The sequence below is a fragment of the Natator depressus genome, chromosome 5 (assembly GCF_965152275.1).
Source record: "Natator depressus isolate rNatDep1 chromosome 5, rNatDep2.hap1, whole genome shotgun sequence".
In the NCBI taxonomy this organism is placed as follows: Eukaryota; Metazoa; Chordata; order Testudines; family Cheloniidae; genus Natator; species Natator depressus.
The window spans coordinates 21709838-21770785 of NC_134238.1; the positions used below are offsets into that span (position 1 = coordinate 21709838).

At 42.7% G+C, this 60948-nt stretch overlaps 2 protein-coding genes across 2 annotated transcripts in view; both read right to left on the minus strand.

Annotated features, from left to right (window-relative positions):
* Window positions 1–2325, minus strand: part of RAX (retina and anterior neural fold homeobox) — a 3177-nt gene extending 852 nt beyond the window's left edge. The window contains exons 1-2 of the mRNA XM_074953906.1: window positions 1957–2325; window positions 1537–1763 (exon numbers count right to left, since the gene is read on the minus strand). Coding sequence (XP_074810007.1) covers window positions 1537–1763; window positions 1957–2230 — 501 coding nt within the window. The 5' untranslated portion in view covers window positions 2231–2325. The remainder of the gene's footprint in view (window positions 1–1536; window positions 1764–1956) is intronic.
* Window positions 2326–23666: 21341 nt separating this feature from the next.
* On the minus strand, window positions 23667–56525 carry CPLX4 (complexin 4). Its single transcript, XM_074953907.1, has 3 exons — window positions 56216–56525; window positions 52835–52922; window positions 23667–24232 (listed from the first exon to the last, which is right to left on the minus strand). The coding sequence occupies exons 1-3, from the start codon at window positions 56380–56382 to the stop codon at window positions 24005–24007; spliced, it is 483 nt and encodes a 160-aa protein (XP_074810008.1). The 5' UTR covers window positions 56383–56525; the 3' UTR covers window positions 23667–24004.
* Window positions 56526–60948: the final 4423 nt, after the last annotated feature.

A 60948-nucleotide genomic window follows, 5' to 3' on the forward strand; every position in this document is an offset into this window, starting at 1 on the left:
CAGTTTGGGGATTAGCACCGAAAAGGAGATTCTAATTTTCCTCCTGTAACTCCAATGCAAAGAGCAAATCATAAAATCATGGGGTAACAACAATCCGTCTACCCATTGTGCTTCTTTGCTTCTCGGAGAATACCCCAGCTCTGCGGCAAGCTGAGACAGCGGCCAACAAAAACGCTGGAATCTTGAACTAGTTCCAGCGCGGCCTGGGGGGTGAAAAGCGATTCCTTGGGTTGAAATCGTTTCTTTTAAACCGAAGTCTTTTCAAAATCGCTTGCGGGATACGGGTGGGATTGAATTTCATCCGAAAGCAAAAAAAAAAAAAGCGAGAAAAGATGCGGGTTATCTGCGATGCAAAGGAGGCAGAGTTGCTTTTTATGCGGAGAGTCACCATATATTTTTGGAGGGAAATTGGCTGGTTTCTGGGTTGGGGAGAAACTTTCTGAAGCCAGAAGAATAGATCTGAAGACTCCTTTAAGGAGACAGGCATGGCAGAAGAAAGCAAGACAAGGAAAGTGTCTGGGATAGAAAACACACGCACAAATCTATCATTTCTTCTCACTTTCTCTAGTTGTGGTGGAAAATTCTAGCTATTTCTGGAGTTCTCTTGGGATAACTTTCCTAGCCTTTGGTGTGGCTTTATTGGAATACTCTGGCCTTAATGCAGGAAATAGTCATCACCCATAGCTTTGCTCGGTGCTTGGAGTTATCCCGAATAACTTCTCCAAGAGGCACTGGTAATCACGACACAGAAATATTTCATGCACTGTCCGGACTGATGGGAAACAGCCCTGGTTAAACGCAATGAGTTCGGGCCGGATCCAAAGCCCACTGAAGTTAATCGGAGCCTTTCACTGACTTCAGTGCGGGTTTGGATCAGCCCCACGAGACGCCCCGAAAGCAAAGCGGTGAGCTCTCATTGCGAGCTAGGCTCCGGAGATCCCGCAGCTAGAGTGTCCGCTAAAACCCGTTAAAGCGGGATCCCAGCTCCCCAGCCGAAATCAAGCTTGATCTTTTTAAAAGAAAACGCCTAGAGGCACGCTTAGAGGCACCCTCCCAAACCAAGTAATTCCCCATCCACCCAAATCTGGTCTCATTACACCACTAGTCGTTGTGATGAAATAAGCACCAATTTCCCTTGCAGGCAGTTTTAAAACCCCCACACCGCTTGGAATCGCTCCCAGATTTTTCACAGATGACTAGTAAATATTGACGGCTTTTCAAACATTTTAATGACCCGGGGATTAAAGATAATTGGGCCATAATTAAAGCAAAACAGTTTACCACCCAAACGCCGCGCGGTGGGAACTAAGGTAAATTGCGGGCTGCGCAGCGAGCGGGGAATGTTCCTCCTGGGAACAAACGCAGGCAGCTCGCAATCTCCGCTGCGAAAGGCGTGATGAATAAAATCCCTTCCCGCACGACTCCTGGGCGTGCCAGGTAAGGCGGCGCTCGGGAGCGCTCGCCCGGGGCCAGCGGCTTAGCACCCCCGGGTCGCTCCGGCCTGGCCCCGCGAGGCGGGCAGCGGGGCTCGCTTACCTGCACGCGCACTTCGGGCAGGTTGACCTTGACGGCCAGCTCCTCGCGGCTGTACACGTCCGGGTAGTGCGACTTCTCGAAGGCCCGCTCCAGCTCGTGCAGCTGGTAGGTGGTGAAGGTGGTGCGGTTGCGCCGGTGCTTCTTCTTGGGCTGCTCCTCGTCCGCGAGCTTGGCGTCCGGCAGCGGCGGGCTGAGCCGCTCCGGCGGGTGCTGGAGGCAGCCGGGCTCTGGGGCAACGGGGGGAAGAGACCATCAGGCGGCTCCCGGGCGGGGCAGAGCTCGCGGGCTGCCCTGCCAGGCCGCGGCCCAGGGCGCACGTGCCCTGCTCCCCGGGGAAAGAGGCCCGGGCCCCCCCGCCCGCTCCCCGAAGGGGGCTGAGTCCGCCCTAGCCGGGTGCCCCCCGCCCAGCCCCCGGCTCACCTTCGTACTCCTCGGCCCCGCTCTCCTGCTCCTCCGGCGGCTCCCCGGGCATTTTGGGGAAGCAGGGCCGGGGGCTCCGCTTGTCCGCCTCCTTCAGGGCCCGCGGGCTGCCCACGGGCTGGAAGGCGCCTAGCAGCCCGTCCTCCTTGGAAAAGCCCAGGATGGCCTCGATGCTGTGCAGCCGGGACGGGGCGCCGCCGGGGCTCCTGCCCAGGTGGGCCGAGAGAGAGAAGCTCCCGTCCGCCATGCTCAGAGGGGAGCCGGGCAGGTGCATGGAGACCCGCTGCCCCGGCTCGTCCCTCCTCCTCGGCGCTCACCCGCTGCCCCTCCGAGCTGGGCTGGGCTGGGCTGACTCCAAGGCGAAGCCCCGCGGAGCTCCGGGCTGGGGGGGGGGGAGCCGCCCCCCGATCCCCTGATGTCAGAGCCCGGACAGGCTGCAAGCCAGCCCCTGCGCACGCTCTGAGTCCTTAAGCTGGGTGGGTGTCAGAGCCCGTGGCCGCCTTCTAGGGGCCTGGCTGCTTGTCCTTGAAGCGCCGCGGCTGGGCGCCCGGTGACCTCTCCTCGCCCAATGGCTCGGGCAGGGCTCGCCGGAGAGTTTTAAAGCGCCCTTCCGCGGGCAGTGGTCAGCTGCGCCCGCTGCGGGCTCCTCTCAGCCACTGCCACGATTAGCATCAGCCCGGCGGCTTTGTCTTCCAGCGGACGCTGTGTCCACCTGAGTGAATGGGGCGATCGACTCCTGCCCGCGCAGCCAGGGAGCAGGGGCCGCCCTACGCATTCAGGCCCAGCTTCGCGGGGCCAGAGCTTCCGAAGCTGGAATTAGCCTGAGGCTTGCCAGAGGAGGAACAATTATTCCACAGTTACTCCTGACTCTGAAATCCTCTTGGCGCTGGGCCGGGTTTGCATCGTCAGCCCCGAAGGTGGGGGAAGGCCCGATTAGAAAACCACTTGGTCTTTTAAAAAGTGGATTCAACTGACCAAAGCCAATCACACAACCCAGGGGAAAATGCAGCTCCTGACCTAATCAGATGTAGTGACCTATGTTGTGTTCCTCGAAATCTAACCTACTGTGTTGCTATCATAGTGCTTCAAACAACTCCGCCGGCCTTAGCGGAATCCTGAGTTTGGGAAGAATGCTTTCAAAAAACATATTTTTTTTTTTTACTTTTTAAATCGAATTTATTAAAAAGAAATCAGGCCGCCTCGCTAGACTCTGATTATGTTGCGTTCTGGGTTGTCTTGTTATCCCATTTCCCTTTTTAGTTTGCTCTGTATTTGGATATTTCTGGTTTAATGGCCTCTGTAAAATGCTTAATGGCTCTCTGTTTTGTTGGGAGGGAAATGCCTTTTCCTAAATTCGTTCAGCAATACACAGGCTAATTGTTTTTTCTATTCCGCTTTTTTAAAACAATCCGTCCTTGCTCTCAGTGTTAGGGCAGATTTGTGGATCGATTTCCAAAGGTGCGTGAAAAACGAAGCGAACGGAAATGAAAGGCAAACAAGTATGAGAGACGCGTTTCTCCCAGTAAAAGAGGGATGGTTACTCCGGAGAACGAAGTGTATTGAAAATCCAAACGTTACTGGCGTCAGAGATTAACTACCGCCTCAGACCCTGGAGAAAAGGGGTACGGACCCACCGCAGGCTTCACACAGCTTCTGATTTAAACGTTTTCTCTTCACTCCGGTTGTCACGAAAAGGGGCGCTGTTTCCTGACATCTTCAGCTCCTTCCTCTTCGTTTTACTCCTCCCAGTTTGTCCCACTAACGTCCCAGTCTCATTGAAGCCAGTGGGTCTATGGGAGTAAGTAAAACAAGCAGGGTCTGGCGTCGTGCCTTGACCTCAGTGCAGGCTTGGGGAAGGGAAGGGAAGAGATTTCGTAGGCAGACTTTCGCCGCCGCCCCGCCCGAGGGGTGCCCTACGGGCTATATTCGTGGTAGTGAGCAGAGATTATTTGCAGGAAGAACGGGGCGTCAGTGTTGGTGCTGGAGACGGATAAGATCATTTCCCTTCACCAGGGGAGAGCTCTCCAGCAATTCTGCATTGCGTACCAGCTACACACTCAATAGACTAACTTCTTCAGCAACAGTTAGGGGTGCTGGAGAGACACTCTTGGGTAGGTTCCAGGCGAAGCACTCAGAGCACCAGCGACCCCTTTTCATCGCTCAGAGCTCGGCGATCCCAGGCAGAACCGACATAAAATTGACAATGGGGTCACTGGAGCCTTTCACGAAGTCCGACAGGGTAGTTAAAATTCGACCGTGTGTCTCAGCTTACCAGAAACCGTTAATTACATTAACCATAACAATAAAGAATCCATTCAAAGGCAGACGTTTTCTCTGACGATCTGTTGACGTTTTGCTCTCCAAAATTTCGCCAATGTAATTTTCTTCTTAAAAAACCATCATTAGCTTTCAAATAGAAGCTGACTTCAACTGAAGAGGGGTTATGTGGTGGGATCACCAGTTACTGATCTACCATTATTTCTAAATCTAAAAACGGATCTTGGCATTATTCCTAAAACAAGATGAGCATAAATGAGAGGAGGTTAAAGCTGAGATTCTGAATTAGCCGACGTCTGGAAGGAGTGCCTGGCTCCTGGCGAGGCAATAAACCCGGCGCACTGAGGACGTGATCAGCTGCACCTAATGCCTAGAGATGGAACGATTCTGTACTGGGTGATCAGACATGGGGCCACGGAGTGGACCTTCAGCTAAGAAGAGGGACTGAATAAATTGCAAATGAACTACCCCCAGGACAGGGAAACCATTCCTAGTACTTTGCTGTCTCGGATAGCGTCGGAGTTAACAGTTACACCAGTGGCATGGCCAACGTGCGCCCATCACGTAGGACAGTCAGAGAGGAGTTTGTTCCTGTCCAGTTTCTGCTCACCAGGAGGGAGAGGAAGTTAGCGAGCTAGTTAATTTTTCCTTGGCACTTGTCTCTCCCCCTACTTGAGGAAGTTTACATAAAATGAATGCTCAATATTAAACCGAGCCGTGGACTCTCTCTCTGGGTGGATAGAAAAGCCGAAACGGAGAGAGAAAAATACACAAGCCAGTATCAGCCTGTGTCCTGTGGGCACGTTCAAGTTCCGTGTTTGTTCCTCCAACAGAGCCTGGCAGCGCTTTCCTGCGCTCCTGCCCACACGCTGCGAAGGGGCTTAGGGTTTTGTTTGTTTCCCCAAAGATAATTCCGTTTAGAGCTGCCCGGCTCTCCCGAATAGCGCCAGGTGAGGTTAGCCTGGAGTTACCGTGTAGTGGAGGAAAGCAGGCAAACCTCAGCCGCCATTGGCAAGGAGGGAAGAGACGGAGAAAGGACAAGAAAAGGGCAGGCTAGCTTTTGTGTGCAGTACAAAAAGCCAGTCAATACCATTGTGGGGGCACTGGAGGGTACTCAAAGCAATCAGCCGGGGGTCATTGTGCTCGTTTAATGTACATGTGTATTTCCCAAGAACTCTATTAGTGAAGATGAATGGACTGTGCAATGTCCCTAATTTGTTCTCATTTGGCGCTGGATGTTTAGGGCCTTCACACCCGCGCACAAAATGCGCCCGTCCCTCCAGTACCGCGGGGCACGGAATCCATCTGCCCGATGCAGCAAAACGCACAAGAAGATGAAATTGCAAACTGCTGGTCAGCTCCCGAGCAGGGAATAAGGGCACAAAGGAGACAGGGAAGCCGGGTAACGCACCTCCTGCAAAAGCCACAGACTGTGGTCCTGCGGATGGGCTGTTTTCCTGTCTCACCAGGCCGGATCAAAGGGAGAGTGAAGCAAGTCCAGGTTCCCAAACCACAGCGGGCAGGGGTCCTCCACTATGACCTAACACAGCAGGATAATGTCCCATCAAATACCCGAGGTTCTTTCCTCGCGGCTAAGGGGCCCCTATTTTATTTTTTCCTTAGAGTTTCATAATCTATTATGAATGTCTATATGGCATCCATTACCACACAGGCTTGGACTAACTAACCAGAGCATGATGTATAATGTGAGGGGGTCAGCTGCCAACTCCCCTCAGAGAGAACTAGCGATTGCTGCACAGACAGTGTAACAAGTTTGTCTTACTTTATCCCCCCAACCAAGTCTAACACTTGCAGAGTTTAGGTTAGCAAAAGGAGGAAGGGTAAGTGATTGGACGTATTCCTTTGATAGTAAGGCATTAGCCGCTAGGTAAATCCTCTGCACACCACTGAATCGCATCTCACGCTAGTGTGAAGTCTCAGAAACTGATCCCACGATGGGCCGAGGCTTAGCAAAGACGATTTCGACTTGGAAATGACAAACAGGGGAATAGGGTAAGATCTGAAAATATCCATCATCTGAACCAAGTAGCTGGGATATTCCCTGCCTTTGTGAGATAGTCCCCGCCCCTCCCCGCTCCCTAGCCTCTTGCAAAGGTGCTTTGTATTATTACTATTATTGTTGCAGGTACTTTATGAAAAAACGTGTGAGACAAAAATAGAGAATCTGTGAAGCGTTTATATACCAGCTTCTACACATGATCCAGAGTAGAAGAGACTTAATTTATCTCATGTCAATAATACTCAGCAATATGCACCAACTTCTCCCTTATAGGGCAGGATGGAAGCAGAACCACAAAGCACTGACCCACAGAATCCTGCTTCCCTTTCCCATCTCCTTTATTTGTCTAGATCAAATGATCATTGCCTTCACCCCTCCCCCCCCACACATTTAAACGGTACATAAACAGTTTTAAAAAGTTATGATACTTCCTAATATGGGTTTATGAAACAACAGAGTGCGAACGCAGGTTTAACATAGACAGCAGGTTTAAAACAAGCAAAAGGAAGTATTTCTTCACACAAAGCACAGTTAACCTTTGCCAGCGGATGTTGTGAAAGCCAAGACTATAACAGGGTTCAAAAAATAACTGGTTAAATTAATGGAGGATAGGTCCATTACCCAGGATGGGCAGAGGTGTTGTCCCTGGCCTCTTTGCCAGAAGCTGGGAATGGGCGACAGGGGATGGATCACTTGATGATTACCTGTTCTGTTCATTCCCTCTGGGGCACCTAGGTTTGGTCACTGTGGGAAGACAGGATACTGGGCTAGATGGACCTTTGGTCTGACCCAGTATGGCCATTCTTATGAAAGGTAAATATGGCTCTCTAGATGGCCAGCAATGTCTAAACTAAGAGAGAAAATTACACAAGACAGTCTGTTGGAGGAACAAACAGGGAATACGAACCTTCCCATAGGGCACAGGCTGTTGCTGTTATAAAAAGCTATAGGAAAGTGTATTGTGTTTTTCCTGTCTCTGGATAGTTCATATTATTTGCATATTAAAAAGCTCTTTTTGAAAACACAACTTGAACTTTGCTGGGGAACTGGCGTCCTTAGTTTAGTACTTGTTGCTGGCTCCCTTGCAGTCCCGTGTACCTTTATTTCTCGAGAGACGCATTTTCAGTTCCCATCCACTTGGAGAGTTGATTATAGCTACTGAGCCCAGTGTAGATGAAACACACACGCACCATTAACCACGCGCGCTGAAGGGGTTAGCTATCCCCTGTAGGTTACTACACGTGGGAGTACGAAAGACTGAGATTAACTGTCTGTTCGGCGTCCAGCACAAGTCAGCCCGATTTGGTTAAAGCGTCAAGGTGCTTCCCGAATAGGAGCAGTGTTAAAGAATAAATAACCTTGTGTCACTTCTCCCTTCGGTGAATAAGCCAGGTGTGTGACCACTCTGAGACCTGGGCCCCTTGCACCAGTGATTTCTCCTGAGAGGGCGGAGCTGTGAGTTTCATGCAGCAAAGCTATGTTAATGCAATCCTTCTTTACTTGTTTTCCAATTAGCCTAATTGAATTCAGATTGCTTAAAAGTGGGCACCAGAGACGTTTAGCTTGAAGGGATGAGGGCCCTGAGCTCTAGCGATCCTATTAGCGGTAAGAATGCAAATCCCAGGTGGAGTCCCTTTAGCAGCAGCAGCTCCCATGTGACAGACCCCTGCTAATCTGCTGTCTCCCCGGCGAGCCCCCCCCCCCCCCCCACGTAGGCGGCCCCCTGCCGGCGGGAAATGGGGGCGAGAACGTTGAGAGAAAGTACTTAGAGCAAGATCATTTATTAATTATTGGTTTCAGAGTAGCAGCCGTGTTAGTCTGTATTCCCAAAAAGGAGGACTTGTGGCACCTTAGAGACTAACCAATTTATTTGAGCATAAGCTTTGGTGAGCTACAGCTCACTTCATCGGATGCATACTGTGGAAAGTATAGAAGATCTTTTTATACACACAAAGCATAAACAAATGGGTGTTTACCACTACAAAAGGTTTTCTCTCCCCCCACCTCACTTTCCTGCTGGTAATAGCTTATCTAAAGTGATCACTCTAGTACTCCTTTTCTTTCTCCTTACAATGTGTATGATAATCAAGTTGGGCCATTTCCAGCACAAATCCAGGTTTTCTCCCCCCCCCCCCCGTTGGTAATAGCTTATCTAAAGTGATCACTCTCCTTACAATGTGTATGATAATCAAGGTCTCAGAGTAACAGCCGTGTTAGTCTGTCTTCGCAAAAAGAAAAGGAGGACTTGTGGCACCTTAGGGACTAACCAATTTATTTGAGCACAAGCTTTCCTGAGCTACAGCTCACTTCATCGGATGCATACTGTGGAAAATACAGAAGATGTTTGTTTTTATACACACAAATCATGAAAAAATGGGTGTTTACCACTACAAAAGGTTTTCTCTCCCCCCACCCCACTCTCCTGCTGGTAATAGGGGGTCTCAAACCGGGCACCGCCCGTCAAGGCGCTCACAACTAGTGTCTCTTTATGACATTCTTTTGGACTTGCCCTCTCTCCGTTTTTCACACCTGTAAAGGGGAGACGTGTACCTACCTCCAGCCATGCAGAGAGAGTGAATTCACGTTTGTGAAGCGCTGTTAGGTGCGGTGTAAATGCAAAGCTGTAGTAACCCTACTGCTGTCCAGATGCACGAATAAATAAGCAGTACAAGAATAATTTCGGCTGGGTTATCAGAGGACTCTCAATCTCTTAAACTCCTTGGAAAATCCCAAGCTTTATTTCTAAAAGGCCCACCAGTGCCACAGTGTATTTCAGGGTGAGATACAGCTAATGAAGATTACCGCCTAAGACTGCAATGCCTTTAAAATGGAACAAGGTGCCAATAAGAAACATAGAATAGACCAAAGCAAACCAAAACCTGCTACTAGACGGGACCCCTTGGAGGCAGGGACTCTCTCATTTTGTGTCTTGTGTAGCACCAAGTAAATTGTGGAGTTTCACATATAATACAAACAAACACAATAAAACATTTCACTCGCGGGCTGCTATTCAGCCCAGTGCAGATGAAACACACGTGCATCATGAACAGCGCACGCTGAAGAGGTCAGATACCCCCTGTAGGTTACTACACGTGACGTGGGAGTAGGAAGGGCTGAGCGTAACTATATGTTGTGTGTGTGTGTGTGTGTGTTACCTCGCGGAGGCTTCTAGGCACTTCCTCTATATAAACATGAAATAAGAGTAATCATTTCTCTGAGAAATAACAGGGGCGAGGGGGAGCAGAGGTGAGCGACACAGGGCTCAGCCTTGACTCCCCCTGAATGAGTTTCAGTGAGGACTCGGAGGAATGGACTGAGTCCCACACGCCCAGGGCCACCTCCACAAAGCTCAGACACCTGCCGATGCACGGTGAACTGGCGGAAATGTAGAGGGCTTGGTCTGCGTTGAGGATTTTCTCCCACGTTGGCTCGAGCACCTGCGCAGCGCCATTCATGGGAGCATCGGTGCAGATCAGTCACAGCTGTGTTTAAACACCGTCATCCAGACAGGCTCAGAGCAGGTCTACCCTGCCCCCTCCCCCATTGTTACCACCAATGGAGTGGTACCCGCTGGGGCTTGTGCTTCTGATTTATGCAGGTGGGATGGTTGAGCTCTTTTTGTGTGTAAAATCAGTTCTGTTCAGAGCTCTGCCACTGGCCTAGTGAGGGACCTCAGCAAGTCACTTCACTTCCGTGCCTCAATTTCCCCACCAGAAAAACGGGGATATTACTGATGCTTCCCTCCTTTGTAAGGTACTTTGAAATCCACAGATGAAAAGTGCTATTCAAGAAGCGGTGTTATGAAGGAATTTGTCAGTTTTTACTGGTAATAAACTGCTAGATTCCCTGTGAGGCAATTTAAGACACTGATTCTTCAAAGATGTGCACCCATATTTAACCATCTCTTGCCCGTGATCTCACTGAAGACAGTGGACCTAGTGCTCGCAGTTACTGGGGCAAATAATGTCTTCCCATATTTGACTCGTGCATTACAAAAACAACAAAACCAAAAAAGCCCCTGTCCATTACCCAGAAACTCCGAACCGTCAGTATTTGTCGAGGTTTGTAAATGCTGTTGAAAGTGGCAAGCTAATTTCTGAAAACGCGAGCCCTTTAACGAGCGGCGCATGAGGTCATCGTCTTTAAGTGACAGCCCGTGGGTCAGATGCCCGGAAGGATTTACTGGCCAGGCCTCTTGCTTTTCATTCTCTTCTGGCTGCTGCTTTTAGAGTTTTTGCTAACTTAAGCCCGGCTGGGAATCTCAACCGATTCTCCACAAAATGCAAGGTGTGTTTGCATTCCAGTCCACAAGTCCTCGGGGGTGCTTTTTGTAGGCAGCACCATGCCTCTTTCAGCAAAGTGCCATCTCTTCCGTATACAATTTTGAAACTTGTCTCAAATAAGTGATTTGATTCCCAGAGGAGCTGAACACCTACAGATTCCAGTGGAAAATCAAGCCCCTTACTTAGGGGCCTAAACGTAGATCCAGGTACCGAATATTAGTCACCCAAGTTTCAAAATTCTTGCCGGTCTGTTTTTGTTTTAAGTCCTTGGCTTATCTTTTAAAATGGTGCATAGAATAATCGGATCCCTTTCAAAAGGCATTTTAGTTCACTTCACTCTTGTTAATATCAGCCCTGGGACAGCACCCATTTGCTTTGAATTTTTATATAGCTGCCCCCAACCCCCATAATTCGGCACAGATCACCCATACGTTAAAAAAGACATTACTTTTTAGTAATGCGGGACAGCGTACAGCGAAAAGTCTTTTCTAACAGTGACTTCTGTCATTACACTTCAAATCTATTCGCTTCATTCAACCGTTAATTTTTATGGAATCTCATTAATCACTTGTGTAGTGATTCCGATTGTACTTTCTCCTTTGACCCTTTAAACTGTGAAAATGCTGATCCTATATGTACTGACGAATTTAATTAGCTGCTTGAAACCACTAGATGCTTTCAATAAGATTTTCAAGATGTTCCGGTCACGTTTTAATTCAAAGGTCAAATGCTTTAGATGTGTTTACTGTGGTGTTTTTAGATAAGGTAATTTAATCTGCAAAGCTAGACAAAGGTTTGGAGGTAGTATCGGGTTGATGTAGGGAAAAAATACAAATGGAGGCATGGACTGATCACTAGAAGTTAAAAGATAAGCTGAAATTGGGCTTGTGACTTTTTTTCCCTTGGTGATGTAGAAAAGCAGGCTGAAACTTTTTTGTTTAACACAAATCTGTTTTGTTTTGTTTTTAACCTAAGTAAAAACATTCTGGAAAAAACTCTGTGGGGACTGGTGACATGATGACACCACAAGAGACAAACTCAAGCAAGGGGGGGGGGGAAATTTCAAGCAGAAAACACATTAAACTCTGATGTCTAAAGTACTCTTTGGAGAAAGGGGGTCTTCATTAAAGCTTATCCTCACCCCTTCAGTTAAGATGTGCGTACTCACAATACACACCTTTGAGATGTCCCAGAAGCCTTTCAGAAAAAGGGAAGACCAAAACTTGACATTCCTGCTATTTTCTAAGGTGAAAAAGCAAACATACACCCAAAAAGCCCACCCTTTTGGGGGGGAAGGCCCCATGCTTGTACCTGGCTTAGAGGAGAACCATATTATAACAAATCCAGTTATTGGCAATCCATTGCAGTTCACCTTTGAAACAATAATTGCCCAGAGATACAATACAATGGGTGTCACAGTTACAGGGCTAGCTGTACCACTGCCCCACTCTGGTATCTCCAAATGCATCTTCCAGGTGCCAGACCTCATGTCTTCACCTGTTCTGGGATGGAATTTCACAATTCCTCCACTCTTAGACCAGGCCAGGGGGCTATAGTCCCCTGTGGATCCACCAGGCTTACCCACCAGATCTGACAGGGTGTGGCACCTGCAGTTCTTCCCTTCAGGAGGCTGTGTCCACAGGTAAACACAGTGACAAGACAGCCTTCTTAAACTAAAAATGTTGTTTGTTTTTGTCAAGGTTCCTCCCCCACTCTGAACTCTAGGGTACAGATGTGGGGACCTGCATGAAAACCGCCTAAGCTTATCTTTACCAGCTTAGGTCAAAACTTCCCCAAGGTACAAAATATTCACCCTTTGTCCTTGGATTGGCCGCTACCACCACCAAACAAATACTGGTTACTGGGGAAGAGCTGTTTGGACACGTCTTTCCCCCCCAAATACTTCCTAAAACCTTGCATCCCACTTCCTGGACAAGGTTTGGTAAAAAACCTCACCAATTTGCCTAGGTGACTACAGACCCAGACCCTTGGATCTTAAGAACAATAAACAATCCTCCCAACACTTGCACACACCCCCCCTTTCCTGGGAAATGTTGGATAAAAAGCCTCACCAATTTGCATAGGTGACCACAGACCCAAACCCTTGGATCTGAGAACAATGAAAAAGCATTCAGTTCTCTTACAAGAAGACTTTTAATAGAAATAGAAGTAAAGAAATCCCCTCTGTAAAATCAGGATGGTAGATACCTTACACGATAATTAGATTCAAAACATAGAGAATCCCTCTAGGCAAAACCTTAAGTTACAAAAAAGACACACAGACAGAAATAGTTATTCTATTCAGCACAATTCTTTTCCTAGCCATTTAAAGAAATCATAATCTAACACATACCTAGCTAGATTACTTACTAAAAGTTCTAAGACTCCATTCCTGGTCTATCCCTGGCAAAAACAGCATATAGACAGACAGAGACCCTTTGTTTCTCTCCCTCCTCCCAGCTTTTGAAAGAATCTTGTCTCCTCATTGGTCATTTTGGTCAGGTGCCAGCGAGGTTACCTTTAGCTTCTTAACCCTTTACAGGTGAGAGGAGATTTCCTCTGGCCAGGAGGGATTTTAAAGGGGTTTACCCTTCCCTTTATATTTATGACAGTTTTGCAGTAAGAACAAAGCATTTAGGGGGAAAAAGGGTTTAAAAACCAAAGAGTTGATACCATCCCCTTATGGTAACTTAGGCAGGCCTAACTTTTTCAGACATGCCAGCAAGTTCCTGTCTCTCAGTCTGGTTTCCCAGAACAGCTCTTCACTCCATTAAGAGACACTCTCCTTTTAAACAGCCAGAGTTCTTTTTTTGTTCTGCATTCTTGAGCTTTGGCCCTTCTGGACAAACCCAGCCTGTAGGCTCCGTAGGAGATGGAGCCAGGATCCTCCTCTGGCATTGTCCCTCAACAATGCTCAAGTGGCTTATCTTGAGTCATTCTTTCCTTTCCTGACAGTCCCCTATTAAAATTAAATCAATATATTCATACAGTGAATATCTCAATAACCAGGTCTACACACAGTATTCATAAATTAATACAGAGCAGCTTCAATTGCATTGCAGTTGATTAAAAAACTTAGAAAATATACCACATGGAACTACCTTATACTAGATGGTGAAGTTAGTTGCATGGATCTACAGAACTTTCATATCACTAACTCTAGGATCCCATGGTCACAGGCACTGGGAACCCTTTTTTTTAATAAGGGGATTCTGAATTAAAACTAAATGGCTTGATTCAACACTCAGGAATCTGTTGGCCAATAGCTGTGGATACAGTGTAAACATGGCAAAGACGACAAAGCAAAAACCTAGGCTGTCAGGTTTTTGTAAGAGTGAAAGAAAACTTTCTGGCCCAAGAACTTAGTCTTAAAAAAAAAAAAAAAAAAAAAAAAAAAAAAAAATCACTTGAGCCTTCATTTATACCCTGCCCAAACTCATGCATGTGCTTAGTTTTACTATTATTAATGGCCCATTGACTTCAGTAAGAACACTTGTAGTGCAGCAAAGCACGAGTGAGAATTTGGGGATGTAACCAGCTTTCACATCCTTGGTATCTGGGCTGTTATTCTCCTAGTTATTCAGTCTTCCAGACTACCAGTCTTCTAGGCCAGACAAGAATGGACTTTATAAAACAAAAAAATCAAATCCAGCTTTTTTTCAAATGGCACGAGTCCATTCCTCCCCGCCCCTTAATATTACATAGGAAACACAAAAAAGGCCCATATTGACATCTGTCAACCTAGGCATGATCAGGGTCAAATTTGAATTACATATAGGGCTAATTTGGTGGAAACAGATTGTGCCAAATCAAACTATGTCTTTTTACAACCACACCCTTATATACACCCACACACTTAAGTCCTAGTGTTCAAACACCCTGCTTTTCACACGCACATATTGCACAACTTTGGGATTAAACGGACTAGCCCATTTGTAAGGAATTAAAAATAATTTGTTTAATCAAACCCCTTCAGGCATCTATCACTATAACAGAATAACTATAGTGGTGGAAGAAGAGATTACTATTTACTATTCATTAGCTAATTGTAATTTGTTATAAATAGGGTAGCTACCAATTTATGGAGAGTCCCATACACAGCTTAAAAGGAAGGACCCTACACCCATTCCTTCAGCAGAGGAGTGATCACCCCGTGGTGTTATTTCATCTCAGCAATGTGAGTATAAATGTAGCGTTAATTTGTTATACTGCAATTTCTATACATGCGTGTTTTAGTTTTATCATAATAAAATTTTGAATTTCATCACTCATTGTGTCACTAAAGGTTCTTAGACTGAATTAAATAAATTACCTGTAACCAAATCAAGGACCGAACCTTAGGCTTATATTATTTTAAAATTTTGCATCTAAAGATAATAATGAGAATATCCAAATCATAGTTTACAATATGGGGAGCCTAGCACAATGGGGTCTTGAACACTGACTGAGGCCTCTGGATGCTTGCACGTCTGCTCAACAATGATGCAAAGCAGTGTGGACTGACACATGTTCATTTTCATCATCTGAATCAGATGCCACCAGCAGAAGGTTGATTTTCTTTTTTGGTGGTTCGGGTTCTGTAGTTTCTGCATCAGTGTGTTTCTCTTTTAAGATTTTTGAAACCATGTTCCACACCTCATCCCTCTCAGATTTTGGAAGGCACTTCAGATTCTTAAACCTTGGGTCAGTGCTGTAACCATCTTTGGAAATTTGATATTGGAACCTGCTTTGTCAAATCTGCAGTGAAAGTGTTCTTAAATCAAAGAACATATGCTGGGTTGTCATCTGAGACTAACATAACACTAAATATACGGCAGAATGAGGATAAACCCATGGAGCAGGAGACATACAATTCTCCTCCAAGGAGGACAGTCACATTTAACGAATGCATTTTTTTAAACAATCATCATCAGCATGTTCTCTGGAATGGTGGTTGAAGCATGAAGAGACATATGAATGTTTAGCATATCTGGCACATAAATACTGTACCTTACAATGCCAGTGACAAAAGTGCCATGCAAACACCTGTTCTCACTTTCAGGTAACATGGTAAATAAAAAGCAAGCTGCGCTATCTTCCGTACATGTAAACAAACTTGTTTCTCTTAGTGATTGGGGACAAGAGGTAGGACTGACTAAACTTGTAGGCTCTAAAGTTTTACATTGTTTTGTTATGGAGTGCAGTTATGTAACAAACAATCTACATTTGTAAGTTGCACTTTCATGATAAAGAGATTTCAATTCACCTCATACAAGTACTGTAGTGCAAAATATTATTTTTAGAGTGCAAATATTTAATCAAAAGTAATACAGTGAGCACTGTACACTTTCTATTCTGTGTTGTAATTGATATCAATATATTTGGAAATGTAGAAGATCAAAATATTAAATTTCAATTGGTATTCCATTGTTTAACAGTGCGATTAAAACTGCAATTAATTGAGATTATTTTTTGAGTTAATCGCGAGTTAACTGCGATTAATCGACAGCCCTAGAAAATATTCAAAATCAAAAAATGGTTCTGCTTCAAACCCTGCACAGTGGGAACAGCTCTGAGATTTCCACATGAACTGGTTTGTCCATTTTTTTGATCAGCGTTACTTGTATCTCTAGCACGTGCTTTCCATGTGACTTACCTTGCCATTGCCCAGGTTGGACCACTAGGTCAGGAATTGGCAGTTGGGAGGTGATTGGATGATGTATGCCTCTCCAAAGAGAAGGAACTGGGTGGGAAGCTGGAGCAGATGGTAACAGGGCAACACTTAAGAAGAAGGCAATAACTCATATGAGGGGTCAGATTGGATTGCTAGGTGGTTAGGGTGGGGCTGGGTCAGAGGCTGTTGGTGAGCCAGCTCCCTCAGTGGGAGGGAGAATCAGTTGCAGGGAGGATTAGGGTGTTGGATAGTTTTGAGAACTAATTAGTATATTTATCCCCCATGTTTGAAAGGTGGAACATTACTAAGCCCAGGTCTCAGCTGCAGCAGAAGTTGAGGGTTCTAAGCCCCTCAAAGAACAAGGCCCTTAGTTACTGGTATTGCAGTGAATACAAAGGCAAATGAAGTAGCTATTAGGAGCTTAGCAATAGCTGACCCACAGCCATAGACGTTAGCATCTCTCTTCAAGAAATTTAGAGAGGAAATGTCAAGCACACTGTAATGGGGTCGGCTCCCGCCTCTCATGAATGCCCCCTCTGGTTGGGTGTGTCTGCGGTCTTTCAACCAGTCCCAGCCCTGCCATCAGGCTGTACCCCCCGGGCTTCCTCCCTGGAGGCAATGGTTTTGCTCTCTTAGCCTGTTTTGGCCCCAGTCTTCACCTGGGCCTCCTGACAGTTCAGTCCCTTTCTGGGGGTTTACTGATGTCCAATTGTAGGCCCTTCCCCAGTGTGGGGACGAGGGCAGGCAGGCCCACCCACTACTCTGGTCCCAGCCTAGGAATTCTAAGAATAGTAGCCATGCACCACTGTGTCCCTTTAGTAAAACTATCTTCAGTTCCCTGGGCCACTTTCCTGCAGCCCCAGCCTTCACCAATACCTTACCATTAGCTCAGGGCTCTTCTAAGCTCAGGCCCAGTAGCCAGCCAAGAGCTCTTCCTTGCTCCTCTGGTCTCTGCTAGCACTGAACTGTCCATTGTGTTGGTCTTCCCTTTGCCAGCCAGGAGCCCCTCTGCACTCTTCTAGCTCCAGCAAGGAATTGCTTGTCTCCAGCTCTGTAGCTCCTTTATATAGGGCCCTCCTGGGCCCTTATTGGCTGCTTCCCCTGCAGCCACTCTGGTCTGCTTGGAGGACCTCTCCACTGCTTCTTCCCTGGGATGAGTATAGCAGAACCCTGAGGCCTCCAGCAGGGGGCCTCTGGGCCTAGTCCACCCCATCACACAAAGCCAGAGGTTTTCCTTTCCTCTTTTCTACATGGCTGCTGGATTTTTAACTTCCACCTTGGGAGGCCCAAGGCACAGTCAGTTTAAACATGCTAGATGTGTCATCCCTCATCTAGCACTATAGCACCTCCTACAGTGGCCACAGTGGGTGTGAGCCAACGTTCCTGTACTGGTACTTGAACCGGCAACACTTGACTCAGAGACAAAATTGCTACCAGCAGCTTGATTAACTGTACAGGGTTAAGCATGGGCAACTTCCCATCAGAAGAATACATTTTAAGAGGCTTTAAATGTTCCTGTTTTAGTCTTCTTTCATGTTTATAATGGAGACACACTGCATGACACCCAGTGTATCTGTAATCAGCTGGTTACTATACAATATCAGAGTTGACAGTCGATTTTTCTAACTGTTTTATAATGCTGATTGCACATATTTTGGGAAGCATGATTTATAAATTACTGGTAATAAGTATATACAATTTTTTTCCTTCTCTTTACGTATACATCACCTTTGCCATATTTTGAAACCAGTCTTGTATGCCTGACACAGGTTGAACCCCCATTGATAATAAATGCAACTTCTGCCTCGGTCAAGATGATAGCTCATTTCCACAGGATGCATTACCTGTGTTGCCAAAGCAGTTAAGATACAAAAAATAATAATATCATTGAAACAGTTTGTGTTGAAGATTCCCTCCTCTTTCTAAGAGAAGCCTTTCAATGGGCTGAAGCCTTCTCAGAGCTTGTCCTAAAAGTCACCTGCGAAGGACTTTAAAACTTTGGGCTTGTACCATTTGTGATTCTTGACAACTGTACAAAGAGGGGAGGAAAGGTTTTCTTCTACTTTCTGTTTTCTTACCTTAGCGGTATTAGGAATGATAGGTCTGATTCACCTGGTCTTGTTGGAGGACGTAGCAGGTTTATATTGTTGGATCTCCCACCATAATTGAAGGACAGTACTGAATCTTTAGCAAATGTTTCTTTCCCCAGAAATGTTAATCAAAATCATTAAAGTTAGATGGTTTTCAAACTCAGAGTCAAGCTCTACCCACCATTTTTGTACCATGTTGGCAAGGAATGTGTTTTTTTTTTTTTACCAATGTAGTTATACCGAGACAATCCCTTGTGTAGACTCAGTTATACCAGTGTAAAGATGCCTTTTACAGATATATCTTCTCCCCCTGCCCATATAGGAATAAGGGCTTGTCTATGCTACCGTGCAGGGTCGTGAATAGCATAGCTGAAGTTGATGTACTTAGATCTACTTACTGCGGTGTCTTCACTGCGGTAAGTCAACAGCTGACGCTCTCCTGTCGACTGCTTGCGCTTCTCATTCTGGAGGAGTACTGGAGTCGACAGGAGAGCATTGGCCTGCTAAACCCAGGGTTGTGAGTTCAATCCTTGGGGGGGCCAATTAGGGATCTGGGGCAGAAATTGGGGATTGGCCCTGCTTTGAGCAGGGGGTTGGACTAGATGATCTCCTGAGGTCCCTTCCAACCCTGATATTCTATGATTCTATGACCCCCACCGGATCGATTGCTGCCCTCCGATCCAGCGGGTAGACAAGCCCTAAGATATACAGGTATAACTGCATCCACTCCAGGGGCGTTGTACCACTTTACTTATACCAATATAGTTAAAATGGTACAACTTTTGCATGTAAACATGGCCAACACCTTGATTCAAATCTCACCTCCTCTCAGGCCCAGATCCTGCAATTAATTATATGCAGGCACAGCCCTGCACCCATTTTAAGCTCCATAGTCAGTTGCAGGTGTCTCACAATCAGGGCTGTAGTTGCCCAACTTTCAATCTCTGGGATCACAAAATGCTAGAGAGAGAGGACCTGAATTTTTGATGGCAAAGACCAAGTAGGGAAACTCTCCCTCCCAGTAATCTTTTATTTATTTAGTCCTAAAAAAAATAAAAATTTTAGACTTTCATTAAACATCATAGAAAAGCAAAAAGGACCTAAAAAGCAGGGGTCACCTTTAAAAACTCAGGACCTGTGATTTATGGGGAACTTACATCATTCTTAGCACACGGTCTCAAAGGCAGAAGTTCCTTTCACATATATTACATTAAAATGAAGTGCCCCTTCTGAGAAGCCAGGCAACATCAGACTGATGCCGCCGTGGTGTGTGTTTGTACTTGATTGACACCTGCCTGGGAGTTTGGGACTGATAACCACAACCTTAAAGGGTTTTTTTTCTCTGCTTGGTGAGGGATTGAGAGAGAGAAAAACACAGAGATAGGGACAGTTGATGTGAAAGGAGTAGTACAGCTGGTGGCTTGAACTACAGTTACTTTGATGGGAGGGTCTGAAAGTGGGGCTACAGCTGTGTACTGTTGCTGCTACTGTCTACCTTCAAAGCAACCGTAGAAACAATATTATGTACATAATGCTAGCAAAAATAGACCGGACACAATATCCTGAGTCTCTTTCGTCCCCCATAAACCCATCCCTGACATTCAAATCTTTCCTAACTGCTCAACAGCCAGGACTGATGTATTAAATACATAAACATTGCTAAAATCTCTAAATAACCTTAATTAATAAGAGCATATTTTCTGAAGCAAGTGCTGGGAAACAAACAAAGATTTTAAATAAGATTGCCTACGTTTTCCCACTCCACACAAAAGGGTAACCAGTTTAAAATGATGAATATACTCCCCCAAATGAATACAAAAATGGCCCTTGATATGATATATAATGAACATTTGAAGCCATATAGTGCTCTCAATCCCTTTGAGCAACTGGAGTTGCACTGTGGATGGGGGACACATTGTTGATGAGATGATAAACTTGTAAAAGTTTTGGATGAACTTATCCAGTCTATTTTTTCCAGTGATAAAAGCACCTAAGATATTGCTTCTTTCTTGAGCATCATATTGGAAAGCTTGCAGGCTAAATGCAAGCACTGATACAACACCTAAGCCAAAGCCTTGACATTGCTAACAAGATGGAGTGGTGGGGGAGGCGGGTGAATATATTACATTTAGAGAATCGACCCATCCTTAGAAATTGATCCTACTCCCACTCAAATGAGTGGAAAACTCCCATTGACCTGAATGGTGCAGGATCAATCCCCTACTGAGATCTTCTAATTCCTCTTTCTTACATACATGGGATGAATAAACTGGCAGCAGCCGTTCACTTGAATGTTTTCTGGTTCAATAAAATGTTATACGCTGTTGTTCATAACGCTAGTGAAGTACATTTTTATTTCATTTATTCAAGTAGGGGGCTGGAATAAAGGGGGAAGAACTTTATATTCCAAGGGGATGTTGCCCTCTTAAATTGAGCAAAATATACATTTTGTGAAAGCAAGACTTTATAAAACTAATGCTTAGGATCAATATAAATGTCTCTTCAATGCTTTTAAATTCCAGTAAAAACCATTGTGTTTAAATCAATAAAAACATTGCAATCCAATCATTGCAGCACCAAATCCCGAAAGTGAAACTGGCTTCTTTTGATATTCAGTGCCAAGCCAAGGGATATGCAACAGGTAAAGAGAGAGCATCAGCAAAGACAGGTACACTAGATTTTAAAGGGTCTTTCACATTTAGTACCTAGGGTATGATTAGTAACATAGCAAAAGGAATGTGTGTGGCAGACCTGGTTTAAGTTGACAGAATCCTCTTTAAATGTTCAATAATAGAGAGGCAGGTGTTTCTCTGTATCCACCGTTGGACTCTGAGAATGCCCAGCTACTTCCACACTATACCCACCCTCTGAAGGTCCCATTTCAAAGCAACCACACCTCCTTTCTGAAGACCATCAAACAGGAATTCCTTTGGAAATTCTCAACAAAGCTCCTTCACTGACCACGTTGTAGATCAGGGGTTCTCAAACTGGGGCTCGGGGCCCCTCAGGGGATCGTGAGGTGATTACATGGGGGGTCACGAGCTGTCAGCCTCCACCCCAAATCCCACTTTGCAGCCAGCATTTATAATGGTGTTAAATATATAAAAAAGTGTTTTTAATTTATGAATGGGGGGTCTCACTCAGACGCTTACTATGTGAAAGGGGTCACCAGTACAAAAGTTTGAGAACCACTTTTGTAGATCCTGAAAGATACAAGGCACTCCCTCCCCTAGGGAGTTCAGGGGGCTGATCCCCCAGAGGCCAGTTTTAACTCAGATAAACCCATTAGTCCAATATTAAAGGTGGAAGCTGTTGGGAAGAAGTAATTCACAACTGGAGGACTGGGGGCAGCGGTGTTGAACTCTTCATGGATCTCATATCTAAAGTCCTCTTTAAAGCTGCCCTTGGCCGATTCAAGGAAGATAAGCGAGACCAGGTTTGGCCTGTGTGTTCACAATGAAAAAGCGACCATATTTTAATGCATTTGTTCAATGTAAACTAAGGGGGAGGGGAGGGAGAGAGAGAGAGACAGACATATAAACCTCTGAAAGAGCATTAATCCAGGTACACATATTGTAGAATATTAGTCAGTTTCATCCTGGTCTATCTGTCCAAGGAATTACACAGCCCACGTCACCGTAGTATTGAGCGTTAATTAGTGTATTCTTACAACAGAGAAGTGTTATTACCTCTGTGTTACAGGTGGAGAACTCCAGCAGAGAACGAGTACATAATTTGCCGAAGGGCACACAGGAAGTCTGCGACAGAACCAGGCACTGAATCTGATCTTGAGTCCCAGTTCACTGCCTTAACCACAAGACTATGCTCTGCACTAGCTATCGACAAGTTATCTCATAGTCCCTAATTTAATGTCTCTTATTATAGGCTCTCTTAGAAAAAAAATGCCTCATGTCTGCCAGCAGAGGCTGTGCCAAGCTTGTCTCAGCGGGAAGCTGGTCATTGCATACCTTTGTGCTTTGAGAACTTTTGGGATGAAAAGGGCTAAACCAATCAAATTATGATTAATCATATCTTAGTGTTCACCTGATTACAGGGCTGAATCCCAAAGTCCTTATTCAGGACCTAATTCTTCCCATTTATGCTACGGTCACTCCCACTTTATATCAGGGTAAGTGAAAGGAGAAATCAGGCTCTTGACATTTACTTCGGCTTTACTCAGGCAAGTCTCTGGTTGACACTGATGAAAGTTTTGCTTGAGTCAAGACTAAAACCTAAGGGCCAGATTCTGCTGTCACAGCAGTGTAAATGAGAAGAAAGTCAGTGGAATTATTTAGAATTGACACTGGTGTAGCTGATCAGACTCTTGTCTTGAGTAAGGAATTTAGGATTTAGCCCACTGTAAATACCTTTAAAACTGCAGATAAGATAAATATTTGTGTCTAACAATTGCACTGGTTCTTCTTTCCTGATCTCGCTGGTTCTTTGTTCTGAGATTTATAAATAGCACATTTCATGAGAAGTAAAATATATTCTACAGTGGCTAATAATTGTAATTTAGAGTTACAGAAAAGCATGAGAAATAGTGGAGAGAAAAAAAATCAACAGCTGAAAAAGAAACAAAGCTACTATTCGAGTTGCGCAAATCCCAGACTTCTCTCAGATTCACTGCTAACACACCACATGTGTATATAGTATAAGACGTACAACAAAGATAACTGCAGGAGTACAAGGTGACACCATGAGTTAAAAATACTCACCTGTCACTTCTGGAGATCTGGGATCTAATAACAATGATAATACTTTGCATTTCTACAGCATCTTTCACCTGTAGAATAAGTATTAAATAAAATAAATTTGGTTATCTCAGTTTAGCCTATGCTGGATATTTATCAACATCAGAAACCCACATCATTTGGCACAAATGGCAGTCCAGGAGAGACCCACTACTGTAAGAGTAAGTTTGTGTTGTAGTTCAGGACTGAGGAGCAGTTAAAGTAATTGGAGGAAGTTTGCATTATTCATTATTCCTGGCTCTAGTGCTAGCCACCTATCTTTGACTCACCACAAAAATCACTATATTCACTCAGAGCCGTGTGATTGTGCAGCATCTACTGCAAGTTCTAAATCCATAAAGCATTTGTCCTAAGATGCAGTGTTATACATTTCAGGATTTTTTTTTATGCTTAGCATAGAGCTGGTCAAAAAAGGGAAGTCTAGTTTTGCAAAATGTGTCAAAATTTCAACATTATTTTTGTTCTGAAGTGTTTGAAACGGACCCAATTTTCATTTTTAACATTTTTTTCATGATTTATTTTTTCTGAAAACAATATCACAGTGGTTATGGACATTTTTCATTTACCAAAGACCCAATTTCTGGTTCAAAAATTGAAAACCATTCTGATACGCTTTTTGATCTTTTCAATAAAAAATTTTGGGGAAAAGGCAGCACTTTTTGCAAAAAATAATTTGACAATTTTTCATGAAAAATGTTGTTTTGGAAAATGCCATTTTTCCATGGAAAAATTTTTTGTTTGAAAAATGCTGACCAGCTCTAGGTTAGTGTGATTTAAGCAGGTACATCTCCTACATTGATTTAAATCTGGAGGTTTAGAAGTCTCTCTCTCTCTCGCTCTCTCATATGTACACACACTGCTTTGGAACTATATGGCATTCCATCAATTTTGCTTGTACCGTGCAGCAACTCCCATGATACAGTATTAAATTCATATGGTTTGCAAAAAACTCTCAAGCCCTGGTTTCTCTTTTACATGACACAACATTTCTGTTCAGCTGCTTGCTTTATTTCAGTGAAAGTGGCTTGAGCTTTTTCTTTAATAGTGTCTATATCCATATTCTGAATGTTCTGTAACTGTCCAAGGATAGACTCCTTGTCTTCTTCTTCTACTTGATCTTCTGCCACCATTTTCTGAAGGTCTTCTGGTAAATCCACATCATCACCAGCCATTTGTATCTGGTTCTCATCCATTTCACTCTGTGAGGAAAAACAAATATAGTCCATTCCATTATGACAGCACACTGCCTTTGCTAATATAGAACCTGATCTATCAGCTATTGAAGGTGATTTTTAGACACAACAAGTGAATTTGGGTGCCCAGCCTGGGAAACCATTAAGAGGTCTGATTTTCAGAAAGTGGTGAGCACATGTCCTCTGAAAATCAGGTTCCTTTAGGGTGTTTCAAACAACACTGCCAAAAATGGAGGTACTCAGAATCACCTGACACTTTTGAAAATCTTGGTCATCACTATTAATTGTGTGACAAGTTGGTACTCTGTGTGTGTGATGTAGCTACATAAACAACGAACAACAACATCAAAATCAACCTGTTGCAACTCCCGGACCTAACCTGCAGTATAAACTCACTTCTGGAAGCTTATTCTTTCAGCTGTGACCTACAGATGACATGAAGCAATATTTTTGAGGCTAAGAAGTCGATTGTACAGGTGGTCCAGAAGGCATTAGCTTTAGCGAAATTGTGCTGCTGTTGTTTTTTTTGTCGGAACGCTGACAGAATATCTATTAGATCCTGAAAACAAAGCCAATGTGTCAGTTTGCACAGTGTAAGTGAAAGCTGGAAAAAAATGGATTTCCTCGGACCGTTGGAAAAGACCTCCGATCAAAGGAATGGTGGCGGTGGTCGGGCTGAGGGTGGGGATTGCCCTTTTAGAATTTGGCCATTGTAATGTTATGCTGGGCTGCCACATCCCTACCCGCAAATTAGAAACTCAGTAAGTCACTTTTTCTGATCTGTTTCTTTCCAAGCTGTAAACGATATCTGCAGTTACCATACAATCAATTCTCTGGGGAAAATAGACAGGTGCGGAGGAGCACGTGGTTCAGACAGAGACATCCTTTAGGGGGAGTATTTATAAATGGATATTCCCTGTGTCCTAGTAAGGAGAGGATGGAAGATGATAAAATACGGGTAGGATCTGATGAGAAACAGTCCAATGAAAAAAGTCTCATTCAGTTACATCATGTAATGGCAGACAGCTAAAAAGGGACACATTTTTAAGTGCTTATATGCCAATGCTAGAAGTCTAAATAATAAGATGGGTAAACTAGAGTGCCTTGTATTAAATGAGGATATTGATATAATAGGCATTACAGAAACTTGGTGGAATGAGGATAATCAGTGGGACACAGTCATACTAGGGTACAAAATATATCAGAAGGGCAGAACAGGTCATGCTGGTGGGGGAGTGGCACTATATGTGAAAGTAAGCATAGAATCAAATGAAGTAAAAAAATCTTAAATGAACCAAACTGTACCATAGAATCTTTATGGATAATAATTCCATGCTCATATAATAAGAATATCACAGTAGGGATATATTACTGACCACCTGACCAGGATGGTGATAGTGACTGTGAAATGCTCAGGGAGATTAGAGAGGCTATTAAAATAAAAAAAACTCAATAATAATGGGGGATTTCAACTATCCCCATATGGACTGGGTACATGTCACCTCAGGATGGGATGCAGAGATAAAGTTTCTTGACACCTTAAATGACTGACTCTTGGACCAGCTAGTCCTGGAACCCACCAGAGGAGAGGCAATTCTTGATTTAGTCCTAAGTGGAGCACATGATCAGTCCAAGAGGTGAATACAGCTGGACTACTTGGCAATAGTGACCATAATATAATTAAATTTAACATCCCTGTGGTGGGGAAAACACCACAGCGGCCCAACACTGTAGCATTTAATTTCAGAAAGGGGAACGACACAAAAATGAGGAGGTTAGTTAAACAGAAATTAAAAAGTACAGCACCAAAAGTAAAATCCCTGCAAGATTCATGGAAACTTTTTAAAGACACCATAATAGAGGCTCAACTTAAATGTATACGCCAAATTAAAAAACAAAGAACCAAAAAAGAGCCACAGTGGCTAAACAACGAAGTAAAAGAAGCAGGGAGAGGCAAAAAAGGCATCCTTTAAAATGCAGAAGTTAAATCCTAGTGAGGGAAATAGAAAGGAGCATAAACTCTGGCAAATGAAGTGTAAAAATATAATTAGGAAGACTAAAAAAGAATTTGAAGAACAGCTAGCCAAAGACTCAAAAAGTAATAGCAAAAATTTTTTTAAGTACATCAGAAGCAGGAAGCCTGCTAAACAAACAGTGGGGCCACTGGACGACTGAGATGCTAAAGGAGCATTCAAGGATGATAAGGCCATTGTGGAGAAACTACATGAATTCTTTGCATCAGTCTTCACGGTTGAGGATGCGAGGGAGATTCCCAAACCTGAGCCACTCTTTTTAGGGGACAAATCTGAGGAACTGTCCCAGATTGAGGTGTCATTAGAGGAACAAATTGATAAACTAAACAGTAATAAGTCACCAGGACCAGATGGTATTCTCTCAAGAGTTCTGAAGGAACTCAAATGTGAAATTGCAGAACTATTAACTGTAGTATGTAACCTAACATTTAAATTAGCTTCTGTACCAAATGACTGGAGGTAATGTGACGCCAGTTTTTTAAAAGGGCTGCAGAGGTGATCCAGGCAATTACAGGCCGGTAAGTCAGACGTCAGTACCAGGCAAACTGGTTGAAACTATAATAAAGAACAAAATTGTTAGACACATAGATTAACATAACTTGTTGAGGAAGAGTCAACATGGTTTCTGTAAAGGGAAATAATGCCTCACCAATCTACTGCAATTCTTTGAGGAGGTCAACAAGCATGTGGACAAGGGGGATCCTGTGGATATAGTGTTCTTAGATTTTCAGAAAGCCTTTAACAAGGTCCCTCAGCAAAGGCTCTCAAGCAAAGTAAGCAGTCATGGGATAAGAGGGAAGGTCCTCTCATGGACTGGTAACTGGTTAAAAGATAGGAAACAAAGGTTAGGAATAAATGGTCAGTTTTCAGAATCGAGAGAGGTAAATATTGGTGTCCCTCAGGAGTCTGTACTGGGACCAGTCCTATTCAACATATTCATAGATGATCTGGAAAAAGGGGTAAACAGTGAAGTGGCAAAATTTGCAGATACAAAACTACTCAAGATAGTTCTAGGCAGACTGCAAAGAACTACTAAAGGATCTCTCAAAACTGGGTGACTGGGCGACAAAATAGCAGATGAAATTCAATGTTGATAAATGCAAAGTAATGCAGATTGGAAAGCATAATCCCAACTATACAAATAAATGACATGGGCTAAATTAGCTGTTACCACTCAAGAAAGAGATCTTGGAGTCATTGTGGATAGTTCTCTGGAAACACCCATTCAATGTGCTGCAGCAGTCAAAAAAGCAAACAGAATGTTGGGCATCATTAAGAAAGGGATAGATAATAAGACAGAAAATATCATATTGCCTCTATATAAATCCATGGTATACCTACATCTTGAATTCTGCATGCAGATGTGGTCGCCCCATCTCAAAAAAGATATATTGGAAGTATTTCTTCACACAATGTACAGTCAAACTGTAGAACTCTTTGCCAGAGGATGTTGTGAAGGCCAAGACTATAACAAGGTTCAAAAAAGACCTAGATAAATTAATGGAGGATAGGTCCATCAGTTGCTATTAGCCAGGATGGGCAGAGATGGTGTCCCTAGCCTCTGTTTGCCAGAAGCTGGGAATGGGCGACAGGGGATGGATCACTTGATGTTTACCTGTTCTGTTCATTCCCTCTGGGACACCCGGCATTGGCCACTGTTGGAATACAGGATACTGGGCTAGACCAGAGCGGAACGCAAAGCACTGGGTCACGGCCGCTCTGGTCAACAGCACCGACTGGGTCGTTAAAAGTCTCATCAGCGGTGCTGCCCGGCTAAGGCAGGCTAGTCCCTACCTGTTCCAACACCGTGCTTCACCCTGGAAGCAGCCAGCAGCAGCTCCGGCTCCTAGTTGGGGGTCCACAGGGCTCCGCGTGCTGCCCCCACCCCTAGCACCAGCTCCCCACTTCCCAGCCAATGGGAGCAGGGGGGGACCATGCCTGCTGGCACTGGCCACTTCTGGGGCACAGTGCAGTCTGTGGTGCCAGGAAAGGCAGGAAGCCTGCCTTAGCACCCCCACTGCGCCACTGACTGGGAGCCGCCCGAGGTAAGCCTGCACCCCAACCTCGTGCCCCAATCCCTTGCCCCAGCCCTGAGCCCCCCCAAACCCAGAACCCCTTCCTGCACCCCAAACCCCTCATCCCCGGCCCCACCCCAGAGCCTGCACCCCGAGCCCAGAGCCTTGACCCCCTTCTGCACCCCAACCCCCTGCCCCAGCCCAGAGCCTCCCCCAAAACCCTGAACCCCTCACTTCCAGCCCCACGCCACAGCCCTCACCCCTGTACCCCAAACCTCTGACCCATCCCTGAGTCCCTCCCACACCCCAAACATCCCCTGCTCTGTTGGGTTGTGGGCATCAACAATTTTCTTTAACTAGGTTACCAGAAAAAAAGTTTGAAAAGCACTGGGCTAGATGGACCTCTGGTCTGACCTAGTATGGCTGTTCTTATGTTTCCACTAAATCAGAATATGGGGAGTAAGCTTGATACAGAGAAGTAAAATAATCAGCAATTATTTTAAAAAGCATGAATCTGAGCTACTAAATTACATATATTATGCCTAGAGTCAAACAGTGTTCTATTTATAATACCAGGCTAATGGTCCGGTTACAAGAGAACTGGACTTAACATAACCCGGATACAGGGGCGAAAGTAACTTAAAGGACTTACCGGTGCTCCAGAGTCCTGAGCAAGGGGGCGTGGCCTTGACCAGAAGAGGTGGGGCCTTTAAATACCCGGGCCCTTTAAATCCAGATTTAAAGGCCCCAGGGCTGCGGCTGTGGCTGGGAGCCCCGGGGCCTTTAAATCACCCCCAGAGCTACCAGCTGCAGAGGCAGCTGGGAGCCCCGGGGCTCAGGGGCAATTTAAAGGGCCCCGGGCTCCGGCCGCCACTACCGCAGCAGAGCCCCGGCCCTTTAAATCACCACTGGAGCCCTGCTGCTGCTACCCCGGTGTTCCGGCCGCTGCGGGGTTCGGGTGGCACTTTAAAGGGCCTGGGGCTCCCTGCAGCGGCTGGAGCTCCAGGCCCTTTAAAGGGCCACTGGAGCCCTGCCACCGCTACCCCAGGGGCTCCGGCAGCGGGGTCTGGGGCTCCCTGCAGCGGCCGGAGCCCTGGGCCCTTTAAAGCACTGCCCGAGCGCCCTGCCAGAGCTCCTGGGGTAGTGGTGGCAGGTCTCCGGCAGCGATTTAAATGGCCAGGGGCTCCGGCCGCTGCGGGAAGCCCCAGGCCCTTTAAAGCGCCAGCCTGGGGAAGCCGGTCCGGTCCGGTCCGGTATGCTGGCTCTTGCCGGTACGCTGTACCGGACTATACCAGCTTACTTTCACCTCTGCCTAGATATTATTGCAGCCACCTTGTATACCCAGCAATCATAAGCTGGAAACAGGAACACCACATAGTCAAGAAGAATTTAGCCTTGGCAGACAGAACAAAAACATCTGCACAGCTGCAGTTATAACAAGAACAGCTGACCTTGGTCTAGGTGCCTGTATTTGTAAGTAAGTTTCTTTGCTGATAAGTAGAAATTATGAGGGATTTTTTTGCTGTTGCTAGGGAAATTGTTAGTCTATTAGAAGTTACTTTGAGTTATGCTTTGTTTTGAGCTACTTAAAAAAGATTAGTTAGGAGTGTGCATTTTGGAGAAGTTTGGATTTTCTATGAGCAAACTGACTGACAACAATGTCCCCACTGGCAAGGAGGACGGCTGGCCACTGGAGACCTGCTGCCGCCACTTGACAGCACCTCAGACTTTGGGTAGCTATCTTTGCGGTGCTCTCTAGACTACTGCTATTTTTGATGTGTGTTTTGTACTCAGTCAGAACAAGGGTGTTTTTTTTTTTTTTTTTTTTTTAGTGGAAGCATTCTTATATGTACCAATCATTTATCGGATGAGGGTGCTTTGTCCCCCATCTGGAAAACAGAGATTAGTTAGCATAGCTTTGGGTTCAGATAACCCCAGGTAACAGTGCCTGGTTTTAATTGTACTACTTCATTGATTAACCATCTTTTGTATTAAAGGGTGGTTTGGAGGGCAAACTCTCACACTGTACACGTACTTTGTTCTGTTGAAATACAATGGAAGGAACAGGCCTATGGGTCATGATCAAGACTCTCCTGTCCTAAGCCTCAGCTATCTACCACTATTCCATAACCCCTAGCTAGTTCCCACGGATAATTTATATAGCAGCTAAAATTGTGCTAGGTACTTTACAAGCACGTGAGAAGAGAGATCTTGTAGAGTTTACAATCTAAGTAGCCAAAATACAATAGAGATCTGGGAGAAAGTATCTAAGCACACAATAATGTGATTGAGGTGATGTTCAGTACATATATCTTATTAGTTCCACAAAGTATTTTTAAATCCCTTCTCTTCCCATGTGGCTAGAATTTATTGACAATGGGAAGATTTTTGTTGCTTTTTAAAATATTCTATTCACCGAAAAGTAGGTTAAAGAGGTTCTGCTTAAATTGTACAAAAAAATCACCATAAAGATATATATCATTTCAAATGGCAAAAGTTTTGGAAGACAGAAGCATATGAAAACAGTGCAGTAGAATGGAAACTATTCTGCAACCTTAAAAAGAAGGTAGTGCTACCTGAAGGCAATGTTCGTTATTTGGTGTAGGAGGGTTTGGAATTTGGCCCTGTTCAGTTTTACACTAAGACCCTTTTACGTCTCTCTAACAACATAAAGGGTCTTAACATGGGAGCAAATTACATTTATACCCACTTTCAAAACCCTTCTCATTGCTAGAGTGGTGTGTCAGAGTATTAGTGTAAATAATATGTAGCGAGTGCTAACTTCTGAAAGGCCCCATTTATTAACTAACTTTAAAAGGAATCTGGTGGCTAATAAGGAATTTTAGGGATTGTCAACACGTGGAGTTTAAGTGTTTGCTAAACAGGAACACGGTACTCTTATGCTGGAATAAGAATGTCCATACATGGAGTTAATCGGGGTAAACAAGCCTTAAGAACAAAACTTCTTCCACCAAAGGCTCCTCAAAAAAGTGTGTTAGCATGAGAAGGTGCTCACATACTACAGTGACGAGTGTGGTATGAGATTCTTTATAGGATAAAATAACTGGACAAATTCTTCTCCATCTTCCTTAAACCAAACATACAAAACAGAAACTATATGTAGGTCTCCAGTCAGCGTCTGTCTATGACATGCTGAAAGTGAGGGGCTGTATTGTGCATAATCAAAGCACTGGCTGCAGCATTGTTAAGTGAAGTAATGGGAGGACTTAGACAACAAAAGAGAGGATGGAAGCTGGGCATGAGTCTGAGAATGCAAACGAGAGGCAAGGGAAGGAACTAGTTAAGCAATTAAAGGGAGCAAAATGCAGCAAATACTATACACGCTTGTTTCCTGCTTGCCTGCTGAAAAGCCCTGCCAATGGGACGATGTCAATTTTTCAAACAATGGCCATTTTGTTCAAATTTTATGGTGAATTCTGATGGGTCCAGCATTCATAAGAGCAGGATATTTTGACACAGTTCACACATCAAAGATAAGCATTAATGCCTCATTATATCTCCAAAATGAAGCATGACAGTGGCTAAGGCCCAATCTGAATAAGCAGTAATGCAGTCAGCAGGAGGTGTTTCAGAGAATGAGAGGGTTCCGGTATCCGAATGACTGTATGAATGAATCAATGTAAGAATGAATGCAAGAATGCACATGTGCAGTGGACATTCAGTCTCAGTTCTATAGCAAGGGAAGTCAGATTGGCTTACCCGACTGCTTAATCATTATTTACTGTTACAGGTTTCCACGTGACAGTATATTTGATAGCTTTGTTTACCTCAAATCTGATTTTTTTCATATACTGTTAAAATAGCCTGGGCAATACCAGAGTTAATATGATGCAAATAAAATCAAGATGCCATCCCGCGGCTGCTTGCAAGAAACAATAGGAATAGGATTTGCTACCACTTGATCTGTTGAAGACAGCAACAATATTATAATAAATATTCTTTATAGAGTTAACAATGCATTAATAAGGAAACTTTTGCTACAAAAGGAGTTTCTCTTCTTGAGGTTCTTCCCAACCAGTAGTATAGGTGGATGAGGGCAGACTTCAGATAACAAAAGTTACCCTACAAATTAGACAAACTCACATTAACCAGTCAGCCATAGATTTCCCAACCTTTAGAACTGTAGCAATAAATACATTAACACTACTACATAATGAATTACCGTATATTAAATCCAGACATGCACAGTACTCACTTGGCCCACCACTACCATGGTCGATGATGGGGTTGAACCAAAATCCCAGGACTAAAGATCCTGGACTGCTAATCATGCCAAGAATTCTAGTAGGGAACAGACTACCAATGGTAAACTAAGAAGAATATAAACCTCAACCTTCCTTTCGAGGCAGCTTCTCAGAGTTCCAGTTCCAGTTTTCCTACTTTGACTGTTTAATGGAAATTTAGTTTAGATATCTGGATTTTATTGATTTGCGTAAGCCTGATAGACATAATAAGGGATTTGTTCTATTCGAAAATCAGACCAAAATTTTCAGTGGGGGCTAGCTGGTTCCCAACACTTAAAAAAAATCAGTTCTATTATTCAGGTGCCTATATACAGAATTAGGTGGCCAACTTTAGCACCCCATTTTGAAAGTCCTGGCCTTAATATCAAATTCATTTCAGAGCCTGCTGGAAAAAACATTAAAATATCCTTTGTAATACATTTATTACCAGTATAAAATCCCAAGGTAGATAGGTGGAAATATTGTTTTCATTGCTGAGGAGAGCACAGACTTAAATATTATTTTTCACTGAGGAAAGCATAATGTTACTTGAAGGCTTGTGGTCTACTGATGAATCACACTCTACTTTCTACGTGACTCTGCAAGTGCTTTTCAACATTCGCTTGAGGACGTGCACTTCTGAGAGTATAGAGTACATTAGCCACCATTTTGCCTTAGCCTAGTTCCTTTAAAGCAGCATCTGCTCTAAGCCAGAGCCCTGATTGTGGACCTTATACATCTGTAATTAGCAATCATCTAGTCTAACCATTCAGTCTGATCAACTCTATTTAAAATCAAAGCCAAAGGGATGAAAGATCACAGACTAATCCATACAGGAGCCAAACGATCGCCTCAATATCATTAAGCAACAGACTACATTTAGATTTATCATTTTATCATGTGATTTGCCTGTGCCTAATGTACAGCAGTATTTGGATATGGTGACACTGAACAGAATTCAGGGTTGTTTCAGGGCTTTGCAATGGGCAGATGGCAATTCCAATTAGAGTGAATCCGCACCTACAATGAAAATTGCCTGCAAAATCTGACTTCATTAGGGCCGTGGCTGTGTGCTGGGATTGCCATGGTGCACCGAGGGGAAGCAATTCTGCAACCCTAGGCACTATGGCACTGCTGTAGCCTCAGGATGGCAGTTACACTGTGCGCAGTGCACTCTCACTTTTGTGGAGAAGAATGCCTAGCAGCTTTATGGATCCACTAGCCCTTCTCCCCAACTAACTCCCTTAGCAATGGAGAAAGATCTCACCTCCCACCCCTGTAGAGATCCATGGTGCACAACTGGTGTGTGGAGCCTGCATGGAATCCCCAAATCGTACTCCTCTTTCTACAGTGGAGTTACATCTGTTCTACTAGGTCAGGGCCTGCAGACAAAGGATTTGGCCTTGTAAGAAAGTACAGTATATGTTTTGTACAGACAGTTCTCTGAAAACTCAGTGTTCCAAATTCTCCTCAGGAAAGTTTCTCTTTGTGCTTTGACAATATCTATGAGGCAGAAAGAGATTATGTAGCATGCAGCGTAATGTTTAGCAAATCACTTATTTTCAGAATAGTGCAGTTATTAAATTGAGTCAGTGATAGTCTGGCTCCAAAATACAAAAAAGTATTTAGGGATTATGAGGCTGCATATAATTAATTATGTTTCTTTTGTTCCTCATGCATTGTAAGAGGAGAATGTATTCCTTTTTGAACTTTTTTTTTTAAAAAAAGGAGAATGTAAGTGCATCATTTTATAATGAGCCCGTTATATGGATGATATCTGTAAACTTTTTCCTTCAAATGGCAATGACTGAGACTCTTTACAGCAACCAGGAATCTGCCAAAGCAATGTCAATGGACAGTGAAAGTGGGAGATTAGATTATACTGTACATTTCAGCTGCAGACCAGATGGTGTTTAGAATGATATTTTGCAAAGTCTTACATAAAAGCTGCCGGGGGGGATGGGGAGAGGGGGATTTACGTTTCACTTCTAAAAATATTCATGACAAAAATTCAAGAAACTGACAAAGTCCCACAATTCTTTCCCTCTCCCTTGACCATTTCATTCTGACATTTTGCCCAGATCTCCTAAAATTTTTCCTGCAATTTTTCCACCTGGTTCCTCACTGCCATCTCATACCTTCTTTTTAAAGAAGCTATAAGCCATTCATGTACAGCTAGAGAGATGTCATCTTCTCCCCCTTACCTGGCTTTTTTTTTTTTTTTTTTTTTGGTAAGGCAACAAGAAAGCAGATTTTCTAGCCACCTCCAAATGACCTGGGCACAATAAGCAGTGAGATGTAGAGCTACTGATTTAAGTATGCCAGTCTGGGCTTTAAATGTGCAAGAGATAAACACAAAAAATCAGAGCTAAAAATTCCATTCCACGGTCTTATTATTGGGCATTCATTAGCACAACACAGGTGAGAACCAGGGGTGAAAGTAAGACTTATCGGTACGCTTGGGCCAGCCCTGGCCCCCGGAAGGGGTGGGGCCTAGGGTGGCAGGGGCAGGGTTGAGGGGGTCAGAGCCAGCCCCAGCCCACCCTGTAAGGTAAGTGCCCCCCCCCAGGGTAGCAGCAGCAGCCCAGGGCTCTGGAGGCTATTTAAAGGGCCGGGGCGGTAGAAGTAGGGGAGCCTTTAAAGCCCAGGGCCCTTTAAATAGCAGTGGGGCTCTGGAGGCAATTTAAAGGGCTGGGAGCCCCAGGCCCTTTAAATTGGCCCCTGGGGAAGCCAGGCTTACTTTCACTTTTGGTGGGAACCAAGAAGCAGCACCGTCCAAGGTGAAAATAAACCAGTTGACTTTTCGGAGCATAGATTATACTCCCAGAGAGAGATGAAGAACAGGGTACATTCTGATTTTATTACAAAGTGGAGAGAAACTGACTGCTAAACAGAGAAAGAATGGCCCCTTTTTTGGGGTGGGGGGAGGGGTTAAATATAAGGAAGTAAGGAGACAGGGTGCACCTTGCACCAGTGGATAAGGGGGATGGATGATGACGACTCCAAACCATATTTTGATCCCAGTTACGACAGTGTAAATCCAGACTTCATGAAGACTTTTGCCGTTGGTAGTGCTAGAGATGCCAGTAAATAAGGCACTGGACTGGGACTCAGGACACCCGGGCTCTGTTCCCAGCTCTACCACTAATCTTGGGCAGGTTGTCACCTCATCTCCATTATCCTTTCCTACTCTGTCTCTCATCTATTTAGACTGAGAACTTTGCAGGGTAGAGATAGTCTCTTACTGTATGTCTGTACAGTGCAGCTCAGTGCAACGGGATCTCAAGTTGAGCCACTAGGCACCACTATGACAAAAAGATAATCATGTTAGTTTGATTTACACTGGTGTAAAGCAGAACACAGTCTAGGCCTACATTTAAAAACAAACCCTATCTGATACAGAAGTCCAACAGAAGCAAAGCTATGGCTATCTCTTGATTTCGCACAGGACTCAGTATGCTGGATTCTATCCCTGGCTGTGACTTATTAAAAATAATAATGCAATACCATCTCTGTCTAACTAACAGCTATAAATCAAATACTGGAACATAACATTGAAAATTGACATCTCAGGTGCGGCTCAGGTGTCAAATTCAGAGATAGGTCACATGCACAAATTTTTTTAGAATCAGATTTGGTAATAATTTAAAATTAAAATGTTAGTCTCACCAATGTCTTTGAATTTTCAATCTATTTTTTTTAGACAAATCACAGTAGGCAGAACACAGAAACATATCTACAGGTATAACAAAGCTTACCAGTCAAGGTGTTGAATCCACACTGTTATTCCACTATTACACCAGCATAACACTGAAGTTAGGTAGAGATGAATCAGGTCTCCAAATGCAATGTTTAAGGCAGAGAGCTGTGCTCTTCCCATATCTCGCAGAGAATGCTTTGCTGATTACTGATTAGTTCCCTTACCATTATGCTTTCTTTTTCTGTGCAGAGAGGGGCAATCACCTCTATGTTTCTTGGCTCCTCTGTGCATGCAGTCCCAAAGTGCATCATCATTATTATTAAATATTTATATCTTAGCACCCAGAACCCCCCAACCAGGACTGGGGTCTCATCATGCTAGGTGCTTTAATTTTGTTGTTTTACCTTATAAATATTAGGAAAGCCAAGTCCCATCTTCTCTATTTTGCTCAAAGTCTTTCTTAGAGGAGCCAGACATATAAATCTGGAACTTTCTCATCCTTCAGTTGAAGTGGGAAGCTATAGAATTTTTACCAAAAGAGCTTTTCTTTAAACTCTTATTCAGTCCATTGAATTAGACAGGTGTCAGACAACCACATTTTAAACAGTTTGAATAAGAATCACTTCCCCTCACACATTATCAAGGTTTCCACCTTGCATGCTTTCTCTAATAACATAGTCCTCACAGTTCTCCAGTCATCCATTAAGTCTTCGAAGAAAACCAAGAGACAAGACCTGTCTTTCTAATGTAAGTAACAAGCAGCAACTTCTCATTCAGCCTCTTTCTAAAAAAAAAAAAAAGGCTCTCTGAATACATCTTAAAGAAACAATAGTAGACCTAATGTTGTTTTCATTGTTGATCATCTTTAAAATAATTTCCTATTGTTACTGGCATTTCATGGTTGATTTTTGAATTACCTTGGCTGATAAAATATCTCAGGTTAGCTGTACATTTATATCAATTGCTCAGACTAGCCTAACAGTCCCATATAGATGACGTTTCAAATGACACACTATTTAATACACAATTTTGGAGGTCATAACCTAAGTTAGGATAACAGGAACTTTCCCCAGATGAGCTTTTTAAATGCAACTCATGAGATATCTCTTAGTTTCACCTTCTTTTTGAGGCCTAATCCTACAAATTTGAGACTTCAACAGGACCATGTGTGTGGGTAAGAAATATTCAACTGAGGTCAAGCCCAGTGTTGGGTAAAAAATAAATTATTAAACTGAATCCAGTTCACTGTATTAAAAACATGCAGTAAAGACAGATCTTATCTTGGAAATAGGTGATATGCTGACTACTGTGGAGAGGCAAAAGTTGTCAACAAATCATACCTCTCATAGATGAAAACGTCTTTTCAATTACAGACTGAAGCTGACAATGCTGTTAATAGGATTAAGGTTCATTAAGGAATTATTTTCTCCTATAAATCTGCTCCAAATAGCATGGATCTTTAGGTTTTGCACTGATGTGGGGGCCCTTTTTAATTCTGACATTCATTATTGTATTTACACCTTAGGATTCTTTCTGATATTGTTAACATTTATGCCTTTCAGTTCAATAGCCTGTTATTTAGATTCAAGTCAACGTTTCCAGATGGTTAATGCAGTTTGGGTTGCTGTATTACCTTTTTGAGAGTATTATGCAGTGCTTTATAAGGATAATGAAGAGCTATGCTTTTGTGGGGGAGATAATTTGAATCTAATTATTTGTTTTTTTCAATGTATAATTTATATATTTTTTCTATGATCAAAGGGAAGAAAGTTAGGTTACAACCAAGAAAATAATAAATCATATAGATGCACAAATCCAAAATGGTGAATCTTGCAACACTTATCCAGTTGGGTCCCAATTCAGCAAAGCACGTGCTTAACTGTTTTGCCAACTCAGAGCTTCTGTCCTTACTTGGGCAGAACTCCCACTATTGTCATTGGAAGTTTGATCAGAGGACTGAATGAAAAATGAGGCCAGAATATTACAATGAGCACTGGACAAATCCATAGGGATCACTGGGATTTTGGACAAAGGGGTGTGGGTGTGTGAATGTTTGGAGAGAGGAGACCACTTGTGTAGAGATTATTGCAGCATCAGGGCCGAAGTATTACTAGGGTTGCCAACTATCTAATCACACAAACCCAAACACCTTTGCCCTGCGGCCCTGCCCCGCCCCTTCTCCGAGGCCCCATCCCTGCCCCGCCCCTTCTCCGAGGCCCCATCCCTGCTCACTCTATCCCCCATCCCTCCCTCACTTTCACCATGCTGGGGTAGGGGGTTGGGTTGCGGGAGCGGTTTTGGCTCTGGGCTGGGGCTGAGGGGTTCGGAGTGTAGGAGCTGGCTCCGAGCTGAGCACCCTGGGTACAGGAGGGGGTGCAGGGTGCAGGCTCTAGGAGGGCGTCTGGGTGCAGGAGGGGCTCAGGGCTGGGGCAGGGGATTGGCGTGCAGGAGGGGGTGCAGAGTGCAGGCTCTGGGAGGGAGTCTGGGTGTGGGAGGGGGTTCAGGGCTGAGGCAGGGGATGGGGTCTCTGATAGGGAGTATGGGTGCAGGAGGGGGTGAGGGGTGCGGGCTCCAGCCAGGCGGTGCTTACCTCGGGTGGCTTCTAGTTGCCAGCGCAACAGAGCTAAGGCAGGCTCCCTGCCTGCCCTGGCCCCACACCGCTTGTGAAAGCACCCAGCACGTCCCGGGGGAGGAGGGCGCAGGGGGCTCTGAGTGCTGCCCCTGCCTACAAGCACTGCCCCCGCAGCTCCCATTGGCCACAGTTCCTGGCCAATGGGGACTGTGGGGGTGGTGCTTGCAGGCAGGGGCAGTGTGCAGAGACTCCCTGTACCCTCTCCACTCCCTGGGGCTGCAGGGATGCGTTGGCTGGTTCTGGTAGCAGTGCGGGGCCAGGGGCAGGGGCCTGCCTTAGCCCTGCTGCACCACTGGACTTTAAGTGGGCTAAAATCTCCTGGATTGGCTTCAGTAGCCTCCGGGAGATAGAGCCAGATTCCAGGAGACTCCCTGAGAAACCCTTAGCATTACAGGGGAGATTTTCAACATCACCGTCAGGCACTGCCATGGACTAGGCCCCTAACTACGCTAGTGCCTTTGAAAACCACTCCTTTGAGGATTTAGCCCCACAGAAGTAACAGCAGTAAAATATTGCTCCAGGAAAGGAATGTACATTAGCTGGTTCATCACACATTCCCAGAAGGCAAAACAAAGTTTCATGATTTTTTTTTTCTACTCATCCATTAATTTAAATGCTAGGTTGTTTTTTTTTTTTTTAAATACAGATTTAGGCCTGTGACCCAATCTCTACTTCTAAGTTCTATGGTGGCAGAATGAACTTTTTTGCAATTAAATTTGCCCTAATATTTTTTTTTTCATTCTTCATTACTTACCGATGTTACAAAACCCATTTCTCCAAGAATGAAGTATTCAGGCCTTAGGGGCACGCATGATATGTTGACCCCAACAAATGTCATATTGAGATTGCTGGATGGATAAGAGATTGGTGGATAGCTAAGGATAAGCTCTACCCCTTGCATTGATGTCAATGCCCATCTAAATCCCACTCTTTCCAACCACTGACAAAAAAAGTAAAAGTTTTCTGTATAAATAAGTGCCAGGTTTGGGGGCAACTAACAGTTTCAAAAAAAGTTTGGATGGCTTCCACCTCAGTGGATGGGGAACCAATCTCCTCAGGGACAGGCTGACTAGTGTACTAGAGGGAGTTAAACTAATAACAAAAGGGAGGGTGAAATGAGGGAAGATATGAGCCGTCATTTAGCACAAAATTGGGATGTTGAGAACAAACTTAATCAAAGGACATGAAGGAAAGAAATTTTTTGACTATGCCATTGCTAGAAGCCTGGGTAACAAACAAGAACTGGAATTGGTCGTTTGTGAGCATAAATTTGATCTAGTTGGTATTACTGAAACCTAGTGGGATGACTCACACTTTTGGAATGTTACAATCAATGGTTATAACTTATTTAGGAAGGATCTAGTGGCAAAAGGGGAAGGGAAGCAGCCCTTTATGTCCAAAATAGCATTGCTTGCTTCCATGTCACTGATAACTCAGAGGAAAATCATCTTGAATGCTTATGGATTAACATCCTGACAGATAATGCACAAGATGGGGAATTAATTGGTGTCTGCTACAGACCACCAAATCACACTAGAGAAACAGGATGACCAGCTTCTTACGCACCTATCTATAATGAGTAGGAAACAAAGCTGTATGATCAACCTGAGCTACATGTGCTGGAGGTCTCTGTGACCCAGACACCCGGTGGTGCAAACTGGCAGAAGGAATAAAGGGTATGTACATAGGGGTTTACAGGGGTCCCCTGGATCTGGTATCTATATAATAGTTCACTAAAGAGCAGTATGTAAGGTGTCTACCAAGACCCAGTAGCTTACTAGTTATCATGGTCATTGTGAAATGTATGTACAGATAATATTTAAGGACTTATGCATTCATACTGAAAACTATGTCCTTAAATTATGTGAGCTGACAGGTCACCAGAAGGTGATACACAGGTTCTGTTCAGGGAGCGAGTAGTAGACCCTCATCTCTCTGGCTGGTCATTGTGTAGTCAATGTCTCACAGTGTCTTACTGAGCCTGATGCTAATGAAGAGATTATGAATTCACATGAGAGGCGACCTGCAGGAAAAAACAAAAACAGCCAGGGAGCATCTTGTTTATGGGTAAAGACAATGGATTTTTAGGGTATAACCTGGAGTACTGAGGTACATCTGGGATCCTTCACTGAGGAGATGAATTGTCAATGTGTTCTGTCTTATGAAAGGAAGGTCACAGCCAACCTGGCTTGAAAACACTGCAAAGACTTTGGGGAGCTAAACTTCATTAGACAGGAAAGTATCTGGTTAATTAAGTCTAGGCTGTAGAACGTGTATTATAATTTTATTTGACATGTAACCATTTGTTTCCAATACTTTGACTTGCTACTTCTCAAATCTCTGTACTTTCTTAAATAAACTTTTACTTGTTTATTTTTATTGGTTTTCACTATAAGCATATCTAAGTGTTCTATATTAAACAGAGTGGTGATCTGAGGTGAAACTGGTAATCTGGTGTGTACTGCTTCTTTGGGAACACTGAAACTATGTGAGCTTACTTATTAAAGCCTATCATAAAACTATTACACTATGTATAAATTACACAAAGAGTCTGTCTTACACCAATTAAAGGCTCAGACATTTTTAGTTCAGGTTGAAACTAGCGGGATGCTCAGAGGGTCCTGGGGTTGCAGTGTGCCTGCAGAGGGACAGCAGAGCCTGCATAGGTTAAGAGGGGAATGTTTGTGTTTGCTTATGGGAGGTGGAGTCATAGGCTCCAACTCCGTGGGTGCTCCAGGGCTGGAGCACCCACAGGGAAAAATTGGTGGGTGCTCACCCACCGGCAGTTCCCCGCCCCGCCCTGCCCCCCTGTCCCAGCTCACCTCCGCCTCCTCCCCTGAGCGCGCCTCCCCTGCTTCTCCTCCCAGCACTTGCCACTGGAAAACAGCTGTTTCGTGGCATAACAAGCTGTGGGAGGGAGGGGGGAGGAGTGGGAACACAGCGCACTCAGGGGAGGAGGAGGGGAATAGGCGGGGCTGGGGATTTGGGGAAGGAGTCCAATAGGGGCAGGGAGTGGGTGGAGTTGGGGTGGGACTTTGGGGAAGGGGTTGAAATGGGGGCAGGGAGGGGTGGAGGCAGGGCCGGGCGGGGCGGGGCGGGGCAAGCACCCACCAGCACCAGGAGAAGTTGGCGCCTATGGGTGGAGTTGGGGAGCTGACAGACTAGGGGGGCAGGTACAGCCAAGGCTTCCTCATGTGTATGGTAGATGGTAGCGAGGTACCTTCCACCCTGGGTATCACCAAGGAAATATCAGGAAACGTCATGCTGCCATCCATGGAATTTCTAAATATAATAGCTGACAATCTCCTTACTCAAAAAGTGTTGTATTCAACAAGGGGAAATTCTATATTAGAATGCATTGTGACAGACAAAGAGGAACTGATCCACAAAACTGAAAATTAACGATAGTTTAGGTATGAGTGAACATGACTTGATCACATTTATAATACGCAAACAGAATAAAGTCCAGACCAGTGATATATGTACTTAGTGCTTTAAAAGGGCCAATTTCATAAAGTTGAAAACAATTATGAGGTAAGTCAGTCAGGAGCAGGAATTTAATCAGGAAAATGTGACTAATAATTCATAATTGTTTAAAAACATTTTACTTGATGCCCCAAAAGAGACGACAATCCCATAATTGAGGAATAAGGCCGCGCTGGTTAAAAAAATGACTTGGTTTAGAGGGGAAGTGAAGTCAGCTATAAAAAAAAAAGTACAACAAAAGGAAGAAAGGTGAAGCTGATGGTGATGAATATAAATCAGAAGCCAGGGAACTGTAGAAAATCGATAAAGGAAGTACAGGGACACAAGGAGAAATCTATGGCAAGCAGAGCTAAGGACAATAAAAAGGAGTTTTTAAAGAATATTAGCAACAAAAAGACTCCTAACAGTAGTATTGATCCATTACTAGATGGAAATGGTAGAATGATCAATAATAAAGCAGGGAAAGGCAGAAACATTACATAAATATTTCCGTTCTGTATTGTGAGGGGGGGAGGACAGATTATGCAGTCATATAATCTGATAACACTCTTTGCATTCCACTAAAATCTCTGGAGGATGTTAAACAGCAGTTAGATATTTTTAAATCAGAAGGTCCACATAGCCAGCTCTTTTAAAACTCTTGGATGCAAGTTAGGTTGCTGGACCATTAATGCTGATTTTCAATAATTCTTGAAACACTGGGAGAGTTACAGAGGACTGGAAGAAAGCTAATGTTGAGCCAATATTTAAAAAAGGTAAATGGGATGACCTTGGTAATTATGGGCCTGTCAATCTGACATTGATCCCAGGCAAGATAATGGAGCAGCTAATATGGGACTCAATTAATAAAGAACTAAAGGAGGGTAATATAATTAATGCCAATCAACACGGGCTTAGGGAAAACAGATCATTTCAAACTAACTAGATACCTTTTTTGATGAGATTGCAAGTTTGGTTGATAAAGGTAATAGTGTTGATGTAATATACTTAGGCTTCTAAATGGCATTTGATTTGGTACTGCACATTTTTACTGAAAAACTGGCATATAAAATTAACATGATATATATTAACTGGATTAAAAACTAGCTAACTGATAGGTCTCAACGTGTAACGTAAATGGGGAATCATCATCAAGCGGTGTTTCTCTTGTGGGGTCCCACAGCAATGGTTCTTGGTCCTACACGATTTGACATTTTTATCACTGACCTGGAAGAATATATAACATCGTCTCTGATAAAGTTTGCAGATCACAAAAAAACTGGGGGAGTGGGAAATAATGAAGATGACAGATCACTGATACAGAGCAGTCTGCATAGCTTGGTAAGCTGGGTTCAAGCAAACAATGTGTGTTTTAAATATGACTAAATGTGTACATCTAGGAGCAAGCAATGCAGGCCATACTTACAGGATGAGGGACTCTAACCTGAGAAACAGCAACTCTGAAAAAAATTTGGGGGTGGCAGTGGATAATCAGCTGAAGATGAGCTCCCAGTGTGACATTTTGGCCAAAAGGACTAATGCGATCCTTGGAAGCAAAAATGGGAATCTTGAGTAGTAAAGATGTTATTTTACCTTGAATTTGGCACTGGTACAACCGTTGCTGGAGTACTGTGTCTAGTTCTGGTGTCCACAATTCAAGAAGGATGCTGATAAATTGGAGAGGGTTCAGAGAAAAGCCACAAAAATTATTAAAAGATTAGAAAACATGCCTTATAGTGATAGCCTCAAAGGAACTCAATCTATTTAGTTTAGCAAAAAGAAGTTAATGTGTGACTTGGTCACAGTTTACAAGTACTTCCATGGGGAACAAATATTTGATAATGGGCTCCTCAATCTAGCAGAGAAAAGTATAATCAAATGTCTGGAAGTTGAAGCTAGACAAATTCAGACTAGAAATGAGGCATACATTTTTAACAGTGAGCAGAATTAACCATTGGAACAATTTACCAATGATGGTGGATTCTCCATCCCTGGAAATTTTTAAATCAAGATTAGATGTTTTTCTAGAAGATCTGCTCTTGGAATTACTTTTGGAAAGTTCTATGGCCTGTGTTATATAAGAGGTCAGACTAGATGATTACAATGGTCCCTTCTGACCTTGGAAACTATTAATCTAAGATTTAAGAAGCGTTAGTGCTGCTATTACAATGGAGAAATCCAATGGAAAGCCACAAGTGAGATAACTTTCAATTGCAAAAGAAAAAGTGTGTCCTCTTAGGCTGTGATTTTAGGTTTAGGAGTCTTTGAATATCACAGTCCAAGGGCTAATATAAAATTGTTTTCACTTTCTAATAGTTCACAGATGTATTATTCAAAACTGAAGAGCTGAAAGGGAGTAGGTGACAAACAAAGGCCAATTTAATTTTTACAGTGTTATTTAAAAATAATCCTACCACATCTGATACCGGCAGTTTTCACTGATGTCAATGAGCAATTAAAGTCAGTCAGCACATTTTCAGTTATGGAGAAGGGTGTATATTTTAAATGATATATTGGATCACAAAAAAAAAAAATATTTTACATCTGGTAATGAACAAGGTTTGCCAAGTCATTTAAAGAAAGATGGCATAATTTTATGAAGCTGCAAGTTTGATTTTTTTTTTTTTTAAACAGGGCTATTATTTGCTTTTAAAGCTCATGAGTTTTAGGTACAGTTAGTTATCCTTTAAAGTAAGAGTGATGTAATTTTATGAAAAGGTCACCAGAGGGCCTTTAATGGCTAAAGGTTAGTAATAGAATATCTGACTACACTACATACAATACACAGATTTATACTTGCTTTTTAAATAATACATGTGTGTGTGTTTATAATTTTCTGAAGCTATGTGGTTTTGTTTTCTAACTGATAGATCAGTTTTAAATACTTTGTGGCTAGGTTCCCAGCTTTTTTAGTTTCGTTTTGTTTTTTAACATTTTTGATGTTTCGGAAGGGAATTCTTTAAATTACTGGGCAGAGGTGGCTGTAACTACCTTTAGTACTAAGTTATGTTTTTTGTAGGAGGTAGATGTGTAAAATATAGTTCGGCTATAGGTTAGGCAACATGTTTTTAAATTCTCCATTTAATTCACACACCAGCAGTCTCAGGTTTTCATGCAAAAAACAAAGAGTTTTTGAATGACATTAAAATATTAGATGAAGCTGGCCGTGTAAAGTGAATGAAAACTTCCTTACAATATTTTTGCCTTGGGAAGGCTCTCAAAGAGACTATTTCAATAGTCAGGGTACTGTTTCTCTGAGACAGTGTGATGGTACACCAGTGGGGTTTTATTTATTTTTCTTGCAGACCATTGGAGATATATGAATGATGCAAGACTCTCCAAAATCCCATACACAGCACTGGGTAACTATGTAGAGCCCAGAGATTGCAACTTCCTTAAAATGTTTTGTGCTCATGAATGCTTTAGGGAATTATTTTGATTTTTTTTTTCACTATACAGTACAACTCCCTCCAACCTCCGTAGTGCCATCAAATACAGAGTCAGGGTGGAGATAGTGGCACACAAAGGACCTACCGAAAAGGGCCACCCCCTGGGAAAGAAAGCAAATGAAGACATACAGGCTGCCCTCCAGAGACTGCTTAAGGGTACAAGATCCAACAAAGGCCTTGACGAATTTGTGGCTGTGTGATGGTTTAATGAATGTTATAATATTCTTCAGGGAGACTGAGAAGTGGCAACAGTAAATTTCTTAAACAAGATAGCTCACCTACTCACATTAAGCCAGATTATTGCAGAAAGTTCGCTTACGATTGTAAGTAACAATGGTTAAAAGCACAGAGATGGGCGATGGGCCTCCTAAAGCAATCAACACTCATGTACAGGAAAATTATTGACATGCAATGGAAAAATGGAATTGTTTTAAGAAATCTGCACGACAAGTTTAGTTTTGCTGGTTGACTCCTGTGAATACCCCAGAGAGTTGTTAGAGGGAGTCAGACAGCTACCAGTAGTGTCCCTGTTTCACAAAGCTTCAGTTTTGATGAATTGGCAGGATTTGATGAAAAAATTGTCAAAAAATTTCCAACCAGCTCCATGCAATAGGATCTTGGACAATAACTTTGTCTCCAAGGTACTACCACAATTCAAATAATTAATGACAATAACAACAACAACATTTGGCATTTTAGCCAAGGTACCACAGAGCCATTTTAGGAAGTATATCAAAATGCACCTCTGCCAGAACAAGAAACTTCTTGTTGTACCTCATTGATATATTGGAGTAACCTGAACAATACATAAACAAGGCATATATTTACATTGAACTCGACTGCCACGATTCCCACTAAATTTCAAAATTATTTTTAAATCAGATAAGTTTGGGCAACAAAAAATGCCCCCAACAAAAATCTGCTAAAAACACCCTTGTCTAACTCTTCCAGTATGTTTATTTTTCTCCACCACCTTCCAGATCAAAGCAAAGAAGGGACACCAAGTGACTTCAGTATTTTTATCAACTTTGACCAGGTTAAATCCTTCTTATTGTGCTCAAATAAGCAAGAACAAAACTCATGGCAAAAGGTTTTATACTGCTAGCTAGAGCTGATGGAAATTTTTCGACACAAAAATATTTTAATGAAAAATGGCCTTTTTACAAACATTTTTGAGAAAAATTGACGACAGATTTTTTCCATTTTTTGGGGTGAAACTTGTCATGACTTTAATCTATATTTTAGACAAATTTTATTAAAATTGTTTTAAAAGACATTATAGAAAATGGACACCCCTTTCCTCCCCCCCGCCACAAATAATACACTGTTTTTCTTAAATAAGACATTTTGATAAAATCCATTCGAAATCATGCAAAATGGAACTTTTTTTTTTAAAGTGTGACATTTTCCTGGATTTTCTGACCAGCTCTATCGGTAGCCTTCAGCCATGATTATGCTATTACAGTAAAAACCCCATTTATCCAAATAAAAACTGAGGTCATGGAATTTATTGTGGTCAATGGAAGTGTCAATAAAAATGGGAGTTTTTCCAGGTAAGTGATGCTCACAGAAGAACGTAATCTAAATTAGGATAACAGAAGCATTCAGATAAGAGGGGTTAATATAAGAGGGGCTCAACTGTGTTAGATTTATTGCTGGCACCCTACATTTTCCTTACCCATTTCAGTAGTTAGCACATTCTTTTTGCACAGGAAAGAAGATGCCATAGACTTATTTTTTCTTCCCAGAAAAATCCATTCCCAAATCTATGCTGTGGCAAAGTTAAAATTACAGGAGCTGACAGCTCATGGGAAGATTTTTTTCTTAACTTTTCTTTAAGTTGGGCCTTAATAAGGTAGTTGCCGATGGGCCCATGGTTGACTCTTTATTCCCTGCTGTTACATAACCTCTGTGATAGTAACCCTGAGCAATTATGAATGAAGTACCTTGGCGGATTAATAATTCGTTAGTTGAGGGCATTTTTAATGTTTTGAACTCCCTGTGGATTGTTAATTTCATTATTGCTGCTTAGTTAATATAGAGAACAAAGTTGCATGGAGACTTCTCAACACTTAATAGGGCCATCATCCCAGATAAATGCCTCCACCCAGTAAAAGAAGACTGCAGGAAAATGCTACGAGTTTACTGCTACAATAACCACAAGTTTATATACACTACACTAGTTACTAGAGCTTTACTGATAAGGCCTTGACTCGGCAGTCATATGTTAGATAAAATGTATCTTGATTCAGCCTATTTGAATCCTGGTCAGGGGACAGAGTCCACCAAAACAAAGGAAAGCCCACCCTCTCAGGTGAGGGAGGGACCACAGAGCCAGAAACTCAACTGATTACAAGAGACAAAGAATAAAAAATGGGGATGGGGTGCAGATCACAGGATCAAACAAGAGATCCAGAGGAGGACACCAAGCAGAGAACTCAAGACAATGCCACCTGTTCCAAGAAGGTGTCAGTCAATGCCATCCAGAGGAACTCTTGACAAAGGAATATACCTATAACTGATCGCTATATTTGGGGTCAGGAAGGAATTTCCCCCTGGGTCAGATTGGCTGAGACCCTGGGGTTTTTTTGCCTTCCTCTGCAGCATGGGGTATAGGTTGCCTGCAGGTTTAAACTAGTGTAAATGGTGGATTCTCTGTAACTTGAAGTCTTTAAATCATGATTTGAGGACTTCAGTAACACAGATAGAGGTTATGGGTCTATTACAGGACTGGGTGGGTGAGATTCTGTGGCCTGCAATGTGCAGGAGGTCAGACTAGATGATCATGATGGTCCCTTCTGACCTTCAAATCTGAGAGTATGAGTCTATCCAAAATCTCAGAAATTCGGTATAGTTGAAGACCAAACACCCTTGTATGTTGTATTTGTACACAATGGCTATTTTATCCAACCTGGAAAGAGAATCTCTCAAGGAATCTTTAAAATGCTGTGAAGTGATTGTATTGGAGCCTCATAGGCCTGCCCGAATTGTGAGCCTAATTGTGGGAAAGTGGATGGAAGTTTATAAAATGGTCCAATCATCTATAAAATAAATGTTGATGGGAAAAGGCAACAAATGACCAACTCTGCCTGTTACAGGTACTTTTAACCATTTTTAACCTTCTATCCACTTTCCCACAGTTAGGCTCTCAACTAATGTGGACTACTAGACCCCAATGCACCTGCATGGAGCCCCATTTAAGTCCAACTTCATGGGCTGTGTGTAGCAAAGCAGTCCATCCGACAACAAGCTGCAGGATCAGGACCATACTATAGAAATACAATATTCAACAAGTGAGTTGGTGATTCAGAGATATCAGTTTCGTTTTTTGAGGTGTTGCCATTGTGCCCAGAGTGTTTAATGCATTTCTGAACCTGGGAAGAGAAAACTTGAAACTCAGTTAACACAGGAGAGGATTGAGGGGTTTGGACAAACACTATCTCTGCACTTATAAACATGATTTGACTCCTACCCCGCTCTAATTTTTACATGGCTCCCCAATACCCTTTCTATTATGGGCCTGATCATGCAGCCTTAAATTACATGAAGAGCCCCACTGGAGATACATTATCAAAAACTGCTGGACCGAGTTCTATATCAACAGCATTTTTGAACCTGCTACATCTCATTTTATTCTAAATGTGCTAAGCACAAAGGCATAGACAAATATAATGAGGCACAATTAACGGATCTGATCCTGCAAGGCCCTCTAGGTGGGAAAAAAATATATAAAATGAGAGTCAACAGGTGGATATAACAAACAGATGTAGGGAGCAAAAGGAAACAGTGACTCAATTATGGTAAGTATAATGCGGATTAATATATTCATTTCAAAGGGTCTGACGTTAAAATTACAAAGACAATTGTAATTAATATTGCCGTCGTATGCTATACCACCCACTGTACATGTACTCATTGTATATGGAATATGCCAGAGAACCATTTATCTTTTTGCACTAGGCAAAAGTGTAAAGATTTTCAAGGACAATCATTGTAGTACTAATTGATGCAGCAGATGTTTGATTCCATATAAGAAACCTAGTTGGTTCCTGGTCTGGTTAAACTGTGGTCAGAAAAATACTTTTATTACAAGGTAGTCTTGGAAGAGCAGATATACTTTATTATGTAAACTCAGACCTTTGCACGAGGAAGTGAAGATGTAAGGCTGGCTTTTAAATTTTAAGGAGTCAGTTGCTCATACAGTACACAGAAATGTCCAGTATGAAAGGGCTTAAGGTGAAGAGACTAAGCATTCCTAAATACATCCATGCCTAGTCTAGTGTAGCTGCTCACAGAGCTATTAGCTTCCCAGGAAGGCTGAATGGCCCAGAATTATTCGCAGGGCTTCTTAGCCTTCAAAAAGAGGGTTGAGTAGGGAATCAAGGGGGAAAAAGACATATTATCGATGAGGACAAATCAGTCTTTTAGAGGAAAGGGAATAAAAGCTGAAATTTCAAGCAGAGAATTGGCAAATGAAGTTAACCAAAGCAATCTTCCTACAGAGCTCTCCTAACCCACCAGGCAAGTCCACTAATAAGAGAAAAAAATAAGTTCAGTGTCAGAAAAAATTGATTAGTAGCTCAGTTAGCCCAAGTACTGTGCGGAAAAACCCAGCCTTGTCCACCTCAACACGTGGCAGTGAGTTATGGTCCACAACATTCCACAGTGGTCTCTAAGGCCTTGTCTCGGAGAAATGTAGAAGAAAATTTTGCTACTTTCAGCTATGGCTGAAACCATAGCAAAACGCTACAACTATGAACTCAGAAGTGACTAGAAAAGAAAAAGGAGGTGACTAGAAAAGAAAAAGGAGGTGTGGTTGCAAGTTCTGATTAGTGGAGATGAATCACATACTTGGGTCAGATTGGCAGCTGTTGGAGGAGGCCAGGCATGAACTCAGAAAGAACAGGATGGAGTCTCAATGAATCCCTGTCAATTTTTGGAGCAACTAGTTCAGATACTATGATTTCTCATTAACTTAACTCTATGGACAGACATATACACATCCTTCTACATACTCATTTGGATACCAGTCTAGGAAATGTCACTGTCTTAAGGGTTAACCATGCTATCTCCTATGCTTCTGATGCCATCACAGCTTGCCCAGGCTGTTAATAATGTTCCAGATGTCTTTGTTGCTTGACAGCTTTTACTTTTACTTTTGGTTTCTCAGTTAATATTTGATCAGTGACATTAGGGACAGGGATGGGAGAAGGACCCATTGCAACAAACTTCTGACCTTATAAGAATGGCAGAATAAATGAAACTCAGCATTCAACAGGTTCAGAGGGTTTGAACCTACAACATTGAAATGGGAGTTTGCAATGCCATCACAATGCTGAAAGCCCTAGTTTTCAACATTATTGTGTGTGTCTTGCTGAGCACTGGCCCTTTGTTCAGTGCAGTACAGAACAAAGCTAGAAACATGCTCATTCCCCCATATTTACAGTGTAAGTACAGCTGTTAAAACCTAACAATTAAGCCTTAACTAAATCACGTCATTTAACTGCAGACTCTGTCATACAATATTCCAGCAGCAATGCTTGGTGTTCAGCCTCTATATGAAGCTTTAATTTAAAAAAGGCTCCAAATGCCAATTCAGCTCCAACTTCCTCTTTTCTTTTGCTGCCAAAGCACTCCGCTTACTGACCTTCCAAAATTCTCTCTCTGATGAGCAACAGGAACCTAAAGCCACACTAGTCTCACCCGCAAGTTGTCCTCCCTTTTTATGCTTAATCATACATACCAAGAACCAAGGGTAACATTTTCAAAAGAGCTTATATCCCATTTTCAGAAATGACCAACACACTTATGAGCTGAAGTCTCATTGAAAAATCAATGGAATTTAGCCTCCTCAGTGTGTTTGTAGCTTTAAAAAAAAATAAATAAAAAAATGGAACGTAGGCTCCTAAATCACCTAGGCACTTTTGAAAATTTTACCCCAAATATTTGATTGTGATGATACCCGGTAATATTGCAAAGGGCAGTTCAACCCCATTATTGTAGGTGGACAACTGGAGTAAGAAACCACAAGATTATTTTTAAAAATTATTTCAGTAACACAATTTTATCATTGAAATATTTTTCATTCCTACAGTGCTGCCCATCTGAAGTATCTCATATAAATATTAATCAATGAAGCCTCACAATAATCCTGTGATGTAAGGTGGAGAAACTAAGGCACAGAGAGGTTAAGTGATATTATATTGGGTCCCAAAGCAAGAGGCAGGCTGTGAAAGAGCCAGGAATTAGAGTGGGTCAGAAAATGTCCCGTCCCCCTGGACAATTTTGATTTTTCCTTTGAAAAAACAAAAGATATTTGACAAAAACCTCAACGTTTTCTAAAGCAGACACATTTTGCTAAAAATTTCATTTGATCAAACCCCAGTTTTCTTGAAAAACCATACTGATGGAAAATTTTCAGCTACCTCTTCCAGGAATAAAACTAATATCTCCAAATCCCAATCCCCATGTCTTAACGAGACAGGGTTTTCAAGAGTGACTAGCAATTCTGAGTGCCAAACGTGATGGAGATTTATCTGAGCACCCTTTAAAATGAAATCCCTTTAAAGCATCTCAGGTTGGGCACCTAAAATGGAGGCACTGAAAAATCACTAAAAAGAATGAGGAGGACTTGTGGCACCTTAGAGACTAACCAATTTATTTGAGCCTAAGCTTTCGTGAGCTACAGCTCACCTCATTGGATGCATCCGATGAAGTGAGCTGTAGCTCACGAAAGCTTGCGCTCAAATAAATTGGTTAGTCTCTAAGGTGCCACAAGTCCTCCTTTTCTTTTTGCGGGCACAGACTAACACGACTGCTACTCTGAAACCTGAAAATCACTAGCTGCTTTTGAGAACCTAGAGCCCAGCCTTCCTCCATTTTTGTGTTATGTGAAGTGTAGTGTAGCATAGCATAGGGATCTCTTTGGCCAAGAGACTTGACAGTCTCAATGTGCACATTTGCTGGAAGATGACATGGGTATGGAAATCTCCCTAGCCAGACAGCAGGTCTGATTGCAGCTGTTTTAAAATTGGCCTGTGAACTAGGTCATGATTGTGACTTTGTCTTACCTTAGGCAGCCTGTACTTTTCTCTCAGATGAACCCTCAGACAGGCTCTCTCTGCCTTTTTTTGTGCAAATGCTGCATCTCTCTCCATCCTGAAATCAAAATAAGAGGAGTGTAACCAGAAACCCATCATGTGACAACTTGTCATTGTCACGGAACTAATTACTCAGCTATAGAAAACTAAAGGCTGAAGTCATTCTCATCCCATTTTATGCTTTAACACAGCACAGTCTGTATCAGACTAAACAAACAACAACGAACATATGCAGAGCTCTTTCCAGACATTTACTAATCAGCTTCATGGCACCTATAGGAGATAGGTTAGTATTATGCTCATTTTACAGAGGAACTTGAGACACAAAGTTAAGTTACTGGTCCAAAGCTAGAAATGGAGTCACGGTTAGAGGTTGCACTAGAAGTCAGGAGTCCCTAATTACCAGGCCTGTGCTCAGACTAGTAGGTCATTAATCTCTGTAAGAAATGAAGGACAAGTCTAATGATGTAAGTTATGTTTTGGTCTCTCCTCCAGTTTTGTTCTCTCTGCTTGGCTGGATCTTGCACTGATTATCACTGAGATCAGATCACTGATTATCACTGAGAGCTCTTTACAACAGAATCTGAAAGTTCAAATCTTTCCCTGATAATCTGAGAGGAGACTCTTACCCTCCATTCAGTAAAAATATGCCTGTTCAAGGGAGGCAGCTATATCACCACAAATTTAATGGGAGCAATAAAATAAAATAAAATAAAATAAAAGTGGTCATAGGTCTGTTTACCTCTCACATGACCATTGCTTCCACGCGATATTTTATAGGGACGCTACTTTTGGGCCAAATGCAACATCAACGTCCTTAATCAAAACTTCAGGATTTGGCCATTCCTATCAAATGTTTTCCGAGACTGAAGCCAAATAAGGGGTAAACAGACATTCGTCACTGCCAAATTTATGAATGGCCATTTTACTCAATCAAGCAAAAATCTGACTTAAATTGATTTCAAAAACATTCACTGTGATTTTTTGGTTAGATTGTTTATATTTTCAGCTGTAAAGTTGATAACGCTACAGCTGGTTAAGAAATATCCCCCGCGCCCCACGCCCCCGCCCCTTCATTCTCCAAACTTCTTCATTTTCATGAATTTTTTTCATAACATGTTTGGTTTTTGTACAAAACCCAAAAGTGGTTTGATCAAATCTTAACCATAAGCTTTCAGAAAAATATACGTGGATTTAGCAGAAAAACTTCCTTTAAAGTTAAAAACCTGCATACATAATGTGCAATTGCCTGCCATGCAGTTTCCTGTTCCTGTCCACTAGAGGCTAATGGGCTGTTGTGGATTCATAACAAACTGTGACATATCTATTAGGTCATGTAGTCCACCCTCTTGCTGTTGCAACATTATTTTCTGTGGAACATATTCTAGAGTTTCATGTAAACTAGTTTTAAGCATCCACTTGAAAAGCTATTCCACAGCCGAAGTAGACCTCACTAAGGAACTTATTCTGATATTCAGCATACATTTTCTCACCTAGTGTCATCCCAATACTCTAGGTAGCCTGCCCGTGTACAATAATAAGAGATTCTCTTTCTGCATTTTTACATCCATCACATACTTGTAGATAGTCGTTTCCCACTTATTTATTGCTATCATCAAATCTTTACAAAGAAGGTAGGGTCAAAGTGTGACTTCAGAGAGGAAGTTCTAGAAAATCAAGGCTAGAATTGATGCCCATCTATCATGAATAGTGAAATCAACCTGCTTATAGTGCAGGAGAATGGACTATGTGACTCATTAGAGGACTCCTTTGCTGTTAACAAGTCTCTCATTTGCTCATTTACATGCCTTCCTGATGAATGGTGATTGATGCATTTTCACATTTTTAACCTAAGCAGTGTTGGTTAGAGGTTAAACAAAAATAGTGGAGACAACGGGTCACGTCAGGGGTTCTAATCCAGTCTGAGCCTCTGACTCACTGTGTGACCTTGGGCAAGTCGTTTAACCTCTTTGATCCTCAGGCTGTGCAGCCATAAAACTGAGTAAAATTAGGAGGTCACTAAAACCAGATGTTGTATCTGTGATCATGTTTCCAGGATGAACTGACATACAATTACAGAACTAGTGCAGTGTCCAAGTCCATCATTCAGTTTTTCTATGCAAAAACACTTAACCATTTTCATTACAGTTCCCCTATCCCCACCTGTGCTGGAAGGGAAATTGTTCAGTTATTGACTTATAGCACAGCTTCATATTTAAAAACACAGCAGTCTTCAAAACATTATTGAAATAACATGTTCTTCTCTTTCGAATCTTTTCTCCTCTCCAGATTTCTTGCTTTGCTTATCTATTCCAGCACAGCATCTTTTGGCCGGCTGATTGAAAAGAAAAAATAATCTCCCCCTATGTAATGTACCACAAAAGAAGGTAACATTTTGAATTGTTTTTACAAACAGGTTATATTTATTCAGAATTTTATGACTGAAGTTGCTGCTGCTAAATATAGACCTGGATACCTCTTAAATTCCATAAGTCATTAACCTTTCACCTATAATCATCTTAAATGTAGGATTTATACAACCATTATGTAATTGATCGTTAGTGAACTAGATGCAGTGGAGATTTAGAATTCAATTGTCTTTATTATTATGCAGGGTTTAAATTCCTATCTGCTTGAAACCCATTATTTTACTTTATATCTGCTATGTAAACTATGCCTACGCATTTTATTTGTCAGAAGGTGGTTACGGATTGCAATTATCAGCCAAATAAAATTCCTGAGCTGTAAACTGAGAGCAAAACCTCTCTGCTTCATTTAATAGAGAGTTTGGACAACTGAAAAAATGGTTTAAATGTATAGTTTTGAAATTAGTCAAGCATCCTTCAAATAAACATTACCAGCTTTACATTCTTCATTCTTCCCTGTCCTCAATTTTTGCAATAATAAATGGGGGAGATTAAATATTTTAAGCATATCAGATTTAGTGTTTTAAGTGGGTCAATCATATGATTTTCAGCATTAACCACTGCATTCTTAGATTGCAACCAGCATTTACACCATTAAACCTACAGAAATAAACTTGAAAGAAATTATCTTGCCCATATGGAAGCAGAAAGCAACACCAGCACAAGATGTGTAGGTGAGTGTGTGGGGAGGTGGGGAGGGTGGAAATGAGGGTGAAGGATGAAACCATGATACAAAACATCTTACAATTTTCAACTAGATGAGCTTTTGTTTTGGAGAGGCTGTTCAGAAAGCAATGTTCCCTATGCTTAAAAATAGGAATGTGGGGTAAGGGGATAATGTTCTGGCTTTTTCTGGAGTTATTCTCAGATGAGCCAAGTCATCATGAATTAGTCACACATTGATAATAAGGGAATGTGTACTCACTTCTCCTCAACAATTTGCTTTTGATATTCCTCATATTCCTCTCTAGTCATTCCTGCTGCTGCAGCTGGGTCGGAAGGACCACTTTCTTCTTTGCTTTCCTCACCTCCACCACCAAGTCCTAAATTCTTGACCTGGTTGCTCAACATGCTTTTCATTAAGAAAGCCATTTTCTTCCCAAGAAAATTTAAAAACCAAACCAAACCAAACAGGCTCCTGAAAGATAACAATACGTTTGTCAGCAAAGGAATTTCTACAGCCTCAGCAGCTCTTCAAGGGCACAATGCTAGTGAGAAGTGGATGCCAAAAACAGTTCGTCAGCCATAATCTGGATTAAAGTGGTGAACTCCTTAGTATCTAGAGGCAGATGGTTCAGATTACTCCAAAAAGTCATTAGATGCAGCTACCTACTTTTAATATTAATACCTTAAGCTAATTGTAAATACAGAAAAATTCACATAGTTCACAATACCATTTTGATTTTAGTCTTAAAACTCTCAGTTACATGGAGACCAAAAAGCCTTAATCAGAACACACAGTATCTGAAATAAAATTGATGATTACATGGTTGATTCCATGATCACAGCAGAATTGTAAAATTCAGGCTACTGAGCAGCAAATTCTGTTGGATGTACACAGTCCAATGACATTTGAAAACTAGGATTCTTCATTAAGCAAAAACAATCCTTTTATCCATTAATATTTTTATCCCATTGGACAGAAAGTACAGTACAATGGGGGTTTTCTTAATCTGCTTTTTCAAGCCTTTTAAATGGTTGGTTTCTAGGACAGATGAACGAATCCTTAGTGTGATCAGAACTTTTTTTTTTTTTTTAAAATAGAGGGAAGGAATTATATCTTCCCATTTTTCTCCACCATTCTGATTTACTTATGGCACTAAACTCTCTCTAGACCATCATTTGATTGGCACTGCATGGAATATTTAGTGCAGAAGGTTCTTAGTCAGGTAAGAAGAAATGCATTTTGTTCAGCTAGCTTACAGCATTGCTATCCTTTGTCTGAAAATTGTCTTCTTGGGACTGGTCTTGCATACCCTTACTCACATGAATGAGTCCACTGACTTCAGTGGAATTAGTTGTGTGACTTGGGTATACTCATATAAGGGTTTGCAGGAGCTGGCACTTAAGATTGCAAACTCTTTGGGGACAGGAAACTGTTTATAGGTCTCAAATGCCTTGCACACTTTGGAATATTTTTATAATCACACCAAGGATTATTGGGTACTGTTTAATGAAATATTTTTGAGCTCTGATCATCAAAATGGCTCTCCCAATGCAGTTGTCATTTCATTGGCAATATGGGAGGAGTCCAGTTCAGTTAATGCCCTAATCTACATTAGTACCTTTCTAATTAAAGCACTCCCTGCTACTAAAAAAAAAAAAAAAAAGTGCAGGATGTCCAGTAATCCTGGATTATCTCTGATTAATCAACAGACTTTAACTTTCCTTTTGAAAACAGATAAATATTACTGAGGAGAATTTAAAATCAAACAAAATACATCTGATCTACTGAAAAGATTTACAAAACTATTGTTTTTTTTTAAAGCCTGAAATCATTTTGTAAACATTATGCTCCCCTTTAAGGTCCTGCATAACTGAATTCTTTGGGAGTAGGGATTGCCTTCTACTTTGCTGGTTTATTCAGCACCTAGCAAAACTGGGCTCCAGGTACTTTCCAAAGTTTCAGTCATCCAATCAGGGACCAAGAAACAAGAATATGCAAATTATGTGACCAATCACAGTTTGAATAGAAAATTGGGACCAGTTGCAGCTCAAGCAAGCCACAGACTGAAACTGATGCACAAACTGTTTGCCAGATAATGAATAAAACTCATTATCTGGTCATGCAGTTTGCAAACAGAAAAAAGAAAAATAACCCAACCTGTTCCATTCATTGGCCAGAATACAGATACATGCATCACTTTTGGTTTGACAAAGGACTATTAAGAATTTGCACAGATACAGTTGCCAATCTCTAAATTACTATGAGCCCACATTACGCAGAAGAGAGTAACAATAGTAGTGATTAATGTCTTACATTTACACAGCACCTTTACAAACTCTATAGATAAGCATCACCATGCCCATCACAGGGGGGAAGTTGCTTCCAAAATGAATCATGGCTGCTGTTAAAGGGTAAAATCCAGGTAGAGTGCACAGTCCCGACAAATCCATGTGGAGCTGAGGAATGGTCTTCATTCCCAATCTACAGCAGGTGGCATGTTTCAGCTATGTTGGCATAGCAGAAATATCAGTTTTACTAGGTCCTGCATAAGTGGGTTGATACATGGTTCTGTACACTTTGCAGAACGTCTGGCTATATCTTTGTCTCACCCCTGCAAAGTGCCCAGAGAGCTGCAATGGAGTTGACGTTCAGAATCCCCTGCACAAGCTTTCTCTGGTCTGGCAGCTCTGCAGGGATTTGGGTACTCAAATACCATGATGACTGGTGCATCTTAACCTGAATAGGGCATTTTATTCTTCAGGTGGTTAGCTGACATACTCTGAAGCTAGGAACCGGAGTTCTCTAGTTTTGCTTGGAGTAGCTTATTGTGACAAAACAAAATTCAGATGTATTGGTACAAGAAAAATCTCACCATGCTGCTTCTGGAACAGCAGCCCTAGAAAACACTCCCTTTCTCTTTGTTAGGTCAAGAAAGACCTGTCCTCTGTTTACTAATGTATGTAAGATCGTATCATGAGGATCAAGACAGGAGATGACTTCTCAGAAGCAGGCTGGCAACAGTCCTGCACAGCCCATCTTCCTCTTAGCGAACAAGCATTTGCTGGCTGTGGTGCACAGTGAGAGCAATCCAATTACGTATGAAGACCACTTGAGGCTATGAGCCACGTGATGGATGTTTCCTTCGGACCAGTGGCTCCTCTGCCACATCTATATTTAAAACTCAAAAGATACAGACTTCCTCCCATTTTTTCTGTTTCACACCTCTTTTTGGTCCCTGTCCTTCTGCTCTCGGTAGTATCACTCCTCAGTGACCTAAAGGAGGATACAAAGTAACTCTCAATGTCATCAACATAGTTTTAAGTGGCTTTCCCCAGCCCATCCAGTGAGTTAGTGTCAGAGGCAGGATTAGAATTTAGAGTTCCTGCATCTCAGCTAAATCCAACAGGCCAGCAGTTGGATTGATGGACCACCACTTGTCCATAGGCACTTCCTACTAGTCAGTACAATAAAGCATTTGGAGACTGTCAGCTCTTCAGGGCAGGGACAGTCTTCTAGTTCTGCATTCAGAACATAAGAATAACTATACTGGGTCAGACCAATGATCCAGCCAACCCAGTATCCTGTCTTCCGACAGTGGCCAATGCCAGAAGCTTCAGAAGGAATGATCAGAACAGAGTAATTATCAAGTGATCTATCCCCTGTTGTCCAGTCCCAGCCTCTGGCAGTCAGAGGTTTAGGGACATCCAGAGCATGGGATTGCATCCCTGACCATCTTGGCTAATAGCCATTGATGCACCTATCTTCCATGAACTTATCTAATTCTTTTCTGAACCCAGTGTGACAAAGTTCCTGCTCTACCTTGGTGGGTCCTGCGCTTATTGGGGGATTTTGCTCACCTCAGAGATTCACGGCAACCCTCAGTTTGGCCACTTTCATGGCTCAAATCTGCTGTTCACTCAGATAACCTCATCACTGGCCAGTCTGGGGAAAAAAAGAGTGAGAACAATCCCCGCAGTTTCTGCTGATCCACCCTGTGGGTCGGGGACCAGCTCAGAGACCTTCACCTCTGGTGGAAGCTCCTGTGTTGGGTCAGGAGTTGGGAGGTTTGGGGGGAACCTGGGCCTGCCCTCTACCCCAGGTTCCAGCCCAGGGCCCTGTGGACTGCAGCTGTCTAGAGTGCCTTCTGGAACAGCTGTGCGACAGCTACAATTCCCTGGGCTACTTCCCCATGGTCTCCTCCCAACACCTTCTTTGTCCTCACCACAGGACCTTCCTCCTGATGTCTGTTAATGCATGTACTCCTCAGTCCTCCAGCAGCAAGTCCTCTCACTCCCAGCTCCTTACGCGCACACCTCACTAACTGGAGTGACAGCCTTTTTAAACCAGGTGTCTTGATTAGCCTTAATTAATTCTAGCAGCTTCCCAATTGGCTACAAGTGTCCTAATTAGCCTGCCTGCCTTAATTAGTTCCAGAAAGTTCCTGAGTATTCTGAAATAGTTCCTGTTATCTTACCCAGGGAAAAGGGACCTGCTTAACCTGGAACTAATGTATCTATCTTCGACCACTCTCTTGTAGCCATCTGGCCTGACCCTGTCACACCAGTTATACTTTTGGCCTACACAACATCCCCTGGCAATGAGTTCCACAGGTTGACTTCGCATTGGGTGAAGAAATGCTTCCTTTTGTTTATTTTAAACCTGCTGTCTGTTGATTTCATTGGGTGATCCCTGGTTCTTGTGTTATGTGAAGGTTAAATAATACTTCCTTATTCACTTTCTCCACACCATTCATGGCTTTATAGACCTCTGTCATATCCCCCATCAATCATTTCTTTTCTAAGCTAACCAGTCCCAGTCTTTTTAAATCTCCCCTCATTTAGAAGCTATTCCATACCCTTAAAACATTTTTGTTGTCCCTTTCCATTTCTAATGTATCTTTTTTGAGATAGGGTGACCAGAACTGCAGGCAGCATTCAAGGGGTGGACATAGCATGGATTTATATAGTGGCATTATATCTACTGTTTTAGTA

Excerpts from the sequence above, each read along its gene's own strand:
- CPLX4 (XM_074953907.1), bottom strand. The coding sequence starts at position 56,382 with ATGGCTTTCTTAATGAAAAGCATGTTGAGCAACCAGGTCAAGAATTTA. Across the intron at positions 52,923-56,215 it reads AAGCAAATTGTTGAGGAGAA|GATGGAGAGAGATGCAGCAT; the intron begins GTGAGTACACAT and ends TTTTGATTTCAG. Across the intron at positions 24,233-52,834 it reads AAAAGTACAGGCTGCCTAAG|AGTGAAATGGATGAGAACCA; the intron begins GTAAGACAAAGT and ends TTTTCCTCACAG.